The 69,231-nt window shown below is 40.8% G+C and overlaps 2 protein-coding genes across 6 annotated transcripts; one reads left to right on the top strand and one right to left on the bottom strand.

The window, feature by feature from the left end:
* Window positions 1-37,617: 37,617 nt before the first annotated feature.
* LOC145473901 (uncharacterized) lies at window positions 37,618-45,485 on the bottom strand. The gene is made up of 2 exons (XM_081455089.1): window positions 44,970-45,485; window positions 37,618-44,631 (listed from the first exon to the last, which is right to left on the bottom strand). The coding sequence occupies exon 2, from the start codon at window positions 43,789-43,791 to the stop codon at window positions 41,725-41,727; it is 2,067 nt and encodes a 688-aa protein (XP_081311215.1). The 5' UTR covers window positions 43,792-44,631; window positions 44,970-45,485; the 3' UTR covers window positions 37,618-41,724.
* Window positions 45,486-50,166: 4,681 nt separating this feature from the next.
* Window positions 50,167-63,186, top strand: LOC145473900 (uncharacterized). Of its 5 annotated transcripts, none has more exons than XM_081455086.1 (9): window positions 50,167-52,814; window positions 53,738-53,780; window positions 57,773-57,917; window positions 58,618-59,184; window positions 59,442-59,515; window positions 59,657-59,711; window positions 60,107-60,169; window positions 60,305-60,373; window positions 60,854-63,186. In XM_081455086.1, exons 7-9 carry the CDS (start codon window positions 60,152-60,154, stop codon window positions 63,089-63,091), a joined length of 2,325 nt encoding a protein of 774 aa, XP_081311212.1. In that variant the 5' UTR covers window positions 50,167-52,814; window positions 53,738-53,780; window positions 57,773-57,917; window positions 58,618-59,184; window positions 59,442-59,515; window positions 59,657-59,711; window positions 60,107-60,151; the 3' UTR covers window positions 63,092-63,186. The 5 variants fall into 5 exon arrangements, 4 of the variants coding, with proteins under 4 accessions (XP_081311212.1, XP_081311211.1, XP_081311213.1 ...); XM_081455085.1 differs by having other exon boundaries at window positions 53,075-53,780; XM_081455087.1 differs by lacking the exon at window positions 50,167-52,814 and having other exon boundaries at window positions 52,824-53,780; window positions 58,618-58,802; window positions 59,064-59,184.
* Window positions 63,187-69,231: the final 6,045 nt, after the last annotated feature.

Here is a 69,231-nt window from a genome sequence, read left to right as displayed (position 1 = left end):
CGATGGTGGCGAATTGACGTCCGGCCAGCAGATGATATATGCCTCGATCTAGACACCGGCACAGGAGAGAGAACCGACATGAATGACATCAGACCATCATGATAAAAGGGGTCAATTAACTTCGTTCGCCATTGACCGAGAAAATTGAACTTGAGGTGATACATGTCTCAGTTAAAAGCGACGTTTCGCGTTAGTTGAAAACACAATAAGATAGATAGATAGAAACTTTATTAAGAATGCCATCAGCCGACTAGCTGGGGGAAAACTCCCCTACTAATACGGGGACATAACAAAAACTGAAAAAAACAACCTAAAATGTGCTGTGAGTAGAATTCATTCTTAGTAAATCATCTTTGCGCGCTCATTGCTCGAACAGAGACAGCCGGCAATACCTCTGAAACTCTAAGCAGTTCACACGGGCCTCTGTCGGTATGAAATCAATCAGAGCTTGGAGAAAATAGCTCCACTTTAACTAAGTTAATTGAAGGCGGTTTTACCCGACAAAAACGAAACTAATCATCAAAAGAAAACTGAGAGAGCAAAGGCTTTTTATGTAATGTAGTAGGCCGAGTAGCTACTCAACTCTACGCACCTCAGAGAAAAATCCAGCCACCGACACTGCGTCCCGATGGTGGCGAATTGACGTCCGGCCAGCAGATGATATATGCCTCGATCTAGACACCGGCACAGGAGAGAGAACCGACATGAATGACATCAGACCATCATGATAAAAGGGGTCAATTAACTTCGTTCGCCATTGACCGAGAAAATTGAACTTGAGGTGATACATGTCTCAGTTAAAAGCGACGTTTCGCGTTAGTTGAAAACACAATAAGATAGATAGATAGAAACTTTATTAAGAATGCCATCAGCCGACTAGCTGGGGGAAAACTCCCCTACTAATACGGGGACATAACAAAAACTGAAAAAAACAACCTAAAATGTGCTGTGAGTAGAATTCATTCTTAGTAAATCATCTTTGCGCGCTCATTGCTCGAACAGAGACAGCCGGCAATACCTCTGAAACTCTAAGCAGTTCACACGGGCCTCTGTCGGTATGAAATCAATCAGAGCTTGGAGAAAATAGCTCCACTTTAACTAAGTTAATTGAAGGCGGTTTTACCCGACAAAAACGAAACTAATCATCAAAAGAAAACTGAGAGAGCAAAGGCTTTTTATGTAATGTAGTAGGCCGAGTAGCTACTCAACTCTACGCACCTCAGAGAAAAATCCAGCCACCGACACTGCGTCCCGATGGTGGCGAATTGACGTCCGGCCAGCAGATGATATATGCCTCGATCTAGACACCGGCACAGGAGAGAGAACCGACATGAATGACATCAGACCATCATGATAAAAGGGGTCAATTAACTTCGTTCGCCATTGACCGAGAAAATTGAACTTGAGGTGATACATGTCTCAGTTAAAAGCGACGTTTCGCGTTAGTTGAAAACACAATAAGATAGATAGATAGAAACTTTATTAAGAATGCCATCAGCCGACTAGCTGGGGGAAAACTCCCCTACTAATACGGGGACATAACAAAAACTGAAAAAAACAACCTAAAATGTGCTGTGAGTAGAATTCATTCTTAGTAAATCATCTTTGCGCGCTCATTGCTCGAACAGAGACAGCCGGCAATACCTCTGAAACTCTAAGCAGTTCACACGGGCCTCTGTCGGTATGAAATCAATCAGAGCTTGGAGAAAATAGCTCCACTTTAACTAAGTTAATTGAAGGCGGTTTTACCCGACAAAAACGAAACTAATCATCAAAAGAAAACTGAGAGAGCAAAGGCTTTTTATGTAATGTAGTAGGCCGAGTAGCTACTCAACTCTACGCACCTCAGAGAAAAATCCAGCCACCGACACTGCGTCCCGATGGTGGCGAATTGACGTCCGGCCAGCAGATGATATATGCCTCGATCTAGACACCGGCACAGGAGAGAGAACCGACATGAATGACATCAGACCATCATGATAAAAGGGGTCAATTAACTTCGTTCGCCATTGACCGAGAAAATTGAACTTGAGGTGATACATGTCTCAGTTAAAAGCGACGTTTCGCGTTAGTTGAAAACACAATAAGATAGATAGATAGAAACTTTATTAAGAATGCCATCAGCCGACTAGCTGGGGGAAAACTCCCCTACTAATACGGGGACATAACAAAAACTGAAAAAAACAACCTAAAATGTGCTGTGAGTAGAATTCATTCTTAGTAAATCATCTTTGCGCGCTCATTGCTCGAACAGAGACAGCCGGCAATACCTCTGAAACTCTAAGCAGTTCACACGGGCCTCTGTCGGTATGAAATCAATCAGAGCTTGGAGAAAATAGCTCCACTTTAACTAAGTTAATTGAAGGCGGTTTTACCCGACAAAAACGAAACTAATCATCAAAAGAAAACTGAGAGAGCAAAGGCTTTTTATGTAATGTAGTAGGCCGAGTAGCTACTCAACTCTACGCACCTCAGAGAAAAATCCAGCCACCGACACTGCGTCCCGATGGTGGCGAATTGACGTCCGGCCAGCAGATGATATATGCCTCGATCTAGACACCGGCACAGGAGAGAGAACCGACATGAATGACATCAGACCATCATGATAAAAGGGGTCAATTAACTTCGTTCGCCATTGACCGAGAAAATTGAACTTGAGGTGATACATGTCTCAGTTAAAAGCGACGTTTCGCGTTAGTTGAAAACACAATAAGATAGATAGATAGAAACTTTATTAAGAATGCCATCAGCCGACTAGCTGGGGGAAAACTCCCCTACTAATACGGGGACATAACAAAAACTGAAAAAAACAACCTAAAATGTGCTGTGAGTAGAATTCATTCTTAGTAAATCATCTTTGCGCGCTCATTGCTCGAACAGAGACAGCCGGCAATACCTCTGAAACTCTAAGCAGTTCACACGGGCCTCTGTCGGTATGAAATCAATCAGAGCTTGGAGAAAATAGCTCCACTTTAACTAAGTTAATTGAAGGCGGTTTTACCCGACAAAAACGAAACTAATCATCAAAAGAAAACTGAGAGAGCAAAGGCTTTTTATGTAATGTAGTAGGCCGAGTAGCTACTCAACTCTACGCACCTCAGAGAAAAATCCAGCCACCGACACTGCGTCCCGATGGTGGCGAATTGACGTCCGGCCAGCAGATGATATATGCCTCGATCTAGACACCGGCACAGGAGAGAGAACCGACATGAATGACATCAGACCATCATGATAAAAGGGGTCAATTAACTTCGTTCGCCATTGACCGAGAAAATTGAACTTGAGGTGATACATGTCTCAGTTAAAAGCGACGTTTCGCGTTAGTTGAAAACACAATAAGATAGATAGATAGAAACTTTATTAAGAATGCCATCAGCCGACTAGCTGGGGGAAAACTCCCCTACTAATACGGGGACATAACAAAAACTGAAAAAAACAACCTAAAATGTGCTGTGAGTAGAATTCATTCTTAGTAAATCATCTTTGCGCGCTCATTGCTCGAACAGAGACAGCCGGCAATACCTCTGAAACTCTAAGCAGTTCACACGGGCCTCTGTCGGTATGAAATCAATCAGAGCTTGGAGAAAATAGCTCCACTTTAACTAAGTTAATTGAAGGCGGTTTTACCCGACAAAAACGAAACTAATCATCAAAAGAAAACTGAGAGAGCAAAGGCTTTTTATGTAATGTAGTAGGCCGAGTAGCTACTCAACTCTACGCACCTCAGAGAAAAATCCAGCCACCGACACTGCGTCCCGATGGTGGCGAATTGACGTCCGGCCAGCAGATGATATATGCCTCGATCTAGACACCGGCACAGGAGAGAGAACCGACATGAATGACATCAGACCATCATGATAAAAGGGGTCAATTAACTTCGTTCGCCATTGACCGAGAAAATTGAACTTGAGGTGATACATGTCTCAGTTAAAAGCGACGTTTCGCGTTAGTTGAAAACACAATAAGATAGATAGATAGAAACTTTATTAAGAATGCCATCAGCCGACTAGCTGGGGGAAAACTCCCCTACTAATACGGGGACATAACAAAAACTGAAAAAAACAACCTAAAATGTGCTGTGAGTAGAATTCATTCTTAGTAAATCATCTTTGCGCGCTCATTGCTCGAACAGAGACAGCCGGCAATACCTCTGAAACTCTAAGCAGTTCACACGGGCCTCTGTCGGTATGAAATCAATCAGAGCTTGGAGAAAATAGCTCCACTTTAACTAAGTTAATTGAAGGCGGTTTTACCCGACAAAAACGAAACTAATCATCAAAAGAAAACTGAGAGAGCAAAGGCTTTTTATGTAATGTAGTAGGCCGAGTAGCTACTCAACTCTACGCACCTCAGAGAAAAATCCAGCCACCGACACTGCGTCCCGATGGTGGCGAATTGACGTCCGGCCAGCAGATGATATATGCCTCGATCTAGACACCGGCACAGGAGAGAGAACCGACATGAATGACATCAGACCATCATGATAAAAGGGGTCAATTAACTTCGTTCGCCATTGACCGAGAAAATTGAACTTGAGGTGATACATGTCTCAGTTAAAAGCGACGTTTCGCGTTAGTTGAAAACACAATAAGATAGATAGATAGAAACTTTATTAAGAATGCCATCAGCCGACTAGCTGGGGGAAAACTCCCCTACTAATACGGGGACATAACAAAAACTGAAAAAAACAACCTAAAATGTGCTGTGAGTAGAATTCATTCTTAGTAAATCATCTTTGCGCGCTCATTGCTCGAACAGAGACAGCCGGCAATACCTCTGAAACTCTAAGCAGTTCACACGGGCCTCTGTCGGTATGAAATCAATCAGAGCTTGGAGAAAATAGCTCCACTTTAACTAAGTTAATTGAAGGCGGTTTTACCCGACAAAAACGAAACTAATCATCAAAAGAAAACTGAGAGAGCAAAGGCTTTTTATGTAATGTAGTAGGCCGAGTAGCTACTCAACTCTACGCACCTCAGAGAAAAATCCAGCCACCGACACTGCGTCCCGATGGTGGCGAATTGACGTCCGGCCAGCAGATGATATATGCCTCGATCTAGACACCGGCACAGGAGAGAGAACCGACATGAATGACATCAGACCATCATGATAAAAGGGGTCAATTAACTTCGTTCGCCATTGACCGAGAAAATTGAACTTGAGGTGATACATGTCTCAGTTAAAAGCGACGTTTCGCGTTAGTTGAAAACACAATAAGATAGATAGATAGAAACTTTATTAAGAATGCCATCAGCCGACTAGCTGGGGGAAAACTCCCCTACTAATACGGGGACATAACAAAAACTGAAAAAAACAACCTAAAATGTGCTGTGAGTAGAATTCATTCTTAGTAAATCATCTTTGCGCGCTCATTGCTCGAACAGAGACAGCCGGCAATACCTCTGAAACTCTAAGCAGTTCACACGGGCCTCTGTCGGTATGAAATCAATCAGAGCTTGGAGAAAATAGCTCCACTTTAACTAAGTTAATTGAAGGCGGTTTTACCCGACAAAAACGAAACTAATCATCAAAAGAAAACTGAGAGAGCAAAGGCTTTTTATGTAATGTAGTAGGCCGAGTAGCTACTCAACTCTACGCACCTCAGAGAAAAATCCAGCCACCGACACTGCGTCCCGATGGTGGCGAATTGACGTCCGGCCAGCAGATGATATATGCCTCGATCTAGACACCGGCACAGGAGAGAGAACCGACATGAATGACATCAGACCATCATGATAAAAGGGGTCAATTAACTTCGTTCGCCATTGACCGAGAAAATTGAACTTGAGGTGATACATGTCTCAGTTAAAAGCGACGTTTCGCGTTAGTTGAAAACACAATAAGATAGATAGATAGAAACTTTATTAAGAATGCCATCAGCCGACTAGCTGGGGGAAAACTCCCCTACTAATACGGGGACATAACAAAAACTGAAAAAAACAACCTAAAATGTGCTGTGAGTAGAATTCATTCTTAGTAAATCATCTTTGCGCGCTCATTGCTCGAACAGAGACAGCCGGCAATACCTCTGAAACTCTAAGCAGTTCACACGGGCCTCTGTCGGTATGAAATCAATCAGAGCTTGGAGAAAATAGCTCCACTTTAACTAAGTTAATTGAAGGCGGTTTTACCCGACAAAAACGAAACTAATCATCAAAAGAAAACTGAGAGAGCAAAGGCTTTTTATGTAATGTAGTAGGCCGAGTAGCTACTCAACTCTACGCACCTCAGAGAAAAATCCAGCCACCGACACTGCGTCCCGATGGTGGCGAATTGACGTCCGGCCAGCAGATGATATAAGCCTCGATCTAGACACCGGCACAGGAGAGAGAACCGACATGAATGACATCAGACCATCATGATAAAAGGGGTCAATTAACTTCGTTCGCCATTGACCGAGAAAATTGAACTTGAGGTGATACATGTCTCAGTTAAAAGCGACGTTTCGCGTTAGTTGAAAACACAATAAGATAGATAGATAGAAACTTTATTAAGAATGCCATCAGCCGACTAGCTGGGGGAAAACTCCCCTACTAATACGGGGACATAACAAAAACTGAAAAAAACAACCTAAAATGTGCTGTGAGTAGAATTCATTCTTAGTAAATCATCTTTGCGCGCTCATTGCTCGAACAGAGACAGCCGGCAATACCTCTGAAACTCTAAGCAGTTCACACGGGCCTCTGTCGGTATGAAATCAATCAGAGCTTGGAGAAAATAGCTCCACTTTAACTAAGTTAATTGAAGGCGGTTTTACCCGACAAAAACGAAACTAATCATCAAAAGAAAACTGAGAGAGCAAAGGCTTTTTATGTAATGTAGTAGGCCGAGTAGCTACTCAACTCTACGCACCTCAGAGAAAAATCCAGCCACCGACACTGCGTCCCGATGGTGGCGAATTGACGTCCGGCCAGCAGATGATATATGCCTCGATCTAGACACCGGCACAGGAGAGAGAACCGACATGAATGACATCAGACCATCATGATAAAAGGGGTCAATTAACTTCGTTCGCCATTGACCGAGAAAATTGAACTTGAGGTGATACATGTCTCAGTTAAAAGCGACGTTTCGCGTTAGTTGAAAACACAATAAGATAGATAGATAGAAACTTTATTAAGAATGCCATCAGCCGACTAGCTGGGGGAAAACTCCCCTACTAATACGGGGACATAACAAAAACTGAAAAAAACAACCTAAAATGTGCTGTGAGTAGAATTCATTCTTAGTAAATCATCTTTGCGCGCTCATTGCTCGAACAGAGACAGCCGGCAATACCTCTGAAACTCTAAGCAGTTCACACGGGCCTCTGTCGGTATGAAATCAATCAGAGCTTGGAGAAAATAGCTCCACTTTAACTAAGTTAATTGAAGGCGGTTTTACCCGACAAAAACGAAACTAATCATCAAAAGAAAACTGAGAGAGCAAAGGCTTTTTATGTAATGTAGTAGGCCGAGTAGCTACTCAACTCTACGCACCTCAGAGAAAAATCCAGCCACCGACACTGCGTCCCGATGGTGGCGAATTGACGTCCGGCCAGCAGATGATATATGCCTCGATCTAGACACCGGCACAGGAGAGAGAACCGACATGAATGACATCAGACCATCATGATAAAAGGGGTCAATTAACTTCGTTCGCCATTGACCGAGAAAATTGAACTTGAGGTGATACATGTCTCAGTTAAAAGCGACGTTTCGCGTTAGTTGAAAACACAATAAGATAGATAGATAGAAACTTTATTAAGAATGCCATCAGCCGACTAGCTGGGGGAAAACTCCCCTACTAATACGGGGACATAACAAAAACTGAAAAAAACAACCTAAAATGTGCTGTGAGTAGAATTCATTCTTAGTAAATCATCTTTGCGCGCTCATTGCTCGAACAGAGACAGCCGGCAATACCTCTGAAACTCTAAGCAGTTCACACGGGCCTCTGTCGGTATGAAATCAATCAGAGCTTGGAGAAAATAGCTCCACTTTAACTAAGTTAATTGAAGGCGGTTTTACCCGACAAAAACGAAACTAATCATCAAAAGAAAACTGAGAGAGCAAAGGCTTTTTATGTAATGTAGTAGGCCGAGTAGCTACTCAACTCTACGCACCTCAGAGAAAAATCCAGCCACCGACACTGCGTCCCGATGGTGGCGAATTGACGTCCGGCCAGCAGATGATATATGCCTCGATCTAGACACCGGCACAGGAGAGAGAACCGACATGAATGACATCAGACCATCATGATAAAAGGGGTCAATTAACTTCGTTCGCCATTGACCGAGAAAATTGAACTTGAGGTGATACATGTCTCAGTTAAAAGCGACGTTTCGCGTTAGTTGAAAACACAATAAGATAGATAGATAGAAACTTTATTAAGAATGCCATCAGCCGACTAGCTGGGGGAAAACTCCCCTACTAATACGGGGACATAACAAAAACTGAAAAAAACAACCTAAAATGTGCTGTGAGTAGAATTCATTCTTAGTAAATCATCTTTGCGCGCTCATTGCTCGAACAGAGACAGCCGGCAATACCTCTGAAACTCTAAGCAGTTCACACGGGCCTCTGTCGGTATGAAATCAATCAGAGCTTGGAGAAAATAGCTCCACTTTAACTAAGTTAATTGAAGGCGGTTTTACCCGACAAAAACGAAACTAATCATCAAAAGAAAACTGAGAGAGCAAAGGCTTTTTATGTAATGTAGTAGGCCGAGTAGCTACTCAACTCTACGCACCTCAGAGAAAAATCCAGCCACCGACACTGCGTCCCGATGGTGGCGAATTGACGTCCGGCCAGCAGATGATATATGCCTCGATCTAGACACCGGCACAGGAGAGAGAACCGACATGAATGACATCAGACCATCATGATAAAAGGGGTCAATTAACTTCGTTCGCCATTGACCGAGAAAATTGAACTTGAGGTGATACATGTCTCAGTTAAAAGCGACGTTTCGCGTTAGTTGAAAACACAATAAGATAGATAGATAGAAACTTTATTAAGAATGCCATCAGCCGACTAGCTGGGGGAAAACTCCCCTACTAATACGGGGACATAACAAAAACTGAAAAAAACAACCTAAAATGTGCTGTGAGTAGAATTCATTCTTAGTAAATCATCTTTGCGCGCTCATTGCTCGAACAGAGACAGCCGGCAATACCTCTGAAACTCTAAGCAGTTCACACGGGCCTCTGTCGGTATGAAATCAATCAGAGCTTGGAGAAAATAGCTCCACTTTAACTAAGTTAATTGAAGGCGGTTTTACCCGACAAAAACGAAACTAATCATCAAAAGAAAACTGAGAGAGCAAAGGCTTTTTATGTAATGTAGTAGGCCGAGTAGCTACTCAACTCTACGCACCTCAGAGAAAAATCCAGCCACCGACACTGCGTCCCGATGGTGGCGAATTGACGTCCGGCCAGCAGATGATATATGCCTCGATCTAGACACCGGCACAGGAGAGAGAACCGACATGAATGACATCAGACCATCATGATAAAAGGGGTCAATTAACTTCGTTCGCCATTGACCGAGAAAATTGAACTTGAGGTGATACATGTCTCAGTTAAAAGCGACGTTTCGCGTTAGTTGAAAACACAATAAGATAGATAGATAGAAACTTTATTAAGAATGCCATCAGCCGACTAGCTGGGGGAAAACTCCCCTACTAATACGGGGACATAACAAAAACTGAAAAAAACAACCTAAAATGTGCTGTGAGTAGAATTCATTCTTAGTAAATCATCTTTGCGCGCTCATTGCTCGAACAGAGACAGCCGGCAATACCTCTGAAACTCTAAGCAGTTCACACGGGCCTCTGTCGGTATGAAATCAATCAGAGCTTGGAGAAAATAGCTCCACTTTAACTAAGTTAATTGAAGGCGGTTTTACCCGACAAAAACGAAACTAATCATCAAAAGAAAACTGAGAGAGCAAAGGCTTTTTATGTAATGTAGTAGGCCGAGTAGCTACTCAACTCTACGCACCTCAGAGAAAAATCCAGCCACCGACACTGCGTCCCGATGGTGGCGAATTGACGTCCGGCCAGCAGATGATATATGCCTCGATCTAGACACCGGCACAGGAGAGAGAACCGACATGAATGACATCAGACCATCATGATAAAAGGGGTCAATTAACTTCGTTCGCCATTGACCGAGAAAATTGAACTTGAGGTGATACATGTCTCAGTTAAAAGCGACGTTTCGCGTTAGTTGAAAACACAATAAGATAGATAGATAGAAACTTTATTAAGAATGCCATCAGCCGACTAGCTGGGGGAAAACTCCCCTACTAATACGGGGACATAACAAAAACTGAAAAAAACAACCTAAAATGTGCTGTGAGTAGAATTCATTCTTAGTAAATCATCTTTGCGCGCTCATTGCTCGAACAGAGACAGCCGGCAATACCTCTGAAACTCTAAGCAGTTCACACGGGCCTCTGTCGGTATGAAATCAATCAGAGCTTGGAGAAAATAGCTCCACTTTAACTAAGTTAATTGAAGGCGGTTTTACCCGACAAAAACGAAACTAATCATCAAAAGAAAACTGAGAGAGCAAAGGCTTTTTATGTAATGTAGTAGGCCGAGTAGCTACTCAACTCTACGCACCTCAGAGAAAAATCCAGCCACCGACACTGCGTCCCGATGGTGGCGAATTGACGTCCGGCCAGCAGATGATATATGCCTCGATCTAGACACCGGCACAGGAGAGAGAACCGACATGAATGACATCAGACCATCATGATAAAAGGGGTCAATTAACTTCGTTCGCCATTGACCGAGAAAATTGAACTTGAGGTGATACATGTCTCAGTTAAAAGCGACGTTTCGCGTTAGTTGAAAACACAATAAGATAGATAGATAGAAACTTTATTAAGAATGCCATCAGCCGACTAGCTGGGGGAAAACTCCCCTACTAATACGGGGACATAACAAAAACTGAAAAAAACAACCTAAAATGTGCTGTGAGTAGAATTCATTCTTAGTAAATCATCTTTGCGCGCTCATTGCTCGAACAGAGACAGCCGGCAATACCTCTGAAACTCTAAGCAGTTCACACGGGCCTCTGTCGGTATGAAATCAATCAGAGCTTGGAGAAAATAGCTCCACTTTAACTAAGTTAATTGAAGGCGGTTTTACCCGACAAAAACGAAACTAATCATCAAAAGAAAACTGAGAGAGCAAAGGCTTTTTATGTAATGTAGTAGGCCGAGTAGCTACTCAACTCTACGCACCTCAGAGAAAAATCCAGCCACCGACACTGCGTCCCGATGGTGGCGAATTGACGTCCGGCCAGCAGATGATATATGCCTCGATCTAGACACCGGCACAGGAGAGAGAACCGACATGAATGACATCAGACCATCATGATAAAAGGGGTCAATTAACTTCGTTCGCCATTGACCGAGAAAATTGAACTTGAGGTGATACATGTCTCAGTTAAAAGCGACGTTTCGCGTTAGTTGAAAACACAATAAGATAGATAGATAGAAACTTTATTAAGAATGCCATCAGCCGACTAGCTGGGGGAAAACTCCCCTACTAATACGGGGACATAACAAAAACTGAAAAAAACAACCTAAAATGTGCTGTGAGTAGAATTCATTCTTAGTAAATCATCTTTGCGCGCTCATTGCTCGAACAGAGACAGCCGGCAATACCTCTGAAACTCTAAGCAGTTCACACGGGCCTCTGTCGGTATGAAATCAATCAGAGCTTGGAGAAAATAGCTCCACTTTAACTAAGTTAATTGAAGGCGGTTTTACCCGACAAAAACGAAACTAATCATCAAAAGAAAACTGAGAGAGCAAAGGCTTTTTATGTAATGTAGTAGGCCGAGTAGCTACTCAACTCTACGCACCTCAGAGAAAAATCCAGCCACCGACACTGCGTCCCGATGGTGGCGAATTGACGTCCGGCCAGCAGATGATATATGCCTCGATCTAGACACCGGCACAGGAGAGAGAACCGACATGAATGACATCAGACCATCATGATAAAAGGGGTCAATTAACTTCGTTCGCCATTGACCGAGAAAATTGAACTTGAGGTGATACATGTCTCAGTTAAAAGCGACGTTTCGCGTTAGTTGAAAACACAATAAGATAGATAGATAGAAACTTTATTAAGAATGCCATCAGCCGACTAGCTGGGGGAAAACTCCCCTACTAATACGGGGACATAACAAAAACTGAAAAAAACAACCTAAAATGTGCTGTGAGTAGAATTCATTCTTAGTAAATCATCTTTGCGCGCTCATTGCTCGAACAGAGACAGCCGGCAATACCTCTGAAACTCTAAGCAGTTCACACGGGCCTCTGTCGGTATGAAATCAATCAGAGCTTGGAGAAAATAGCTCCACTTTAACTAAGTTAATTGAAGGCGGTTTTACCCGACAAAAACGAAACTAATCATCAAAAGAAAACTGAGAGAGCAAAGGCTTTTTATGTAATGTAGTAGGCCGAGTAGCTACTCAACTCTACGCACCTCAGAGAAAAATCCAGCCACCGACACTGCGTCCCGATGGTGGCGAATTGACGTCCGGCCAGCAGATGATATATGCCTCGATCTAGACACCGGCACAGGAGAGAGAACCGACATGAATGACATCAGACCATCATGATAAAAGGGGTCAATTAACTTCGTTCGCCATTGACCGAGAAAATTGAACTTGAGGTGATACATGTCTCAGTTAAAAGCGACGTTTCGCGTTAGTTGAAAACACAATAAGATAGATAGATAGAAACTTTATTAAGAATGCCATCAGCCGACTAGCTGGGGGAAAACTCCCCTACTAATACGGGGACATAACAAAAACTGAAAAAAACAACCTAAAATGTGCTGTGAGTAGAATTCATTCTTAGTAAATCATCTTTGCGCGCTCATTGCTCGAACAGAGACAGCCGGCAATACCTCTGAAACTCTAAGCAGTTCACACGGGCCTCTGTCGGTATGAAATCAATCAGAGCTTGGAGAAAATAGCTCCACTTTAACTAAGTTAATTGAAGGCGGTTTTACCCGACAAAAACGAAACTAATCATCAAAAGAAAACTGAGAGAGCAAAGGCTTTTTATGTAATGTAGTAGGCCGAGTAGCTACTCAACTCTACGCACCTCAGAGAAAAATCCAGCCACCGACACTGCGTCCCGATGGTGGCGAATTGACGTCCGGCCAGCAGATGATATATGCCTCGATCTAGACACCGGCACAGGAGAGAGAACCGACATGAATGACATCAGACCATCATGATAAAAGGGGTCAATTAACTTCGTTCGCCATTGACCGAGAAAATTGAACTTGAGGTGATACATGTCTCAGTTAAAAGCGACGTTTCGCGTTAGTTGAAAACACAATAAGATAGATAGATAGAAACTTTATTAAGAATGCCATCAGCCGACTAGCTGGGGGAAAACTCCCCTACTAATACGGGGACATAACAAAAACTGAAAAAAACAACCTAAAATGTGCTGTGAGTAGAATTCATTCTTAGTAAATCATCTTTGCGCGCTCATTGCTCGAACAGAGACAGCCGGCAATACCTCTGAAACTCTAAGCAGTTCACACGGGCCTCTGTCGGTATGAAATCAATCAGAGCTTGGAGAAAATAGCTCCACTTTAACTAAGTTAATTGAAGGCGGTTTTACCCGACAAAAACGAAACTAATCATCAAAAGAAAACTGAGAGAGCAAAGGCTTTTTATGTAATGTAGTAGGCCGAGTAGCTACTCAACTCTACGCACCTCAGAGAAAAATCCAGCCACCGACACTGCGTCCCGATGGTGGCGAATTGACGTCCGGCCAGCAGATGATATATGCCTCGATCTAGACACCGGCACAGGAGAGAGAACCGACATGAATGACATCAGACCATCATGATAAAAGGGGTCAATTAACTTCGTTCGCCATTGACCGAGAAAATTGAACTTGAGGTGATACATGTCTCAGTTAAAAGCGACGTTTCGCGTTAGTTGAAAACACAATAAGATAGATAGATAGAAACTTTATTAAGAATGCCATCAGCCGACTAGCTGGGGGAAAACTCCCCTACTAATACGGGGACATAACAAAAACTGAAAAAAACAACCTAAAATGTGCTGTGAGTAGAATTCATTCTTAGTAAATCATCTTTGCGCGCTCATTGCTCGAACAGAGACAGCCGGCAATACCTCTGAAACTCTAAGCAGTTCACACGGGCCTCTGTCGGTATGAAATCAATCAGAGCTTGGAGAAAATAGCTCCACTTTAACTAAGTTAATTGAAGGCGGTTTTACCCGACAAAAACGAAACTAATCATCAAAAGAAAACTGAGAGAGCAAAGGCTTTTTATGTAATGTAGTAGGCCGAGTAGCTACTCAACTCTACGCACCTCAGAGAAAAATCCAGCCACCGACACTGCGTCCCGATGGTGGCGAATTGACGTCCGGCCAGCAGATGATATATGCCTCGATCTAGACACCGGCACAGGAGAGAGAACCGACATGAATGACATCAGACCATCATGATAAAAGGGGTCAATTAACTTCGTTCGCCATTGACCGAGAAAATTGAACTTGAGGTGATACATGTCTCAGTTAAAAGCGACGTTTCGCGTTAGTTGAAAACACAATAAGATAGATAGATAGAAACTTTATTAAGAATGCCATCAGCCGACTAGCTGGGGGAAAACTCCCCTACTAATACGGGGACATAACAAAAACTGAAAAAAACAACCTAAAATGTGCTGTGAGTAGAATTCATTCTTAGTAAATCATCTTTGCGCGCTCATTGCTCGAACAGAGACAGCCGGCAATACCTCTGAAACTCTAAGCAGTTCACACGGGCCTCTGTCGGTATGAAATCAATCAGAGCTTGGAGAAAATAGCTCCACTTTAACTAAGTTAATTGAAGGCGGTTTTACCCGACAAAAACGAAACTAATCATCAAAAGAAAACTGAGAGAGCAAAGGCTTTTTATGTAATGTAGTAGGCCGAGTAGCTACTCAACTCTACGCACCTCAGAGAAAAATCCAGCCACCGACACTGCGTCCCGATGGTGGCGAATTGACGTCCGGCCAGCAGATGATATATGCCTCGATCTAGACACCGGCACAGGAGAGAGAACCGACATGAATGACATCAGACCATCATGATAAAAGGGGTCAATTAACTTCGTTCGCCATTGACCGAGAAAATTGAACTTGAGGTGATACATGTCTCAGTTAAAAGCGACGTTTCGCGTTAGTTGAAAACACAATAAGATAGATAGATAGAAACTTTATTAAGAATGCCATCAGCCGACTAGCTGGGGGAAAACTCCCCTACTAATACGGGGACATAACAAAAACTGAAAAAAACAACCTAAAATGTGCTGTGAGTAGAATTCATTCTTAGTAAATCATCTTTGCGCGCTCATTGCTCGAACAGAGACAGCCGGCAATACCTCTGAAACTCTAAGCAGTTCACACGGGCCTCTGTCGGTATGAAATCAATCAGAGCTTGGAGAAAATAGCTCCACTTTAACTAAGTTAATTGAAGGCGGTTTTACCCGACAAAAACGAAACTAATCATCAAAAGAAAACTGAGAGAGCAAAGGCTTTTTATGTAATGTAGTAGGCCGAGTAGCTACTCAACTCTACGCACCTCAGAGAAAAATCCAGCCACCGACACTGCGTCCCGATGGTGGCGAATTGACGTCCGGCCAGCAGATGATATATGCCTCGATCTAGACACCGGCACAGGAGAGAGAACCGACATGAATGACATCAGACCATCATGATAAAAGGGGTCAATTAACTTCGTTCGCCATTGACCGAGAAAATTGAACTTGAGGTGATACATGTCTCAGTTAAAAGCGACGTTTCGCGTTAGTTGAAAACACAATAAGATAGATAGATAGAAACTTTATTAAGAATGCCATCAGCCGACTAGCTGGGGGAAAACTCCCCTACTAATACGGGGACATAACAAAAACTGAAAAAAACAACCTAAAATGTGCTGTGAGTAGAATTCATTCTTAGTAAATCATCTTTGCGCGCTCATTGCTCGAACAGAGACAGCCGGCAATACCTCTGAAACTCTAAGCAGTTCACACGGGCCTCTGTCGGTATGAAATCAATCAGAGCTTGGAGAAAATAGCTCCACTTTAACTAAGTTAATTGAAGGCGGTTTTACCCGACAAAAACGAAACTAATCATCAAAAGAAAACTGAGAGAGCAAAGGCTTTTTATGTAATGTAGTAGGCCGAGTAGCTACTCAACTCTACGCACCTCAGAGAAAAATCCAGCCACCGACACTGCGTCCCGATGGTGGCGAATTGACGTCCGGCCAGCAGATGATATATGCCTCGATCTAGACACCGGCACAGGAGAGAGAACCGACATGAATGACATCAGACCATCATGATAAAAGGGGTCAATTAACTTCGTTCGCCATTGACCGAGAAAATTGAACTTGAGGTGATACATGTCTCAGTTAAAAGCGACGTTTCGCGTTAGTTGAAAACACAATAAGATAGATAGATAGAAACTTTATTAAGAATGCCATCAGCCGACTAGCTGGGGGAAAACTCCCCTACTAATACGGGGACATAACAAAAACTGAAAAAAACAACCTAAAATGTGCTGTGAGTAGAATTCATTCTTAGTAAATCATCTTTGCGCGCTCATTGCTCGAACAGAGACAGCCGGCAATACCTCTGAAACTCTAAGCAGTTCACACGGGCCTCTGTCGGTATGAAATCAATCAGAGCTTGGAGAAAATAGCTCCACTTTAACTAAGTTAATTGAAGGCGGTTTTACCCGACAAAAACGAAACTAATCATCAAAAGAAAACTGAGAGAGCAAAGGCTTTTTATGTAATGTAGTAGGCCGAGTAGCTACTCAACTCTACGCACCTCAGAGAAAAATCCAGCCACCGACACTGCGTCCCGATGGTGGCGAATTGACGTCCGGCCAGCAGATGATATATGCCTCGATCTAGACACCGGCACAGGAGAGAGAACCGACATGAATGACATCAGACCATCATGATAAAAGGGGTCAATTAACTTCGTTCGCCATTGACCGAGAAAATTGAACTTGAGGTGATACATGTCTCAGTTAAAAGCGACGTTTCGCGTTAGTTGAAAACACAATAAGATAGATAGATAGAAACTTTATTAAGAATGCCATCAGCCGACTAGCTGGGGGAAAACTCCCCTACTAATACGGGGACATAACAAAAACTGAAAAAAACAACCTAAAATGTGCTGTGAGTAGAATTCATTCTTAGTAAATCATCTTTGCGCGCTCATTGCTCGAACAGAGACAGCCGGCAATACCTCTGAAACTCTAAGCAGTTCACACGGGCCTCTGTCGGTATGAAATCAATCAGAGCTTGGAGAAAATAGCTCCACTTTAACTAAGTTAATTGAAGGCGGTTTTACCCGACAAAAACGAAACTAATCATCAAAAGAAAACTGAGAGAGCAAAGGCTTTTTATGTAATGTAGTAGGCCGAGTAGCTACTCAACTCTACGCACCTCAGAGAAAAATCCAGCCACCGACACTGCGTCCCGATGGTGGCGAATTGACGTCCGGCCAGCAGATGATATATGCCTCGATCTAGACACCGGCACAGGAGAGAGAACCGACATGAATGACATCAGACCATCATGATAAAAGGGGTCAATTAACTTCGTTCGCCATTGACCGAGAAAATTGAACTTGAGGTGATACATGTCTCAGTTAAAAGCGACGTTTCGCGTTAGTTGAAAACACAATAAGATAGATAGATAGAAACTTTATTAAGAATGCCATCAGCCGACTAGCTGGGGGAAAACTCCCCTACTAATACGGGGACATAACAAAAACTGAAAAAAACAACCTAAAATGTGCTGTGAGTAGAATTCATTCTTAGTAAATCATCTTTGCGCGCTCATTGCTCGAACAGAGACAGCCGGCAATACCTCTGAAACTCTAAGCAGTTCACACGGGCCTCTGTCGGTATGAAATCAATCAGAGCTTGGAGAAAATAGCTCCACTTTAACTAAGTTAATTGAAGGCGGTTTTACCCGACAAAAACGAAACTAATCATCAAAAGAAAACTGAGAGAGCAAAGGCTTTTTATGTAATGTAGTAGGCCGAGTAGCTACTCAACTCTACGCACCTCAGAGAAAAATCCAGCCACCGACACTGCGTCCCGATGGTGGCGAATTGACGTCCGGCCAGCAGATGATATATGCCTCGATCTAGACACCGGCACAGGAGAGAGAACCGACATGAATGACATCAGACCATCATGATAAAAGGGGTCAATTAACTTCGTTCGCCATTGACCGAGAAAATTGAACTTGAGGTGATACATGTCTCAGTTAAAAGCGACGTTTCGCGTTAGTTGAAAACACAATAAGATAGATAGATAGAAACTTTATTAAGAATGCCATCAGCCGACTAGCTGGGGGAAAACTCCCCTACTAATACGGGGACATAACAAAAACTGAAAAAAACAACCTAAAATGTGCTGTGAGTAGAATTCATTCTTAGTAAATCATCTTTGCGCGCTCATTGCTCGAACAGAGACAGCCGGCAATACCTCTGAAACTCTAAGCAGTTCACACGGGCCTCTGTCGGTATGAAATCAATCAGAGCTTGGAGAAAATAGCTCCACTTTAACTAAGTTAATTGAAGGCGGTTTTACCCGACAAAAACGAAACTAATCATCAAAAGAAAACTGAGAGAGCAAAGGCTTTTTATGTAATGTAGTAGGCCGAGTAGCTACTCAACTCTACGCACCTCAGAGAAAAATCCAGCCACCGACACTGCGTCCCGATGGTGGCGAATTGACGTCCGGCCAGCAGATGATATATGCCTCGATCTAGACACCGGCACAGGAGAGAGAACCGACATGAATGACATCAGACCATCATGATAAAAGGGGTCAATTAACTTCGTTCGCCATTGACCGAGAAAATTGAACTTGAGGTGATACATGTCTCAGTTAAAAGCGACGTTTCGCGTTAGTTGAAAACACAATAAGATAGATAGATAGAAACTTTATTAAGAATGCCATCAGCCGACTAGCTGGGGGAAAACTCCCCTACTAATACGGGGACATAACAAAAACTGAAAAAAACAACCTAAAATGTGCTGTGAGTAGAATTCATTCTTAGTAAATCATCTTTGCGCGCTCATTGCTCGAACAGAGACAGCCGGCAATACCTCTGAAACTCTAAGCAGTTCACACGGGCCTCTGTCGGTATGAAATCAATCAGAGCTTGGAGAAAATAGCTCCACTTTAACTAAGTTAATTGAAGGCGGTTTTACCCGACAAAAACGAAACTAATCATCAAAAGAAAACTGAGAGAGCAAAGGCTTTTTATGTAATGTAGTAGGCCGAGTAGCTACTCAACTCTACGCACCTCAGAGAAAAATCCAGCCACCGACACTGCGTCCCGATGGTGGCGAATTGACGTCCGGCCAGCAGATGATATATGCCTCGATCTAGACACCGGCACAGGAGAGAGAACCGACATGAATGACATCAGACCATCATGATAAAAGGGGTCAATTAACTTCGTTCGCCATTGACCGAGAAAATTGAACTTGAGGTGATACATGTCTCAGTTAAAAGCGACGTTTCGCGTTAGTTGAAAACACAATAAGATAGATAGATAGAAACTTTATTAAGAATGCCATCAGCCGACTAGCTGGGGGAAAACTCCCCTACTAATACGGGGACATAACAAAAACTGAAAAAAACAACCTAAAATGTGCTGTGAGTAGAATTCATTCTTAGTAAATCATCTTTGCGCGCTCATTGCTCGAACAGAGACAGCCGGCAATACCTCTGAAACTCTAAGCAGTTCACACGGGCCTCTGTCGGTATGAAATCAATCAGAGCTTGGAGAAAATAGCTCCACTTTAACTAAGTTAATTGAAGGCGGTTTTACCCGACAAAAACGAAACTAATCATCAAAAGAAAACTGAGAGAGCAAAGGCTTTTTATGTAATGTAGTAGGCCGAGTAGCTACTCAACTCTACGCACCTCAGAGAAAAATCCAGCCACCGACACTGCGTCCCGATGGTGGCGAATTGACGTCCGGCCAGCAGATGATATATGCCTCGATCTAGACACCGGCACAGGAGAGAGAACCGACATGAATGACATCAGACCATCATGATAAAAGGGGTCAATTAACTTCGTTCGCCATTGACCGAGAAAATTGAACTTGAGGTGATACATGTCTCAGTTAAAAGCGACGTTTCGCGTTAGTTGAAAACACAATAAGATAGATAGATAGAAACTTTATTAAGAATGCCATCAGCCGACTAGCTGGGGGAAAACTCCCCTACTAATACGGGGACATAACAAAAACTGAAAAAAACAACCTAAAATGTGCTGTGAGTAGAATTCATTCTTAGTAAATCATCTTTGCGCGCTCATTGCTCGAACAGAGACAGCCGGCAATACCTCTGAAACTCTAAGCAGTTCACACGGGCCTCTGTCGGTATGAAATCAATCAGAGCTTGGAGAAAATAGCTCCACTTTAACTAAGTTAATTGAAGGCGGTTTTACCCGACAAAAACGAAACTAATCATCAAAAGAAAACTGAGAGAGCAAAGGCTTTTTATGTAATGTAGTAGGCCGAGTAGCTACTCAACTCTACGCACCTCAGAGAAAAATCCAGCCACCGACACTGCGTCCCGATGGTGGCGAATTGACGTCCGGCCAGCAGATGATATATGCCTCGATCTAGACACCGGCACAGGAGAGAGAACCGACATGAATGACATCAGACCATCATGATAAAAGGGGTCAATTAACTTCGTTCGCCATTGACCGAGAAAATTGAACTTGAGGTGATACATGTCTCAGTTAAAAGCGACGTTTCGCGTTAGTTGAAAACACAATAAGATAGATAGAAACTTTATTAAGAATGCCATCAGCCGACTAGCTGGGGGAAAACTCCCCTACTAATACGGGGACATAACAAAAACTGAAAAAAACAACCTAAAATGTGCTGTGAGTAGAATTCATTCTTAGTAAATCATCTTTGCGCGCTCATTGCTCGAACAGAGACAGCCGGCAATACCTCTGAAACTCTAAGCAGTTCACACGGGCCTCTGTCGGTATGAAATCAATCAGAGCTTGGAGAAAATAGCTCCACTTTAACTAAGTTAATTGAAGGCGGTTTTACCCGACAAAAACGAAACTAATCATCAAAAGAAAACTGAGAGAGCAAAGGCTTTTTATGTAATGTAGTAGGCCGAGTAGCTACTCAACTCTACGCACCTCAGAGAAAAATCCAGCCACCGACACTGCGTCCCGATGGTGGCGAATTGACGTCCGGCCAGCAGATGATATATGCCTCGATCTAGACACCGGCACAGGAGAGAGAACCGACATGAATGACATCAGACCATCATGATAAAAGGGGTCAATTAACTTCGTTCGCCATTGACCGAGAAAATTGAACTTGAGGTGATACATGTCTCAGTTAAAAGCGACGTTTCGCGTTAGTTGAAAACACAATAAGATAGATAGATAGAAACTTTATTAAGAATGCCATCAGCCGACTAGCTGGGGGAAAACTCCCCTACTAATACGGGGACATAACAAAAACTGAAAAAAACAACCTAAAATGTGCTGTGAGTAGAATTCATTCTTAGTAAATCATCTTTGCGCGCTCATTGCTCGAACAGAGACAGCCGGCAATACCTCTGAAACTCTAAGCAGTTCACACGGGCCTCTGTCGGTATGAAATCAATCAGAGCTTGGAGAAAATAGCTCCACTTTAACTAAGTTAATTGAAGGCGGTTTTACCCGACAAAAACGAAACTAATCATCAAAAGAAAACTGAGAGAGCAAAGGCTTTTTATGTAATGTAGTAGGCCGAGTAGCTACTCAACTCTACGCACCTCAGAGAAAAATCCAGCCACCGACACTGCGTCCCGATGGTGGCGAATTGACGTCCGGCCAGCAGATGATATATGCCTCGATCTAGACACCGGCACAGGAGAGAGAACCGACATGAATGACATCAGACCATCATGATAAAAGGGGTCAATTAACTTCGTTCGCCATTGACCGAGAAAATTGAACTTGAGGTGATACATGTCTCAGTTAAAAGCGACGTTTCGCGTTAGTTGAAAACACAATAAGATAGATAGATAGAAACTTTATTAAGAATGCCATCAGCCGACTAGCTGGGGGAAAACTCCCCTACTAATACGGGGACATAACAAAAACTGAAAAAAACAACCTAAAATGTGCTGTGAGTAGAATTCATTCTTAGTAAATCATCTTTGCGCGCTCATTGCTCGAACAGAGACAGCCGGCAATACCTCTGAAACTCTAAGCAGTTCACACGGGCCTCTGTCGGTATGAAATCAATCAGAGCTTGGAGAAAATAGCTCCACTTTAACTAAGTTAATTGAAGGCGGTTTTACCCGACAAAAACGAAACTAATCATCAAAAGAAAACTGAGAGAGCAAAGGCTTTTTATGTAATGTAGTAGGCCGAGTAGCTACTCAACTCTACGCACCTCAGAGAAAAATCCAGCCACCGACACTGCGTCCCGATGGTGGCGAATTGACGTCCGGCCAGCAGATGATATATGCCTCGATCTAGACACCGGCACAGGAGAGAGAACCGACATGAATGACATCAGACCATCATGATAAAAGGGGTCAATTAACTTCGTTCGCCATTGACCGAGAAAATTGAACTTGAGGTGATACATGTCTCAGTTAAAAGCGACGTTTCGCGTTAGTTGAAAACACAATAAGATAGATAGATAGAAACTTTATTAAGAATGCCATCAGCCGACTAGCTGGGGGAAAACTCCCCTACTAATACGGGGACATAACAAAAACTGAAAAAAACAACCTAAAATGTGCTGTGAGTAGAATTCATTCTTAGTAAATCATCTTTGCGCGCTCATTGCTCGAACAGAGACAGCCGGCAATACCTCTGAAACTCTAAGCAGTTCACACGGGCCTCTGTCGGTATGAAATCAATCAGAGCTTGGAGAAAATAGCTCCACTTTAACTAAGTTAATTGAAGGCGGTTTTACCCGACAAAAACGAAACTAATCATCAAAAGAAAACTGAGAGAGCAAAGGCTTTTTATGTAATGTAGTAGGCCGAGTAGCTACTCAACTCTACGCACCTCAGAGAAAAATCCAGCCACCGACACTGCGTCCCGATGGTGGCGAATTGACGTCCGGCCAGCAGATGATATATGCCTCGATCTAGACACCGGCACAGGAGAGAGAACCGACATGAATGACATCAGACCATCATGATAAAAGGGGTCAATTAACTTCGTTCGCCATTGACCGAGAAAATTGAACTTGAGGTGATACATGTCTCAGTTAAAAGCGACGTTTCGCGTTAGTTGAAAACACAATAAGATAGATAGATAGAAACTTTATTAAGAATGCCATCAGCCGACTAGCTGGGGGAAAACTCCCCTACTAATACGGGGACATAACAAAAACTGAAAAAAACAACCTAAAATGTGCTGTGAGTAGAATTCATTCTTAGTAAATCATCTTTGCGCGCTCATTGCTCGAACAGAGACAGCCGGCAATACCTCTGAAACTCTAAGCAGTTCACACGGGCCTCTGTCGGTATGAAATCAATCAGAGCTTGGAGAAAATAGCTCCACTTTAACTAAGTTAATTGAAGGCGGTTTTACCCGACAAAAACGAAACTAATCATCAAAAGAAAACTGAGAGAGCAAAGGCTTTTTATGTAATGTAGTAGGCCGAGTAGCTACTCAACTCTACGCACCTCAGAGAAAAATCCAGCCACCGACACTGCGTCCCGATGGTGGCGAATTGACGTCCGGCCAGCAGATGATATATGCCTCGATCTAGACACCGGCACAGGAGAGAGAACCGACATGAATGACATCAGACCATCATGATAAAAGGGGTCAATTAACTTCGTTCGCCATTGACCGAGAAAATTGAACTTGAGGTGATACATGTCTCAGTTAAAAGCGACGTTTCGCGTTAGTTGAAAACACAATAAGATAGATAGATAGAAACTTTATTAAGAATGCCATCAGCCGACTAGCTGGGGGAAAACTCCCCTACTAATACGGGGACATAACAAAAACTGAAAAAAACAACCTAAAATGTGCTGTGAGTAGAATTCATTCTTAGTAAATCATCTTTGCGCGCTCATTGCTCGAACAGAGACAGCCGGCAATACCTCTGAAACTCTAAGCAGTTCACACGGGCCTCTGTCGGTATGAAATCAATCAGAGCTTGGAGAAAATAGCTCCACTTTAACTAAGTTAATTGAAGGCGGTTTTACCCGACAAAAACGAAACTAATCATCAAAAGAAAACTGAGAGAGCAAAGGCTTTTTATGTAATGTAGTAGGCCGAGTAGCTACTCAACTCTACGCACCTCAGAGAAAAATCCAGCCACCGACACTGCGTCCCGATGGTGGCGAATTGACGTCCGGCCAGCAGATGATATATGCCTCGATCTAGACACCGGCACAGGAGAGAGAACCGACATGAATGACATCAGACCATCATGATAAAAGGGGTCAATTAACTTCGTTCGCCATTGACCGAGAAAATTGAACTTGAGGTGATACATGTCTCAGTTAAAAGCGACGTTTCGCGTTAGTTGAAAACACAATAAGATAGATAGATAGAAACTTTATTAAGAATGCCATCAGCCGACTAGCTGGGGGAAAACTCCCCTACTAATACGGGGACATAACAAAAACTGAAAAAAACAACCTAAAATGTGCTGTGAGTAGAATTCATTCTTAGTAAATCATCTTTGCGCGCTCATTGCTCGAACAGAGACAGCCGGCAATACCTCTGAAACTCTAAGCAGTTCACACGGGCCTCTGTCGGTATGAAATCAATCAGAGCTTGGAGAAAATAGCTCCACTTTAACTAAGTTAATTGAAGGCGGTTTTACCCGACAAAAACGAAACTAATCATCAAAAGAAAACTGAGAGAGCAAAGGCTTTTTATGTAATGTAGTAGGCCGAGTAGCTACTCAACTCTACGCACCTCAGAGAAAAATCCAGCCACCGACACTGCGTCCCGATGGTGGCGAATTGACGTCCGGCCAGCAGATGATATATGCCTCGATCTAGACACCGGCACAGGAGAGAGAACCGACATGAATGACATCAGACCATCATGATAAAAGGGGTCAATTAACTTCGTTCGCCATTGACCGAGAAAATTGAACTTGAGGTGATACATGTCTCAGTTAAAAGCGACGTTTCGCGTTAGTTGAAAACACAATAAGATAGATAGATAGAAACTTTATTAAGAATGCCATCAGCCGACTAGCTGGGGGAAAACTCCCCTACTAATACGGGGACATAACAAAAACTGAAAAAAACAACCTAAAATGTGCTGTGAGTAGAATTCATTCTTAGTAAATCATCTTTGCGCGCTCATTGCTCGAACAGAGACAGCCGGCAATACCTCTGAAACTCTAAGCAGTTCACACGGGCCTCTGTCGGTATGAAATCAATCAGAGCTTGGAGAAAATAGCTCCACTTTAACTAAGTTAATTGAAGGCGGTTTTACCCGACAAAAACGAAACTAATCATCAAAAGAAAACTGAGAGAGCAAAGGCTTTTTATGTAATGTAGTAGGCCGAGTAGCTACTCAACTCTACGCACCTCAGAGAAAAATCCAGCCACCGACACTGCGTCCCGATGGTGGCGAATTGACGTCCGGCCAGCAGATGATATATGCCTCGATCTAGACACCGGCACAGGAGAGAGAACCGACATGAATGACATCAGACCATCATGATAAAAGGGGTCAATTAACTTCGTTCGCCATTGACCGAGAAAATTGAACTTGAGGTGATACATGTCTCAGTTAAAAGCGACGTTTCGCGTTAGTTGAAAACACAATAAGATAGATAGATAGAAACTTTATTAAGAATGCCATCAGCCGACTAGCTGGGGGAAAACTCCCCTACTAATACGGGGACATAACAAAAACTGAAAAAAACAACCTAAAATGTGCTGTGAGTAGAATTCATTCTTAGTAAATCATCTTTGCGCGCTCATTGCTCGAACAGAGACAGCCGGCAATACCTCTGAAACTCTAAGCAGTTCACACGGGCCTCTGTCGGTATGAAATCAATCAGAGCTTGGAGAAAATAGCTCCACTTTAACTAAGTTAATTGAAGGCGGTTTTACCCGACAAAAACGAAACTAATCATCAAAAGAAAACTGAGAGAGCAAAGGCTTTTTATGTAATGTAGTAGGCCGAGTAGCTACTCAACTCTACGCACCTCAGAGAAAAATCCAGCCACCGACACTGCGTCCCGATGGTGGCGAATTGACGTCCGGCCAGCAGATGATATATGCCTCGATCTAGACACCGGCACAGGAGAGAGAACCGACATGAATGACATCAGACCATCATGATAAAAGGGGTCAATTAACTTCGTTCGCCATTGACCGAGAAAATTGAACTTGAGGTGATACATGTCTCAGTTAAAAGCGACGTTTCGCGTTAGTTGAAAACACAATAAGATAGATAGATAGAAACTTTATTAAGAATGCCATCAGCCGACTAGCTGGGGGAAAACTCCCCTACTAATACGGGGACATAACAAAAACTGAAAAAAACAACCTAAAATGTGCTGTGAGTAGAATTCATTCTTAGTAAATCATCTTTGCGCGCTCATTGCTCGAACAGAGACAGCCGGCAATACCTCTGAAACTCTAAGCAGTTCACACGGGCCTCTGTCGGTATGAAATCAATCAGAGCTTGGAGAAAATAGCTCCACTTTAACTAAGTTAATTGAAGGCGGTTTTACCCGACAAAAACGAAACTAATCATCAAAAGAAAACTGAGAGAGCAAAGGCTTTTTATGTAATGTAGTAGGCCGAGTAGCTACTCAACTCTACGCACCTCAGAGAAAAATCCAGCCACCGACACTGCGTCCCGATGGTGGCGAATTGACGTCCGGCCAGCAGATGATATATGCCTCGATCTAGACACCGGCACAGGAGAGAGAACCGACATGAATGACATCAGACCATCATGATAAAAGGGGTCAATTAACTTCGTTCGCCATTGACCGAGAAAATTGAACTTGAGGTGATACATGTCTCAGTTAAAAGCGACGTTTCGCGTTAGTTGAAAACACAATAAGATAGATAGATAGAAACTTTATTAAGAATGCCATCAGCCGACTAGCTGGGGGAAAACTCCCCTACTAATACGGGGACATAACAAAAACTGAAAAAAACAACCTAAAATGTGCTGTGAGTAGAATTCATTCTTAGTAAATCATCTTTGCGCGCTCATTGCTCGAACAGAGACAGCCGGCAATACCTCTGAAACTCTAAGCAGTTCACACGGGCCTCTGTCGGTATGAAATCAATCAGAGCTTGGAGAAAATAGCTCCACTTTAACTAAGTTAATTGAAGGCGGTTTTACCCGACAAAAACGAAACTAATCATCAAAAGAAAACTGAGAGAGCAAAGGCTTTTTATGTAATGTAGTAGGCCGAGTAGCTACTCAACTCTACGCACCTCAGAGAAAAATCCAGCCACCGACACTGCGTCCCGATGGTGGCGAATTGACGTCCGGCCAGCAGATGATATATGCCTCGATCTAGACACCGGCACAGGAGAGAGAACCGACATGAATGACATCAGACCATCATGATAAAAGGGGTCAATTAACTTCGTTCGCCATTGACCGAGAAAATTGAACTTGAGGTGATACATGTCTCAGTTAAAAGCGACGTTTCGCGTTAGTTGAAAACACAATAAGATAGATAGATAGAAACTTTATTAAGAATGCCATCAGCCGACTAGCTGGGGGAAAACTCCCCTACTAATACGGGGACATAACAAAAACTGAAAAAAACAACCTAAAATGTGCTGTGAGTAGAATTCATTCTTAGTAAATCATCTTTGCGCGCTCATTGCTCGAACAGAGACAGCCGGCAATACCTCTGAAACTCTAAGCAGTTCACACGGGCCTCTGTCGGTATGAAATCAATCAGAGCTTGGAGAAAATAGCTCCACTTTAACTAAGTTAATTGAAGGCGGTTTTACCCGACAAAAACGAAACTAATCATCAAAAGAAAACTGAGAGAGCAAAGGCTTTTTATGTAATGTAGTAGGCCGAGTAGCTACTCAACTCTACGCACCTCAGAGAAAAATCCAGCCACCGACACTGCGTCCCGATGGTGGCGAATTGACGTCCGGCCAGCAGATGATATATGCCTCGATCTAGACACCGGCACAGGAGAGAGAACCGACATGAATGACATCAGACCATCATGATAAAAGGGGTCAATTAACTTCGTTCGCCATTGACCGAGAAAATTGAACTTGAGGTGATACATGTCTCAGTTAAAAGCGACGTTTCGCGTTAGTTGAAAACACAATAAGATAGATAGATAGAAACTTTATTAAGAATGCCATCAGCCGACTAGCTGGGGGAAAACTCCCCTACTAATACGGGGACATAACAAAAACTGAAAAAAACAACCTAAAATGTGCTGTGAGTAGAATTCATTCTTAGTAAATCATCTTTGCGCGCTCATTGCTCGAACAGAGACAGCCGGCAATACCTCTGAAACTCTAAGCAGTTCACACGGGCCTCTGTCGGTATGAAATCAATCAGAGCTTGGAGAAAATAGCTCCACTTTAACTAAGTTAATTGAAGGCGGTTTTACCCGACAAAAACGAAACTAATCATCAAAAGAAAACTGAGAGAGCAAAGGCTTTTTATGTAATGTAGTAGGCCGAGTAGCTACTCAACTCTACGCACCTCAGAGAAAAATCCAGCCACCGACACTGCGTCCCGATGGTGGCGAATTGACGTCCGGCCAGCAGATGATATATGCCTCGATCTAGACACCGGCACAGGAGAGAGAACCGACATGAATGACATCAGACCATCATGATAAAAGGGGTCAATTAACTTCGTTCGCCATTGACCGAGAAAATTGAACTTGAGGTGATACATGTCTCAGTTAAAAGCGACGTTTCGCGTTAGTTGAAAACACAATAAGATAGATAGATAGAAACTTTATTAAGAATGCCATCAGCCGACTAGCTGGGGGAAAACTCCCCTACTAATACGGGGACATAACAAAAACTGAAAAAAACAACCTAAAATGTGCTGTGAGTAGAATTCATTCTTAGTAAATCATCTTTGCGCGCTCATTGCTCGAACAGAGACAGCCGGCAATACCTCTGAAACTCTAAGCAGTTCACACGGGCCTCTGTCGGTATGAAATCAATCAGAGCTTGGAGAAAATAGCTCCACTTTAACTAAGTTAATTGAAGGCGGTTTTACCCGACAAAAACGAAACTAATCATCAAAAGAAAACTGAGAGAGCAAAGGCTTTTTATGTAATGTAGTAGGCCGAGTAGCTACTCAACTCTACGCACCTCAGAGAAAAATCCAGCCACCGACACTGCGTCCCGATGGTGGCGAATTGACGTCCGGCCAGCAGATGATATATGCCTCGATCTAGACACCGGCACAGGAGAGAGAACCGACATGAATGACATCAGACCATCATGATAAAAGGGGTCAATTAACTTCGTTCGCCATTGACCGAGAAAATTGAACTTGAGGTGATATTTTTATTTTGGGCTTTGGAACCTGGCAAGTCGCGGAAGATCCGGTTGCCAGGTTACATCGGTAGTAGTTATTTCGTTCCCAGGATAGCTCGGTAGATAGGGTCGCAGAGACTTGTTGGATTTTAGCACGGTTTTACCCGAATTAAATCCCACAAGTCCTTGCAACCCTTTGGAATATCTACCGAGCGACCCTGGGTACTAAGGATATCTGATATATATTTGTGCGTTGACCACTGGACCGATGTATTAGAGGCTCAAGAAAACTGTGCCTGTGTTTCTTCGCACAAGTGAGTAATGAACTGAAGTGAAAAACGTTTTACGTCGTTGGCGTCGGAAGGTAAGCTGTCGCTTTGTTTTATTATATCCAACGAAGCGATTTTTGATGATGTTCGGCGTTAGTATTTCCTCCTGTCTGCTCATCACTTAGTTTTTGACATTCGACAACGAGTAAGTTAAACATGAGGATTTTGGTATTGTTTTGGGCATGAGGTCATCTTGAGATCTGTTTTGCCTATTTGTTGAAACTTCTGGCATAAAATCCCTGTGTTATTTCTGTGCAACAAACTATAGGCAGTGTTGGAGTGCTTTCAATACAATGATAGCATGTTTTTGTCAGCAACGAGGGGCACATGAAAACTTGTGTGTTATGTTTCACAGAATGCTTTGCCATCATGTTACAGTAGACAAAAATTGAAATGAAACCATTCAAACTGGACTTTTTCACTACCGCTTTATAAATTGCCGCTTAACTTCTATTGGCAAATAATCATAACTCGTGGCAGAAAAAGGTGAACCATCAACATTGAGATTTGTAGAAAGGTTACATTCAAAAATGCTGTCAGTACTTAAATGAACACTCTTTTTCTTGCTAAATTTCGCAGGTAAAGTTACTCTTCTGGCTGGAATAAAAGTTAACCACTGAAGGTATTTTAAGTTTGCACTGGTCAACTGAGAATTGCAACACCATCTCTTGTCCTAGTTTTTGGAACAGGCATGAGTAGCAATACCTTTGCTGCTTGTTGACTGGTGCTAATCCATTACAGGTTAGATGGGGAACATTTGGGGGTCTGGGTGCGGCGAAAAATTAACACCGCATCACTGCAAGATGAAACACCATCACCACAGCATATATTTTCAAAGAAATAAGCTACGTATTTCAGTCCTGAGTTCTTGGTCAAACAAGAAACTACAGTACACTGTATAGTAATGAACACAAACATCACACATCCTGTTTGAAGCTGTGAAAACTTAAACTCACCAGAAATTTTACACCTGGAGATGCCAGATACAATGATCAGCTTCCTGTAAGGTTGGGCCACATGAAGCGAGGGCAGTTGCAATCTTGGCAAGTTGATCTGCACTGAAGATGGAGGTCCAGTAGCTCTGATCGTGAGAGTAGATGACAAGTAGCTCCTCTCCAGCATTCACCTCTCGTGTTGTTTTAATCCAGATCTCATCATTCCATTTAGAAAACTCGCAATTGACTCTTTGGGCTATTATTTTTGAAAATTTAGCTTTTGCAAGTGATAGTGGAAAACTACCATCGTTGCAGAAAATTCCCAAACCTAGTTCGAAGGGGTTTTGTTTACCATCTACAGAAAGAATTTTGTCTTTGAAAGTCATTTCAATTACATAGTCACCATCCAAGTGTGACTCTCTGAGGTTGGCAGTAGGAGCATAGGCACACACGTATCTGTCTCTGGGGATTTTATGGAGGGTGAACAAACCTAGACCAGTGTCCACTCCACCCACCCCAACCACTAGACTAGGTCGGACTTGAAGGAATGCCTCGCCAGTTTTAACCACTTCAAAATTCTTTTCTGGATGACCTGACCTGTAAATATTAATTGACAAAGTGTAAGGACCTATTTACTTGTTGGAAGGTTGGTCATAGCACTTGGATCATTAAAACACCCCCACCTGAATTACTGAGAAAACACAAATGGCTCTCTTAAATTCCTTCACATTAGACAGTGATAACATGAGGTCAACAACTATTATGTTACGTTACGATTATTTTCTCCAGGAAAAGTTTGTCTTCAGTTCAAGTGCACAAGGCCAGCCTTCTTCATTTCCTTCTGCAACTCATTAATAATTCATCAATTTGAAACAATGGAAATCATAACTGCGACTGTGTCTGGATATCAGATCTTATTTAGCATAGATTCTTACGAGTGTATTTCTTGTATTAGTTTTGGTTTTGATTGAAGAGATATATCAAACACTTGAGGCTGTATTTTATCACGTTTCCAAACATTCCAAAGTTCATCATAAATACTCCACTACACATCATGTTCTCAACTCTGTTCTTGGTGTTTGGAAATGTGATAAAAACTGTTTCTCATGTGTTACAGAATGGTTTTTCAATACTGATTTTAATTTTTGGCATTCGGCATTTGAACAACCAGGTCTGTTATATTTATCTAGTACCTTGTAATCTCGTTGTAAATTCCAAACTGGGGTTCTTTCTTGGGTAAATGCTGAGTTTGGTGCTCATGAGCTTGTGCTCGGGTAGTTTGGTTAGAACAAATCTGTTTGGTAGTTTTTCTCTCATGCCAAGGTAGGAATGCACTGGACTTGTTATAAGGATATCCTTTCCGCTGCAAATTCCTAGTTGTCTCAAGGTTAAAATGCTTCAAGATGTGGTCAGCACTGTTATCTGAATTGCACCCATAAATGAAATTTCTAGAGGCACCACACCAGATTGGACCCATTTTTTTCTCTTTTGCCACTCCCTGTAGACCGAGTAGTAGCTTGTCTTGGCAGTATCTCGTGAAAACATGGCAAAAACCAGTTACAACAAGGAGTGCATTGAGTGATAACAAGAAAGGACTCGTTGTAGTTGCATTACATACTGGAAATGGTGACATTAGCCTCTTGCGTAGCTCTGATTGAGTACTGACTAGCTGTTCAACAAACTCAAGGAATCTTGTCTCCATCTCATCAGAAGGTGGTGTCGTATACTTGAACCAAAATTCCTTTAACGGGCGGCCATAGTAATCGTGAGGGAGATCTATTCCCTCCGCCGGAATTTCTTCACACAGATCAGCTGTTCCTTGCAGAACAAACAAGCGCAGGAAAAGATGAACTGCACAGAGGCTTATGTGACCCATTCTTTTTAAATAAACATGTTTTAAATCATCTGTTTTCACAAAATGGATTGCTGCCAACTCCGGTGCATCTATTCCAAAAAGACGGGTGAAAACTGCATTCTCTAGGGGTTTGTCAGAATCAATATTAATGTTCATAACCAAACCATCACCATCACAGGGAATAACAGTGGGATAACATATTTTTTCGGAAAGTTCTGGACCTCCATCATCACACACCACAGATCTGTATGGACTTGTATTGTTGTAAGCTTCGTAGATGTTGCTGGGCACATCACACGTATGGTGTATTCTTGCTGGTAAATTAACTATGGCTGACCGTACTTCAGCACTAACAAAATGGCTCATTGGCTCGTTCACATAATTTAGCAATGGGAACTTGGAAACTGAATTGAAAACTGCAATCTGGTCATGGAGATTAGATGATGATGCTCCAAGTTCATCTATTCCATCAAGAATATCTAAAATAGAACTGTAGTTTGGCCTTCCACGAGAACGCTGCTGAGGAACATCTGGCATGCTTTCACTATGGTGTTGGGCTATGCATTCTGTAAGAAATCCACCTATGGCATAAGCCTGCTGTGTGGCAAGTTGATACCTTTGCTGCAAGGCTTGATGTAATTTTCCAATAACCTAACAGGTAATAGTCATAATATTTAATTCACTGCTTGTGTTTTGTGTAGTTTGAGGTTATTCAAACTCAAAAGAGGAGGCCAAACTATATAAACAGAAAACCTCACTGCAAAGTTACAAAAATCAAATCAAATCTCTGACTTATCCTGGGTTAGCTTAATCGGGTTTTGAACAACATGACCCGGGAGCTCCCCTTTTAGGCTTGGCTAAATCTGTATATTATGTAATAAGGAACAATCAAAATACAGCAGACAAACTTTGCTATTATCTGCATGTGAGCAAAGTGGCTCATCAGGCTGGCGCTTATCTAGGGTTTTAGTGACAGTTTCAGTTCTGAATTTGTAAAATTATTGTAAGGCACATCGGGTGTGAGCTAATAAGCCCTGTAATAATTTTAATTATATGTTAAATATACTATTGTTTTAAATTATCATGCATAAATTAAGTACTCAGATCCAGCCATTTCAGCAAGGTAGTTCAAAGCTTATGGAACAATGGCAGAAGGTATTCTAGGTTATAACATGTAAATGTTGATAAATTCCTAGAATCTGTGAAGATGGCTGATGATGGACAATTTCAATATAAATGTTTTGGGATATAATACTGATGAGCTGCTGTAAACTTTGATTAATCTGTGGTGAAGTGGAATTGCCCATAATACCTTTGTCATTGTTTTATATGCCTTTATGGGAGAATTACCAATTAGGGTTCCATGAGATTAAGTAGCAATTTACAAAAGAGCCAACCAATGTCTTAACAGGATGATACAAATGTTATTTTAACACACTGTGATTCTGAAAAGTTTTTTACCTGTATTGCCATGTCAGGATTGTCCTCAATAGAGAGAAGTTCTGTCACATCATCATTGTCAAACCGAATGATTGAATTGGGTGCCATGGTGGTATTAAAATCACAATTTTCCAGATATGTCATGTAAATGGCTGCTTTAAGTGATGGATCTTTAATAGGTGCCAAATGCTCCTTCAAATATTTGAATTCTTTGTTTTCTGCAAAGTTTACCTGAGGGACTGATTCACTTTCCAAGGCAGCTGGTGGTGTATGTGGAGATTCCTTTGAGATTGAAAGTTTATAAGCATCTTGGAGGTTTCATTTTATCTCGCTAGCCAACATGTAATAATTAATAAATCATGACAGCTTATATACCCAGACTCTGGTATTCTGTACATGCCTTGAGTTTGAATTGTAATAACCTATTAGTAGTTGTTTTACTCCATTATGTCAAAGAATTAAGAACACCAGAAGTTCGAGTAACAAGTGGACAGAAACTTTGTACCAAGATTATTTGCATCATATTGCAAACTTCTGTGTGACTATTTTGAATATCTTCTCAAAAGAAATCATTTCTTACAACACCAAATGTCAAAAACAAAGTTTGAAGTTCATAAGAAACACTTGAAAGTACTGGTGAAATAAAACTGACAATGAAATTTTACCTGTGATTGCACTATTTCTCTGAACTTCAAAATTCATTTTCTCCAGTTCCTTTGGAAAATTGTTTTTGGTGTTATTTCAGGCAATTATTTATATCTTTAGCTTTAAGAAAATGCAAAAAGGATCTTAATATACTTAACATTGTATTGGTACAAGATTTTTGTCCACAAAAGTCTGAAATTGCTCAATTTCCTATCGGATTTCGTCTTAAAAAATTCAACATTGCACATCAACTCAGTTGATTAATATGCAAGGTTACCTTAGAACATTTGATCTTTTTCTGAACCCTGCGTTTCCTCTTTTTCACTCTGCTAGTTCTTGCTCTATCTGCAGTCCAAGCAAGTTGGCAAGACCATAATCAATATTTAAGGCCTTTTAACTTATTATGTGTTCAAGAAAATATCAGTTCCATAGCCTTCCCAGAGTATTTTTTTGCTTAAGCCCTGTAAATTACAGTTTCCCCCACACTTACTATGACAAATGTTTAGGTTTGAACCCCCCCTCAAGTGCATAGATATTTTCTGAAGTTGCAGGATACGAGTAATCTGTACAAGTGCCACTTATTGTTTTGTAACAGCTCATAGGCTCATTGTGTTCACTGAAATATAACTCATTAAATTCATTGAAAAGTCATTAAAAATGTATTGTTTTCTTAACATACCTGATGTATCCATTGGGATTGGAGACATTTCTTGTGGTGTAGTTGTACTTACTAAAAAAGAAACCATTTGGGAACAGTTGGACTCAACTGGCTAATCAGCATACCTGCTTTTTAAATTAAGTAAGCAGTGTGCATAGCTTAATGAAACAAGTCAATATTCCTCAGAAGCAGAATTAAGTTAAAGGGTATTCCAAGAGCTCAGAGTATCTGAATTAAATGAAGTGAATGAAGAAAAAATGTTTTACCCCCAGGCCCCCTTTTTACTTGTTCTCACACCAAGCTCTCTTGGGAACTATGTGTCAAAAAGTGACATGAATATTTAACCCTTTACCCTCTAAGAGTGCAAATGGGCACACAAGGTCATAACTTCTATGAATAAGGTCAAGGTCGTAAATTCTATGAATTTTTGCCATGAAAATTGTCTTGTGAAGATCTGCTCATTGAAGTCATAAAATTTTGACCCCCTCCCATCCAAGACATGTTTGACCACCCCCAGAAGTTTTTAGTTCCTTTTTCAGGATGCAAATGGAATGCAAGGCTTGTTTCATATCAAGCTATGCATTAAGAGCTGCTAGATAAGCTATAGTTTAGTGGTATACCTAACATAGTAGAAGATTGACACATTTTTGAAGTCATTCATTTTCACATTTTAAAGCAATTTCTCTTAAAATGTCTACCTTCTTCATAGCTGCTGATGTCAATTCTTAAATAAGCTGATTAGTGGCTTTCAAATGGCATATTGTACACAGGCAGAGTGTCTTTATTTGCTGATTTGGGAAAAACTGCCGTTCGCCTGAGGGGTAAAGGGTTAACTTATCACAATGGGCAGGCATTAGCCTACATTTGTTTTTGCGAAAACTCAGAGCTGCATTTAAAATTACCTGTTGGGTTGGTGGGCTGATCATTGGCTCGGGTTCCTGGGGAGAGGAATGAAAAATTTTCAAATTGTGGGTAAATTCAGGGGCAGATCCAGGATTTTTCGTAGAAGGGGGTGCACCACTAAGGAATGGCATAACTGACTGGTGAGGTACACAAATTTTAAAAGCAAATACAGAGAAGGCTTCATCACAGGGGGGATGCACACTCCCTCCACCCTTTCCCTAGATCTGCCCTTGACATTATTCAACTGTCACAGTATGAGCTAAATTCCCTTTTCATACCAACCTGTTGTGTCGGTCTCTTGTGTCTTGTTAATTGCAGATGGCACTGGTACCTCCCTGGAGGGTACTTCACTAGCTGGTAGCATATCCGTATCTAAATATGAAATGAATAAAAAAATTCTAATTTGTATGGACAAGCATTAGTATACATAAACTCGAGAATGCATTAATCAAAATTACCTGGTGGGCTGGATGGCTGGTCAGTGATTGGAGAATCTGGAAAGAGGAATTAGTAAGACTTTTCAACTGGGGATAAATTATGCGTCTGGTCCCTAATTAAAAAGGTACTCTGGAGAGAAGTCAAGCAGAATATTCAATGGCTATTTAAACATACCCGGGATCTCACATTCCGATGAGCTCACTTGAATTTTAATTTTGCCAATTGTGTCACGAACTTTTCCAATAAGTTCCTGGGCATCGTCCGAAAGCGTAGGCGCCATGGACTCAACCTGTCTCCAAAGAACAACAAATTCTTGGAACAAAGTCTTCGGCAATCGAACGTAGTCGTCCATTGTCAAAGGAAACTTTTTTAAAGTCAGTCTTTTTAGTGCAACCGTTGGTTTTTTACCCACGTCTCAGCCAATAGGATCACGGCAAATTGTTTTTTCAAATTTTTCAACCAATCACGGAAAGAACTTGGCAACGGAAGTCTGCGTGAAGTCCTAGTCGTGATTAAAACAAATTAAATAGGACAAATCTAGACCACAAATAAATATCTACATTCATTTCCTATATAGAAATACGGATAAAAAGCCTGCTTCATATTTTTTAAATAATACGTAAGTTTAAGTTACTGTGAAACTCAGACAACCGTGAAAAAAAAAAAACGAAAACGTTCTTCCGACCGGAGGAATTTGAAAACGCCGGCTTTTCCCTCTAGTCTGGATGGAAAATATTTGAAAACGGAGCTTTTCGACAACTATGACATCACCATAATGTGAGTTTCTCTCCGGAGTCTTCCTCAAACACAAATCCAGACTTTTCGGTTGTTACGTTTTCAAAATTCCTCCGGTCGGAAGAACGTTTTCGAAAATTGCAAATAGTTGTCTTTTATGCTGTAATTAACTAGTCTTTTTGCGATTGGAATTCTGTAATTTTTATTAGTGTAAGTGTCCCCAATTAGCTTACTGTTTTACAGTGAGCTAGAATTTTGACACGTTAATAAAGTTATTTATTTCAAACTTTAATGCGTTTTCAGAGTGAGGGCTCCGTTTTGTGCCAATGACAGCATTTTTATTCTTTTGCTAAGAATTGTGTATTTAGGTAGCCCTTTACATAAGCCTTGTTGGCTTCTCTAGGCTTCCTTGCCTATAATATACAGTGATGGGAAATTTTTATGTTTATAAATGGCAAAAATAAGCAATAAACAAAATTTTGGAATTTTTCCGACGTAGTGTGGACGGTGCCTAAAGCCCTTACCACACTAATGCGGTTTAGTATGAAAACGCATAATTTTTTGATGCGTTTTCGCCTATCATCCCCACTAAAACGCCCGAAAACGCTGATGAAAACGGAGGCTTTCGGAAACGATTTCCAAAGTGGAGCATTTTGAAAACGTTTCGTTTGTAGTGTGGACATCTGGAAACGAAAGCTTTTGAAAACGGTGACGAAAAAAGCATCATATTCTAAAGAACTGGTTCATGCTTAGCGCGCGTGTATCGAGTTTTGGATGCACGCGGGAAGTTTCGAGGGCACGAAAGAAGCGTAAGAGCTGCTCGAGGCGATAGTCGAGAGCAACTCTGGCCTCTTGAGTGCTCTACAAACTTCCCAAGTGAACCCATAACTCGATATACGCACAGCTAAAAGCATAAACCAATTCTTGTATAACATGGCGACAAAAACTTGGGCGCTAAAATATGCTTTATCTGTGATTGACTACAAGGTTCTCACAACACACGGTGAAGGAAAACAAAGGTTATTAGGATGTTAACACGCCACAATCAGTTGAGCAACAGTTGAACAAAACGGCTTATTGTCATAGAAAAATTCGCTTTTCCGAATTAATTATAATAAAATACAGGCAAACAAAGTCAAAAATACTCAATGAAGATGTAGACAAAGAAAGTCAAAATACTCAAGTTTAAGTAAACATCTTAGCTTGGCAAAAGTCAAAGGCTCGAAGTAGGGTTTGGATTGTTCAGAATAATCTTGACATTTCCGAAACTTAAACAAAGGGAACTTGCACCAAACTCGACGAAAACTGTACACGTCATGTTTTATACGCACGGCCGCACGTATATAGAGATTTCGTTCATGATGGCTCAATAGGAATTAAGTAGGACAAGCGCGCTCTGTTACAATGCAACATTTTAGAAAACAGCCCTGTGAAAATATACGCGCTGATTGGTTAATAATCGTGTTTCTATTAAGCAATTAGATTATGAGTTCGAGAATATACAAATTAAAGCTTATAGAGCTGGTGGCTATCACCCTGTCCCGAGTTTTTAAATACAGTCCAACCTCCACCAACGACCACCTCCTTACAACGGCCACCTCTCTACAGCGGCCATTTTGTTTCGTCCCGGCGGACGGCCCATAAATTTACTCTTCACCTCTCTACAACGGTCACCTCTTCATAACGGCAACGGCCACTAATTGCCAAAATAACCTCTCCACAACGGCCAGTTAATCAACGACTGACGAATGGTGTATACAAAAACCCATTTTATATTGTAAGTCGTCAGGAACCTTGATCCGTACCGCGCATCGTTGGTCTCTGTTTCTGTTTGGTTTTTGTTTTTTTGACATATTTTGACTGTTTTAGGTATTTCGATGCTAATATAAGCATTGTGTTTAATATACAAATGTTGTAGCCCCCGTAAAAACAGGTACCATCACACCCCTACCACCCCATAACGGCCCCTTACCCCAAGGTAGCCGTTGTAGAGAGGTTTGACTGTTACATGGATTGTCTAATTTTTCACGACCTCTTCGAAACATTTTTATCCGAGAACGATTTTTGTACGATCACTCCTTATTCGAAAATGTTCTGTAAATTTTCGCTAGAATTAAATATGGCAAAACACGGACACGTTTTTATAACGCTTCGGGTCCGGAAACCGTTTTTTAGAGGTCGTGAAAAATTTGGCGTTTTGAAATGGCACGAAGTTCACAAGTTTTCTCGAGCTTCGGAGGTTCAGAATTTTGCTTTAAAATATAGGGATATATATAAGTGCGTTCTCTCTGATCGGCTCAAAAAGCTTTGCTTCACCTGAACATAAAACATAAACTGAAAGGCATGTTTCATGTCAAAGTCGAACAGTGTGGTCGCGTATGGACTAAGTAGTCATGTTAGAACCCACGCAAAGATAAACAAGATGATACTATGGATGTATCGAGCAAAACATAAGCACGAAAGAGTCTTCACGTCAAATCGGTAATATTCGAGAAAAAAGAACTAAGGACTTTCCTTGTTAGATCAAGGGGAAAAAAACCGGTCACGGAAAGTGGAACGCCCAAATCTCAAATGGGATGTCACAATGATATCCACTTGACCACTAAACCAGTGAAATCTTAGCGTGGCAATACGCTGTAGAAGGAAAGTCGTGTTTTTAGGATTTAAGAGAAACCCAAGTACACGCAGTTATGCGTCTACTTTAATTTACAGAAAACAGGGAAAAGTCATTTTTAAACTTTGTTACTGTCTACTTAATTGGAAAAAGGGATAAGAATCTTAAAAGGTTTTGTGAGTGATCAGCCCCACGAAAAACTTCAATCAAGACAAGCGCAATTGAGTGCAACCAAAACTATTTATTTGCGATCAACAATCTAACAATGTAATCAGCCTTCACTGGTCATGTTCTGTCTTATAAACGTCACATGTTTGACTTGCTAACTTCACAGTAAAACTCTGGAAAAAAGACAAATACATTTTCTTGTAATTGAGCTATAAAGAAAACTCTTTTCATCTGTTCTGTTCTGTTCTGTCTTATATGACCAAAAAAAGAACATTAACCTGACTGGCTTCATAGAGCCTCAAAGAAACTGTGAAATCACGAAAATTTTAGATCACTGCGCTAAACAAACACTCTGTAGTATTTGCCAATCTAAACGTAACAGGAACTATATAAACTCATATATACTAGGCTGACTTGGACAACGCTTACTCTTACTGGGGATTGAAATCGCGAAAATTTTAAATTACTGCACTTAACAAACAGTCTGTAGTATTTGCCGATCTAAACGCAACAGGAACCAAATAAAACTATATATGCAAGGCTGACTTGGACAACGCTTACCCTTACTGGGGGATTGAAAACACGAAAATTTTAAATTACTGCACTTAACACTCTGTTATATTTGCCACTCTAAATGCAACAGGAACCAAATAAAACTATATATACAAGGCTGACTTGGACAACGCTTACTCTTACTGGGGGATTGCTACCCATTTCTTAGTCTTAAAAGTTAGTCCTTGACCAACACAATCAAAACAATATAGCGACTCCAAATTCCCCGAAACGATTCCCTAATAAATCGAACATTAAACAAATACGTCTTTGACCCAAACACCACAATGGATGCGATTGGTTTTCAGAAAGCAAGCACCATCTAAAAGAGTGTATGTTGGTCAAGGGTTCACTAGCTATGTTATTTGCTGTACAAATTGCCTCTTAAACTCCTAAACACGACATACTGTTTTGGAAATACTTTGCCCGACTCAAGGACAACGTTTTCTCCCATTATCCAAATCGTTTTTCAGCGTAAAATGTATAGTACATTGTATCTCGAAGGTCAAATGCAACAGAATTGTCCCTTTTTTTGTCTGCCTAAGACAACTGTCCTTGAGGAATTTATAGCCTTGAAGACAGCTGATGATATTTTGACGTGGACGCACGTATACCGGAAAATCTTACTGAGACTTCCAATAACTGCAGTGAGTTTTACCTTATATCTGTCGTCTTCATGTTTTATGCTGAACAGAACAACCACTGAGCATCCTAGCAATACTTCAATCTTTCTATGATCTAGGGACATTTCCATATTCTGAAAGGCTGACAATTTTGTTGCACTTAAACTTAAAAGATTGCGAGGCCGTCTATTGTTATTAAATAAACGTTATCAAAGAGCTGGATCTAAGTGAGGCGTTTCAGTATCGTGAGGCGTTTCAGTGTCGATGTCCGAGCGTGTTACTTTTTTATCATAGACCACAGTCGTTTCTTTGGTGTTCGAAGCTCGTAAGTTCCGTCGAGTCGATGGAAAACGACATCTACGGGGTAGATCAGAGAGCTTGCCTTTTCCTCCCACACGTCGGTCCCTGCTTGGAATTCGAAGTAGGTTGGGCGCGTTTCGACTTCTTTAAACCAAGCTAGTCGAGCGGACCTCCCGTCCGCTGTGTATTTAAGAACCTTGGCTAAGAACACGGTGGGATTTTCCTGAGTTGCGTCGCAAGACACGAGAGCGCACATTTCTCCCGGGGAGGGCAAATCCTCTGTTTCCTGATCACTGTCATCTTTTGGGGAACATGGAGCTGGAGCTTCGTCCAGGATAAAATTGACAGCGGACCTATTCAGGTAGCTTAATGCTTGTGATCTGCGTTCAGACTCAGTGCGTCGATCGTAAATATTTATCTGCGTTCTCAAACTGTGCTTGCAAACACGTGCTAGGGACTCGGCTAGCCTTACATCAGAACTTTCTGGAGAAGAACGGAAGTGTTCCACGAGGGCGTGCCTCATTTCGTTGATGGCGCAAGGAAAACCAAGGTGTTCTTGAAAAATGAGCGACAGGTAGTGTGAAAAGGAACTAGACGTCTTGAATTGAGTGCCGCGCTTGTTGACAAAGAAGTAGTCATGCTTGTCTTCAGACAGGAGACGCGGTCTCGAGACGCCCTTGTACTCTTTGAGATGGAAGATGACAAACTGATACTCGGCAGTGTCAAATCGAACAACATTAAGACCGTATTTTGGCGCGGTTTTATAACCATGCTCTATTAGCCAGACAGGTCCCTCGCTCGAAAAGATTATTGCATTGTCTCCCTCTGGAAAACTCTGGGCGAATTTGTGAATTTCTTGCTCTGCTGGTTCTTTTGTTGACAGACGTAGGGTCCTCAGTTCTTTGGCTCGGCCAGGGTTCACAGCGAAAAGAAGGAGCATCGTGAAATTCATGTGTAACCTTGCTCTAACCACTCCAGAGGCCTCCTCGTACCTACAGTGGAGGTTTCGAACGACTTCCTGAAACTGCGGCCAAAGTAGTTTCACAGATGGCGCGCTCTTTGTAAGACGCTGTGCCTTTTCCAGTTGATTCCGCACTGAGCGAAGATCAGAGATGCTTTCCACGTGCTCGTAGTTTCTTCGACTCTGGTCTGCATGGATAAACTTTGCCGTTATTATCAGACTGTGAAGATACCGAGAAGCCGTAGAGTTCTGAACACGTCGGTCTTCCTTGAGGTAATTCACGAATCTCTCCACTGAGGTCAAGTCATCAACGAGAGACAAGGCGGGTTTCAGTTTTAAGTTGGTCTCGCAGTGAGCCAAGAATGTTACTAGCCTCTCCACGTGTTTCTGCCATGTGCTTTCTGCCATTCTCGGCGACCGCCTTCTGTGATTGAACTCGGCAAGATAAAACGCTTTCATCTCGCGAACCGAAGCTATGACATCTTGGAATGCAGAAATATTGAGTTTTCGTTTCTTTAACATCAGAGTGATTTCACTATCATCTTGCTGAAGGCAGTCTTCGCCATTAGATTCGTCAGAACTGTCCAAGTTAGATGAGTCTTCCTCCATTGATTGGAAGTCAGCGTTGTTGCATTCATCTTCGCTTGAGCTTTCCTCCCGGGGCGTGGCCTCGTTAATCGAGGAGCTCTTGGTGGCGGTCTCACCAGTTTGCAAGATATGGTCAATGGAGAAATTGGAAGTTGTTGCTACTGGACTTCTTTGATTAATGCCACTGTCGTAAGATAGAGCTGATGATTTGGAACTAGTCTCTCGACTGAAACGCCTCTCGACTTTGGAGAAAGCACTATAGCCGGCGCCAATGCGCTTTGTACTTAGCTGCCTTTCATTTTGCATGCGCGATTCGTGATAAGCTTGGAGAATGTTCACGTCTCGTTTAGATATAAGTGAAATTACCCTAAAATTAGCTAACTGAGGCCTTGCTCTTTTAACATTGTCCTGAATGTCCCCAGAGCAGTGGACAAGAGTCAATCCTAAGCTTCGCATGCGGGATTTAATCGTTTTTCTTGGAACGCCAGTAAACATTTTGTCGCATACTTCGATGAAAGCGTGATATGTCCGTCCTTGGTCATCAGAAACTGGGAAAAGGGAGTCGTTATATTCTTCATCACCACCAGTAAGAGAGGAACTTTTGTCTATCTAATAATAACCAAGAAAAACAAATTAACAATAGCACTTTACAGTAAGAGTTGTTCTAATGCTTAGGCTCAAGAGTAAAGAACATCCTATTTCTCTTCACATCACCTTGTCAAGCAGGTGAAAAATAATCTACAACTAGTAACACGGATGTAGACAGATTTATATATTGAACACTGGTGCACGAATGTGTACCAGGGTTATCATTTTAGAACAAATTATTTCAGTGATCCCTGTCTCTTGCACGAGAGGTTCTTTAGGAGTATGTCAAGCCCATTCAGTCAACAAGCTCAGTTTTAAGCTAAGTTTTCCAGATTTTCTGTCTGATGGCAACCGGATCAAAGTGGTCGCTTAGTAAAATGTACCCACATTCTTTACAAAGGAACATTTGAAGTACTATTTTCCATGGTTCTTGGCGTTTAGCAAATGGTGCCTTTAAATTCTATTGCTAAGAATAGAAAGCGCTTCGTCTCCGGAGATCGTCGTATCTCAAGTAGCAGCTCCCAGCTTTTACAACTCTTGTGACGAGAGATGAAATTGACACAGACTTTGATAGCCATTACCGAAGCCTTAATCAGACCCACTAGCGAAAGCTTAGCTCAATCCTTTTCCTTTCGACGTCGTCTTATTTCGAAACAGTGTAAACGCACAACTCACCGAATCTTCCAGTACTGGGTTTGATGTCCAGCTTGAGTTTTGTAGCTCTTCGCGTCTAATCCGCACTTCACTCTGAAAGAAAAACATATAATCAAAAACTATATCTCATCATTCATCACCAAAACCAGAATTCTCCGACACTAGTGAAAATACTTCACTCAATCATTTCTCCGCCAAAGTTTCAAAAACTAATAACCTAATAAACAGCGCAATTTCTACGTGCAAGACCTCACACTTGGCTTCTATGTTTTCCGAAAATGATCAACCGCAATTGATTTCTGGGCTCAGTAAAGTTAATGTCCTTACTCCATGTAATCAGTGATGTACCCATTTTTCTACCAAACGCAAATTCAAAATCTGAAATGGACTGTTTTAAACGAGAATCAAGCAGTGGTTCTCACTCAACTCACCGGATCTCCAAGCTCCGTTCTCGTTGAACTACTGGAGGTTTGTTTTCGTCCGATGCCCGCTTTTCTCTGAAGAACAAAAGAAAAGAAATGATTAATGTTAAAGGATGTGAATTAGGCGCTACTACGCACCTTGCAAATCTGTTCTTTCTCGTTATTGATCTTTTCTTTCAGAAAATTCTCTTTCAATCTTATTTTATTGACTGTGATGATTTCGGTTTCCTAGGTTGACGAAAAAATCTCCCTCAGTGACTTCTTTTGGAACAAATGATGCAATAATCACACAGGAAGTAATTAACTTTCAATTAGTAACTGGAGCCGCCAAGTACTAATCGACTTACACCTTGAACGTTCAAGCATTTAAGTGCTCAAACGTTCAAACGCCTAAGCATTTCGATGGACTGACTGAAAAGAGATTTGCCTCTATTTTCCGAAAAGGATTTACTGCAACTGATTCCTCGGCTAAGTAAAGTTAACGGCCGAGCTCCCTCTTATCAGCGATGCTCGCATTTTTCTGCTCAACGGAATTTGAAATCCGACATTTTTGGGCTGTTTCAAATGAAAATAGGTGCACGAATGGGAACCAGGGTTACCATTTCACAGCAAATTATTTCAGTGATCCCTGTCTCTTGCACGAGAGGTTCTTTAGGAGCATGTCAAGCCCATTCAGTCAACAAGCTCAGTTTTAAGCTAAGTTTTCCAGATTTTCTGTCTGATGGCAACCGGACCAAAGTGCTCGCTCAGTAAAATGTTCCCACATTCCTTACAAAGGAACATTTGAAGTGCTATTTTCCATGGTTCTTGGCGTTTAGCAAATGGTGCCTTTAAATTCTATTGCTAAGAATAGAAAGCGCTTCGTCTCCGGAGATCGTCGTATCTTAAGTAGCAGCTCCCAGCTTTTACAACTCTTGTGACGAGAGATGAAATTGAAACAGACTTTGATAGCCATTACCGAAGCCTTAATCAGACCCACTAGCGAAAGCTTAGCTCAATCCTTTTCCTTTCGACGTCGTCTTATTTCGAAACAGTGTGAACACACAACTCACCGAATCTTCCAATACTGAGTTTGATGTCCAGCTTGAGTTTTGTAGCTCTTCGCGTCTAATCCGCACTTCACTCTGAAAGAAAAACATATAATCAAAAACTGTATCTCACCATTCATCACCAAAACCAGAATTCTCCGACACTAGTGAAAATACTTCACTCAATCATTTCTCCGCCAAAGTTTCAAAAACTAATAACCTAATAAACAGCGCAATTTCTATGTTCAAGACCTCACACTTGGCTTCTATGTTTCCCGAAAATGATCAACCGCAATTGATTTCTCGGCTCAGTTAAGTTAATATCCTTACTCCATGTAATCAGTGATGTACTCATTTTTCTACCAAACGCAAATTCAAAATCTGAAATGGACTGTTTTAAACGAGAATCAAGCAGTGGTTCTCACTCAACTCACCGGATCTCCAAGCTCCGTTCTCGTTGAACTACTGGAGGTTTGTTTTCGTCCGATGCCCGCTTTTCTCTGAAGAACAAAAGAAAAGAAATGATTAATGTTAAAGGATGTGAACAGGCGCTACTACGCACCTTGCAAATCTGTTCTTTCTCGTTATTGATCTTTTCTTTCAGAAAATTCTCTTTCAATCTTATTTTATTGACTGTGATGATTTCGGTTTCCTAGGTTGACGAAAAAATCTCCCTCAGTGACTTTTTTTGGAACAAATGATATAATAATCACACAGGAAGTAATTAACTTTCAATTAGTAACTGGAGCCGCCAAGTACTAGTCGACTTACACCTTGAACGTTCAAGCATTTAAGTGCTCAAACGTTCAAACGCCTAAGCATTTCGATGGACTGACTGAAAAGAGATTTGCCTCTATTTACCGAAAAGGATTTACTGAAACTGATTTCTTGGCTAAGTAAAGTTAACGGCCGAGCTCCCTCTTATCAGCGATGCTCGCATTTTTCTGCTCAACGGAATTTGAAATCCGACATTTTTGGGCTGTTTCAAATGAAAAAACGTACAGCAAAGGAAAATTCCTGGTCATTTAACCGGACGCTGGTTTATCTTGTCAAGGATCGAATCCTACTTCAACTAGCCAATCTAAGCGTCACGTGGTTTTCTGCGAAAAAAAGAAAAAGAAAAAGAAAGAACCAAAACATACTAAGGAAAAGAAAACAACACTCAAATGGTCAAAGTGGTCATTTAACCGGACACTGGTTTATCTGGTCAAGGGGTAGTGCATTCGCATTGGTTTTGTCTTGTTTTGTTTTTTTTTCCATTTTTATGACCTTTTCTTATAGAGATCCTTGGCAATGCCACTTGTGTGTATATAATGTGTATATATATATGTTATTAGAGTGGAAAAGGAGGGAATACTCAAAAAACAAGCAGGGTGATTTTTTAAGAAAAATCACCCTCAATGGGGTGAATCTGTTGAACAAGACACCCCAGAAAGGTGTTTTTTTTCCTTGAAATCACCCCACAAGTGTCCAGGATAACAAAAAATAACCCCAACAGGGTTGATTTTGCGTCCCACAAGGGTTAATATTGCAAATCGTGCCACCCCAGAGAGATGTGGCTTTCGGTCTAAAACACCCCAGTAGGGTTCGTAATCACAACCGCAAACCTTGATAGGGATGTAGTTTTCAAAGCAAAACACCTCACTGAAATTGAGTTTCCTTCTTGTGGGCTAGTGAAAACTCCGAAATATATCACATTTGCGCGAGTGGAGCATAGCGTACACAACTCTGTGGCGCACAGATGAATGAAGTAGGATTTTGGTTTCCAAAAACTAACAGACCTCTCTTTCCCCCCACAGGTAACTTTCCAAAGTCAGTACTCTGTTTCCGAAGAAATAATCCCAATCCAACAGCGGAAAATCGAACCAGTATCATGCTATGGAAGTCTTCACTTCGTCTTCGTTGAGGTCTGCGATAAACTATTTCCTAACATTCCTAAAAGTACGATTAAAAGTCGCATGAGAAATCTTGGTCTTAAGCTGTTGAAGGCGCCTCAAGAAATTCAGAACAAGTTGAGAACTGCTAGACCTTACTTGGCCTGTTACAAATTCCTCTCGCTGATTTCCAAACGAGACGTTGTCATTCTTGAAGCTTATCACGATTCACGCGAAGAAAGAAAGGAAAACTCTAAAAAACTGTATGGACCTTTCTTAAGTAATCTTAGTGATAGTAGCGATACTAACTACACACACGGGGGAGGACAAAATCAGAACGTAGGGGACATTTTTTTAAGGGATAATGTAGAGTCCACTATGCCTCCCATAAAACATGGGTTAAGTACCAATTTCTTAGTAGAAAATCTCTTGAATTCTTCTCCGGGAAGTTTAGCCGTAGAAAAGCCAATGACTGGGTTTTCAGAATCACAGGAACAAATAGTCGATGAGCACATTTCGACAGACTCGGAACCCGAGTCAAGTTATTCCTCGGACAGCGATACCAATTTCGAGTCCTCACCGGACGAAGAAAGCGCTGGCGAACAAGATTATGGCATTGTCGAGCTGTTTCATAAAAAAGATATAGATATAGATTGCTTCCCCGACGTCGTTAAACGTGTGAGTGAAATGAAGGAATTCTTTCAATCAGACTTCAATTTTAAGCGCAGACAGTCCAAACTGTCGGATGTCACGTGGGCGAAAACTTTGGAACGGTTAGTGATCTTTTTGGCTTATTGTTCGCGCACGTTGAAGCTAGACATTCGATTGGAATTGGTGGAAAATATGAATATCGTGGAATCCTTTATCAAGCACATAAAGCATAGCCGGCGAGTTAAGAACAACACTGCTGCCCTTTATGTAATGTCCTTCATAAAGGTTGCGAAATTCCTGCATGCAAACGAGAGTCGCGGAAATTATGACGCAGTGGATAGCATTAGTGATCTTCGCGCCCTTCAGAACCAACTCCTCAGAGAGCATGCTGTTTTGGAATCCACCAAAGAACCTGAGAAGAGAAGGCTGTTTTGGCCGCAATTTCAAGAATTAACCCGTTCCCTTCATCAACAATTCGAAGACGAACTCGATGTGCGACAGAAAGCACGTCTGCACATGAATTTCACACTATTGCTACTTTTTGCGATAAATCCAGGCCGTGCTAAAGAGTTCAGAACCCTTCGCATCGTTACAGATATCCCAGAGAACGAAGTTGATGAAATCGTCGGGAAGCTACCGAACGGAGAGAACTTTATGGTGTTTGCGAAAAACGGAGTCACCCGTCTCGTCGAGAAAGGTTACAAAACGGTGAAAAGATACGGCCCGAATGTCATAGAAATGAGCGAATTTCATTTCGTGGATTTTCATGTTAAGCGTTACGTCGAACGGTCGCGACTAAAGCTCATACCCCGGGGCTGTAGTCATGACTTTTTTTTTGTCAACAACCGAGGCTCATTTTTTAAATCACCGGGATCTTTCTCCAGTTACTTGGCGAAAATCTTTCGGGAGAATCTCGGCTTTCACTGCACAATGAACGAAATGCGACACGCATTGGTGGAAAACTTTAGGTCTAGCAAAGAAAGTTCCGATGTACAGCTGGCAGAAAGCTTAGCTCGTGTCTGTAAGCACAGTTTGCGCACTCAAATGCAGGTCTACGACAAAAGAAGTCAACAGGAAAGAACGAAACGCGCATTGCACTACCTTAATCAATCAGCAGTTAACGCCATAGTGGACGACGTTCCAGGTACATCTTGCAATGTTGACGACGAAGTCGAGGATGATTCATCAGGGGAAGAACGTGATCTACCCGCTCCTGGAGAAATATGCGCTCTTATACCGGCTGATGCACGAGCTAAATCGCCCGAGATATTCTTGGCTAAGGTTTTAAAGTACAGCGCAGATGGTCAGAGCGTGCGCTTGGCGTGGCTAAAGCAAATAGAAGGCAAGCCAAACCACTACAAGTTTCAGGTTGGCCATTCGGTCTGGGAGGAGAAGGTTTCGAGTCTCATCTACCCACTGGATGTCACTTATAAGCGAGACGAAGGCAGTTATGAGCTTCGGAGTGCCAATAAAGAGATTTATCAACAACTGAAGTCAGCTGTTTCTGTCTAACATCGCATCGAAAATCATTTTCTAGTCATTTTCAGAGAAAAATGATTTAAAAAAAACGTTTTCAAATCATTTTTAGAGTCGTTATAGCAATGTTGACACATAACAGCATGACTCCGTTGACTCTATCCGTTACATCTGAAGTTATAAAAACGAGCAATAGCTATATCTGTGTGATGCTTTTTTTTCAAATTTAGCTGCCTAAATTTTTTTTCAAACCTCGTTAATGAAAACAGAAATAACTTGCATTTGCACTGAATGGAACTCCATTCGTGTCAAATGAGCTTTACGGATTGCTCGCTGCACTAAAAACTTAAGTCAAAAACTGGCATATGGCGCTGAATTGAACGCCATTCGCGTCAAATAAGCCGTGTACGGATTTCTCGCTGTTCTGAAAATCCAAGTCAAAACATGCATGTTCCATTTACCCACGAAATGTCGTGTCAAATCGAGGGTTGCCTGGGATCGTCGGGAGAAACCAAGAGATTTTCTAAGTTATAATACTGCGTTTCCTTAAACTAGCGTCCTGAACATTAATTTCAAATTTCGCCTTTTCGACTGGATCTTGACATCGCCCAAGGCATTGAACGTTAAGTCGACTAACATTTTAGAGGCGGTTGTTATTAGGGCACCTAATTAAGGAAATAGGGAATTAAACTCAGTTGGCGTTTAATTAGAAAACTCTGTTGATTCTCGTCTGAATGTATACAGAAAACAGTTCTGCTGTCCAAAATTTTCTTTGTTTTGTTTGTGATTCAGAGGCAATTAATAATTGGTAATTTCTGATAGAGACCCGAGGACGTACATTGCAATAGGCAATTTATAGAGGGTACCCTGTCGGAATATTAATTCTGATACCTTTTGGTTTCTTTGAGAAGCCATTACTGCCACTGAGCAGAGAAATATTGAGTTAGAGTTTTTTAGGTGAATCTACAAAATTCAGACCCGCAATGGGTAAAAAGCGCAAAAATGTCCAAAGAGATCAACAACGTTTGCAAACTTTTCTGCAAACAAAGTGTTTGATTTGTTACACTCCGGGGCCACTGGCTTCTCGTAGACTTCCTTGTTGCAAGGTTTTTATGCACGAGAGCTGTTTGCTAAAATGTTTTCAGCATGCGAGTACCAGTAAAAGAAAATGCCCCCATTGTAGACAGGAAATTTATCCCATTAATAAGGGCGAACTCGAACCTTCGTGCATTCCGGAGGGAGTTTTCTTATTTCGGTTAGAATTTGAAACGTTCGTTGCTAAGTCTCCTGCTCAAATAGCAGATGAATTATGGGATTTCTTGCCTAACCTAGTACCTCCACCTGGTTGGTCAGACTATCGAAGAATGTGGAGAAGATAAGGAGCTCATTATGAAGAGCTTTAAATTGTCAACTCTTTTTTACACTTTTTAGAATATTTTCCAATATATTATCAAGCAACTTAGCTTCTTTATATAAGTTTAAATACTTTAGTACTGAGTCCTTTTAAACGTTTCGTAGTTTTGTTATTAATAGACTTTCTGGCATGTATATCCATTATATAGCTATTATAATCAAGCGCGTTTGAGTTTGATATGTGCTTATAGTCTGATGACGGAGATGCTCGAACGATTTCTGTATGATCTAGATAAACTAAAACGAAGCAATTTGATTTGTTTCGTGAACGGAGTTAACGGCGCGAGGTCTTTCTTATTGGTTAATCAAATATAGTTCTCTCCGTCTATAATGAAACAGATTGCGAAAACTCGGGAAAACCGCCAGTGTTTTTCCAGGCCATACAGAAATCGCTCTTTAAACTTTTCTTGTTCTCATCATAATTATAGAAATGTGCCCAATGATCAACATTTTGTTTTTCAACACGGCCTGGAGATTAATCAAAAAGGTTTTCATTATTGAGTCGGCTGAGACTGTCTTTTTAAGACGGTCCATTTCGGTTTTTATTGTCATTTTAACGCTTATCTTTTGTTAACAATTGTCGCGTTCTGAACTACGCGCCACAGGAAATCTGTTATCGTTGTTATTAAAGCAAATGGGTTTTAGATAGCGACAAGAATTCATCTGTTGATCATAGGGTCACTACGTTTTTTACTTAGAGAAGACGTAGTATTAGATAGCTTTAGCATTGTTATCTTATCTTTGTTGTCTGCAATGTAAAGGTTACTGAGTTCAAGGAATTAAATTGTGTTGAAAGGACAATTTGTATTAGCAATTTTTGTAAACTTTTCAGGACAGTAATTACATTTAACCTGTGAAATGGGGTAACGCGGTCTTGAACACCTTTGTTCCAGTACCCCCGTTTCAGTTCCGGAAGTTGTCCACTCATGATTCTAGCACAACACCCAGGGGACAAAAAAGCTGTGGAAACACTCGCTTGCGGCTCGCCTTCCCACAGCATTTCTCGTTCTCCCAAACTTCCTCTGGTGTTTCTATAACTCGACAGAAACACGGTACATGTTTTCTATTTCTTGAATGTTACTTGTATGTACCTATATGTTACTCGTATGTATTCGTACGTTACTCGTATGTACTCGTATGTTCTCGTATGTTCTCGTATGTTACTCGCATGTATTCGTATGGTCCTTTCATATCACGTGATCAAACCACATGGGGTCAACAGTCGTGCAACATGGCGGAACGTAACGAAGATTTGCGAAAAGTTTTTCGCTCTTTGAAGTGCGGTACGGAAGCTGGCTAGTATATTTGAGTGTCCTAAGTACGCTAAGTTTCCCTTTTTGCTATCAAAGAGAAATGACTTGAGTCGCAGAGAAGTGGACGGTCGATCTACGTTGAATCACGCAATGAGAAAGGTATTCTTAATAGCCTTGTAATAATTGCTATTTCAGTTACGTTTTTTAATTTTCATCCGACTTTTTTACTTGGTAATGCTATCGTCACATCAGTAAGAATTGACCGTAAAACAAACAAAGCTGTTAGGTCAATGGATGGACTTTATTTTGGTGTTTCTCACCAAAGACAGATTTATAGATTACACCACAACACTTCAATGAAAATTATTGAGAAACATTAATCCCAAATGAATCGCGTACGCGATTCATTTGCTCATTAGTTATGCATAGGGCATGTCCAGGCGTCTCCAAGGAAGTTGAGTGGTACTGGACCTCGATTTCTAGGCATTGTGCTTTAATACAATTGTCAAATTCGAGCTAGATCTTCGTTTATATAAAGAGCGAATTTTTATCTTAGCGATATTGACATTTGCGGGTGAGATCGTAACATTTATTAAGTATAGAAACATATCTTTTAGCATAGCGATGTTTCGAATTATTCATTATGCCCCCATATTATTATTTCCCGAATTTTAAGTATAATTTTGGTCTCTTGCTTTTTTTTCTGTGAACACTGAGTGATGGTGTAGTGTAGCACATCAAAACATTCTAACAACTTGGTCAACTGAAATCTTCGAAATTACTCTGATGTGCAGTTTATACCAGTTTTTATTCAGTATTATTTCATAGCAAACTAAAGATTCTTACCGACCGAAAGGTAACTTTGTCACTTGTCTTTCATACCCACATACCTTTGTCACTTTCATACTGATTTGTGGGTGTTAAAAATTATACTAAGCATGAACTTTTCAAGCTGGTAATTCTTATCAGTTAATTAATATACTTATTGTATATATTTTAGGTTTCAAACAAAATCCTAACAGATCCTTTCATCCTTTCATCCATAATGAGAGCTGATCACTGTACATATCTTTATTCCCCAGGGTCCTTATGGATGCCAGCCTCATTGCTGAATGGGCTACCCTGGTAAAATAAAGTTCCTTCCTTACTTTCGTAAATGACCCACTAGCTTTGTACCTTTAAAAACTATTGTTTTATAATAAAGGCTGATTGACTGATTAATTGTCTATAAATCTGCAGCTGTTAACTTAGTTACAACACTATACACACTCCAAGTCACAACTCTAGGTTCCACTCGTGGCTCTTCCACAGATTGACTAAACTACATGAGCTTGTAGTATTGACCAAAATAAAACTTAATCTCGGAAAACGAATTCCACTCTAACAAGCAGCTCAGAGACTGAACCATTAATTTCCAAGTCACTGAAAAAGTCATGTCTGTCAATTCTAACCATGAGAAGGCACGTGCAATGTATGTCCAGAGAATTTCTTAGTTAATCAACAATAGCAGTAGTAATAGTTTTTAACCTACTCATACATTTTCATATTTCCATCTTTTAACTAGGTTTTTTTATTCTTTTTAATCATATGCAATTGTAAGAGCATTGAGCATTCTCAATGTGCAATGAGAACCTTTTTATTATTTTAATTATTATTATTATTATTCACACTAGATGTCTGGAGAATTTCTTAGTTAATCAGACCTTATTTCATGCCAAATGCAGTCAGACAGCTTATTAAGGAGTGAATTTATTCTCATTTGAACTCTTAAGAAAGTTGAGAAGTGACTCTTGGATGCCTCTTAATAGGATCTTAGTTTATTCTCAGTGAATTTATTCTCATTTGAACTCTTCATAGAAAGTTGAGAAGTGAATCTGGGATGCCTCTTTTTTAATAGGGCCCGGGGTGCAGGATCAAACCTCCAGACATGCCTTTTATTGTACATGCCATGCGGGTTTGAAGCCTTAATTTTCAAGTCAGCGCATGTGATAGATGTCTGGAGAATTTCTTAGTTAATCAGACCTTATTTCATGCCAAATGCAGTCAGACAGCTTATTAAGGAGTGAATTTATTCTCATTTGAACTCTTAAGAAAGTTGAGAAGTGACTCTTGGATGCCTCTTAATAGGATCTTAGTTTATTCTCAGTGAATTTATTCTCATTTGAACTCTTCATAGAAAGTTGAGAAGTGAATCTGGGATGCCTCTTTTTTAATAGGGCCCGGGGTGCAGGATCAAACCTCCAGACATGCCTTTTATTGTACATGCCATGCGGGTTTGAAGCCTTAATTTTCAAGTCAGCGCGTGTGATAGATGTCTGGAGAATTTCTTAGTTAATCAGACCTTATTTCATGCCAAATGCAGTCAGACAGCTTATTAAGGAGTGAATTTATTCTCATTTGAACTCTTAAGAAAGTTGAGAAGTGACTCTTGGATGCCTCTTAATAGGATCTTAGTTTATTCTCAGTGAATTTATTCTCATTTGAACTCTTCATAGAAAGTTGAGAAGTGAATCTGGGATGCCTCTTTTTTAATAGGGCCCGGGGTGCAGGATCAAACCTCCAGACATGCCTTTTATTGTACATGCCATGCGGGTTTGAAGCCTTAATTTTCAAGTCAGCGCGTGTGATAGATGTCTGGAGAATTTCTTAGTTAATCAGACCTTATTTCATGCCAAATGCAGTCAGACAGCTTATTAAGGAGTGAATTTATTCTCATTTGAACTCTTAAGAAAGTTGAGAAGTGACTCTTGGATGCCTCTTAATAGGATCTTAGTTTATTCTCAGTGAATTTATTCTCATTTGAACTCTTCATAGAAAGTTGAGAAGTGAATCTGGGATGCCTCTTTTTTAATAGGGCCCGGGGTGCAGGATCAAACCTCCAGACATGCCTTTTATTGTACATGCCATGCGGGTTTGAAGCCTTAATTTTCAAGTCAGCGCGTGTGATAGATGTCTGGAGAATTTCTTAGTTAATCAGACCTTATTTCATGCCAAATGCAGTCAGACAGCTTATTAAGGAGTGAATTTATTCTCATTTGAACTCTTAAGAAAGTTGAGAAGTGACTCTTGGATGCCTCTTAATAGGATCTTAGTTTATTCTCAGTGAATTTATTCTCATTTGAACTCTTCATAGAAAGTTGAGAAGTGAATCTGGGATGCCTCTTTTTTAATAGGGCCCGGGGTGCAGGATCAAACCTCCAGACATGCCTTTTATTGTACATGCCATGCGGGTTTGAAGCCTTAATTTTCAAGTCAGCGCGTGTGATAGATGTCTGGAGAATTTCTTAGTTAATCAGACCTTATTTCATGCCAAATGCAGTCAGACAGCTTATTAAGGAGTGAATTTATTCTCATTTGAACTCTTAAGAAAGTTGAGAAGTGACTCTTGGATGCCTCTTAATAGGATCTTAGTTTATTCTCAGTGAATTTATTCTCATTTGAACTCTTCATAGAAAGTTGAGAAGTGAATCTGGGATGCCTCTTTTTTAATAGGGCCCGGGGTGCAGGATCAAACCTCCAGACATGCCTTTTATTGTACATGCCATGCGGGTTTGAAGCCTTAATTTTCAAGTCAGCGCGTGTGATAGATGTCTGGAGAATTTCTTAGTTAATCAGACCTTATTTCATGCCAAATGCAGTCAGACAGCTTATTAAGGAGTGAATTTATTCTCATTTGAACTCTTAAGAAAGTTGAGAAGTGACTCTTGGATGCCTCTTAATAGGATCTTAGTTTATTCTCAGTGAATTTATTCTCATTTGAACTCTTCATAGAAAGTTGAGAAGTGAATCTGGGATGCCTCTTTTTTAATAGGGCCCGGGGTGCAGGATCAAACCTCCAGACATGCCTTTTATTGTACATGCCATGCGGGTTTGAAGCCTTAATTTTCAAGTCAGCGCGTGTGATAGATGTCTGGAGAATTTCTTAGTTAATCAGACCTTATTTCATGCCAAATGCAGTCAGACAGCTTATTAAGGAGTGAATTTATTCTCATTTGAACTCTTAAGAAAGTTGAGAAGTGACTCTTGGATGCCTCTTAATAGGATCTTAGTTTATTCTCAGTGAATTTATTCTCATTTGAACTCTTCATAGAAAGTTGAGAAGTGAATCTGGGATGCCTCTTTTTTAATAGGGCCCGGGGTGCAGGATCAAACCTCCAGACATGCCTTTTATTGTACATGCCATGCGGGTTTGAAGCCTTAATTTTCAAGTCAGCGCGTGTGATAGATGTCTGGAGAATTTCTTAGTTAATCAGACCTTATTTCATGCCAAATGCAGTCAGACAGCTTATTAAGGAGTGAATTTATTCTCATTTGAACTCTTAAGAAAGTTGAGAAGTGACTCTTGGATGCCTCTTAATAGGATCTTAGTTTATTCTCAGTGAATTTATTCTCATTTGAACTCTTCATAGAAAGTTGAGAAGTGAATCTGGGATGCCTCTTTTTTAATAGGGCCCGGGGTGCAGGATCAAACCTCCAGACATGCCTTTTATTGTACATGCCATGCGGGTTTGAAGCCTTAATTTTCAAGTCAGCGCGTGTGATAGATGTCTGGAGAATTTCTTAGTTAATCAGACCTTATTTCATGCCAAATGCAGTCAGACAGCTTATTAAGGAGTGAATTTATTCTCATTTGAACTCTTAAGAAAGTTGAGAAGTGACTCTTGGATGCCTCTTAATAGGATCTTAGTTTATTCTCAGTGAATTTATTCTCATTTGAACTCTTCATAGAAAGTTGAGAAGTGAATCTTGAATCCCTCTTTAATAGGGGGTGCATGATGAAATATCCAGACTTGCCTTTTGTTGTACATGCCATCAGTGCTTGAAGCCTTAATTTTCAAGTCACTGAAAAAGTGAATATTACTTGATTTGAATGTTGATAGAAAACTGGTAGTGGGCTTGGAGAAATAGTTTTTTTTTGTTGAGCTTTGGTTTGAGGAGAATTTGAGGATGCATTTTATACGAAACGGACGCCAATGTCGACAGGTACATAGAGTCAGCCTGGTTGAGGCATTGTTTTACTTGGGTGGAATGACTGTGTGTAATTTTTAATGAGCTAGGATATTTAATCAATAAATTCTTGTTCTCTCTCTCTTTCTCTCTTTCTCTCTGGGCTCTAGGATGGTCCATATTTGTCCTTACTGCGGTCTGACATCCAGCCTATATCCTCCCCGAGGCATTTTTTCTCCATGTTGGTGTCCAAGTCTGCATGTGAATGATTGCAAGACAAGATGTCCACCGACGACTTCCTTTTTTCCAGTAAAAGTAAGCACTCGTTTGCTGTTTACTACTTGCTTGATGCATAATTTGATGGATCTATTGACTGACTGACTGTGAACTGAATCTGTTGTGAAAACAGTCTATTTTTAATGACTTTTTTAGATCACGGAGATTAGTTACCGGTCATGTGATAAAATCTCTTGGTATCTTCAACTAATTTTACGCAATATATTAAGTATCACGCTGTACTAACCTTATCGGTACACAGTAAATACAGCTGTCAATGTTGATCCTTATGAGCGCGTCATTTGAGAATGAACGTGACTCTTTAAAAGCATGGTTCTCAGATCGAAAGCTTTTCGATCATTCCATTCCTGAAGATAGTATCTCTCTTTAAAAGTATGCATTGATAATTTCTTGTCTGGTAGTGAATGCTATACCTTTCAGAAAGATTCAATAAAATAACACTATACAACAGGCTTCGGGAAAGTTTTTAAACTACGGTTTATCACTTCTACCCAATGTGTTTCAAGGTTCTTCTGTTCAATCCGTCCCTTCTTTAAATCGCCTTGTTGAAAGGAATTGGATATGTCCTTCAGTAAACACCCCATTGTTTCAAAAAAGTAACAATGGCTGTTTGGTGTATGCTCTGATCTGTTCCTAGTTTGTATCCACAAGAGAAATGGAAGATGCGATGTGAAGTGCCATGACGTTATCTCACAGATTTCTTCCTTTTTTCTCAAAGCTTTCAGTTCAGTAGTCAAAGCTGGCTTCAGGTTTTAAGACACAGAGCACATTGTGGTCGCTTCATTGATGAACGCGCTAGATAACACTGGGTGATTTGTACCAGCAAGAAGCTCCTTTGCCCTCATTATCTTCTGAATCTCAAGCGAAGAAGGAGCTCGGCTTTACCATAGTCGTCGAGAAAAAGTGAGTTGATTTTGAACCATAAAATAGGTAAACAACATCTTTTACCGACTAGAACAACTGTTCAAGTCGTCAACGCCGGGTTGCTCGTGTTGCTTTCTTGCTGACAAAGAAAAGCCATATTTTTCCTCCACAAAAGCCTCGCCCCTTCCTGTGAGCTATTTATTTTAACTTCGTTTATTTGGCATGTTTTTGCAATGTGAAATTGTGGATAAACTAGAATTTACTTGGAACACTTCCTGATACGCAATTTGGTTTCCTTAGAACACTCTTCCGCAGCTAACACTAAAAAAGAGCGATTCAGTGATGGAAGACTGTTAAAAATGATATTTCTTCACCCCTGGAGTGCTTACTAACAAGGCCGTCAAACAGTCAACAGCACAAAGTAAGAGGGCTTAACAAGATAGAAATAATATACAATGAACTAGAGTAAGGCCATAATACAAGCATTCGAAATCTATTTTTTTACCGCTAAGATTTCAAGCGTAAAATGGGAAATCTGAGTGACGATGAAATATTGAAATGTAGTTCCATAATTAAGGGGGAGTTTAGTAGAGTAGTTTAACACTTAGTTGAGTTGTGCTTAACGTTTATCAAATTCCAGTTAGTAATTAGTGTTTTTGTTATCTTTTTTTCTGCTAGACCTATTTTCCGGATGCGAACAGCGTAAGGCAGCAATACAATCTGGAGGAAAGAATTCCGGCGGCACTTGCTAGGTAAATGTAGTCTTAAAATAAGCTACAAACTAATCAAGGAAGCTTTGTTGTCTTGCAAAGCCAGACTCGAGCCTTAAATGTTGCCTTTTTTAATTGTATTATTTGAAACTCTAAATTTCGATTTTTCTGTTTCTTTTTTAGACCTCGGGCACTTCACGCAATCGGATTACAAAGTCCGGTACTTCGCCTGAGGCCGGTAAGATAAAAATCACATACCGTATTTGTTTCATTTCAGTTCTTAGCACTTTAAACAATTGCGCACAGATTACGAAAGCGCCGGTTATAACAACATTTCAGTGCTTAAATACTTAATACTCATCGAAGTAAATGCAAAGCTGTCTGCTATCATTGCTAATTTTGAATGAAATCATTTTAACACCTGCGAAATTCTACAGCTTCTTTATAAATCAAACACCACTAGCGACTTAAGAGCTCTGGTACCGAAATTGTTCTGTGCTAAAATACCCAGCTAGGGAAACAGACTACGTAAATAAGCCATTAAAATTGAGTACCATAATCAGATGATTGAGAGGGAGTTTTGTTCGAACCCTGGTAAATAATAATTTTTTTGTTATTTTTGTTCCCCGCTAGGCCCATTTTTCGGATGGAAACAGCGTAGCGAAAACAACTGGAGAAATGAATTCATTGCACTCGGTGGGTGAATGTAGAGATAAAATTAGTAAGCTTACAGACTAAACTTGGACGCTTTCTCGTGTTGCAAAGTAGCTAACAATGTTGACCTTCTTAATTGTACTATCTGAAAATCTAAATTGCGATTCTGTTTTTTAGACCTCTGGAGCGTTCGACGCAACCGGATTACGAATTCCTGCACCACCTTCATGGAATAGAAGGGAGCCGGTAAGATTCAAATCACATAACTTATTTCAGTTTAAACCAGGTGTTACTAGTTCATCTCAAAAATCCGTCACAGTTAATTAAGTACTCGTGATAACTTTTACTAAATTTCATTGATGAGTAGGTGCCAATCAATTACGAAAGCGCTAGTTAAGCACTTAACTGGTTAAATACTTAACTGGTCATTTAGTAAATGCAAAGGAACGCAGTCACTGCATGCCTAATTTTGAGTGAAATCATTCTTTGATCGGGCGAATTATGCGGTTTTTGCATAAAGCAAACGCCAATGGTACCAAGTGTGATTTATTTCAAAATCAAAATATATTGAAGGGTATTGAGTTTCCTTCTTGTGGGCTAGTGAAAACTCCGAAATATATCACATTTGCGCGAGTGGAGCATAGCGTACACAACTCTGTGGCGCACAGATGAATGAAGTAGGATTTTGGTTTCCAAAAACTAACAGACCTCTCTTTCCCCCCACAGGTAACTTTCCAAAGTCAGTACTCTGTTTCCGAAGAAATAATCCCAATCCAACAGCGGAAAATCGAACCAGTATCATGCTATGGAAGTCTTCACTTCGTCTTCGTTGAGGTCTGCGATAAACTATTTCCTAACATTCCTAAAAGTACGATTAAAAGTCGCATGAGAAATCTTGGTCTTAAGCTGTTGAAGGCGCCTCAAGAAATTCAGAACAAGTTGAGAACTGCTAGACCTTACTTGGCCTGTTACAAATTCCTCTCGCTGATTTCCAAACGAGACGTTGTCATTCTTGAAGCTTATCACGATTCACGCGAAGAAAGAAAGGAAAACTCTAAAAAACTGTATGGACCTTTCTTAAGTAATCTTAGTGATAGTAGCGATACTAACTACACACACGGGGGAGGACAAAATCAGAACGTAGGGGACATTTTTTTAAGGGATAATGTAGAGTCCACTATGCCTCCCATAAAACATGGGTTAAGTACCAATTTCTTAGTAGAAAATCTCTTGAATTCTTCTCCGGGAAGTTTAGCCGTAGAAAAGCCAATGACTGGGTTTTCAGAATCACAGGAACAAATAGTCGATGAGCACATTTCGACAGACTCGGAACCCGAGTCAAGTTATTCCTCGGACAGCGATACCAATTTCGAGTCCTCACCGGACGAAGAAAGCGCTGGCGAACAAGATTATGGCATTGTCGAGCTGTTTCATAAAAAAGATATAGATATAGATTGCTTCCCCGACGTCGTTAAACGTGTGAGTGAAATGAAGGAATTCTTTCAATCAGACTTCAATTTTAAGCGCAGACAGTCCAAACTGTCGGATGTCACGTGGGCGAAAACTTTGGAACGGTTAGTGATCTTTTTGGCTTATTGTTCGCGCACGTTGAAGCTAGACATTCGATTGGAATTGGTGGAAAATATGAATATCGTGGAATCCTTTATCAAGCACATAAAGCATAGCCGGCGAGTTAAGAACAACACTGCTGCCCTTTATGTAATGTCCTTCATAAAGGTTGCGAAATTCCTGCATGCAAACGAGAGTCGCGGAAATTATGACGCAGTGGATAGCATTAGTGATCTTCGCGCCCTTCAGAACCAACTGCTCAGAGAGCATGCTGTTTTGGAATCCACCAAAGAACCTGAGAAGAGAAGGCTGTTTTGGCCGCAATTTCAAGAATTAACCCGTTCCCTTCATCAACAATTCGAAGACGAACTCGATGTGCGACAGAAAGCACGTCTGCACATGAATTTCACACTATTGCTACTTTTTGCGATAAATCCAGGCCGTGCTAAAGAGTTCAGAACCCTTCGCATCGTTACAGATATCCCAGAGAACGAAGTTGATGAAATCGTCGGGAAGCTACCGAACGGAGAGAACTTTATGGTGTTTGCGAAAAACGGAGTCACCCGTCTCGTCGAGAAAGGTTACAAAACGGTGAAAAGATACGGCCCGAATGTCATAGAAATGAGCGAATTTCATTTCGTGGATTTTCATGTTAAGCGTTACGTCGAACGGTCGCGACTAAAGCTCATACCCCGGGGCTGTAGTCATGACTTTTTTTTTGTCAACAACCGAGGCTCATTTTTTAAATCACCGGGATCTTTCTCCAGTTACTTGGCGAAAATCTTTCGGGAGAATCTCGGCTTTCACTGCACAATGAACGAAATGCGACACGCATTGGTGGAAAACTTTAGGTCTAGCAAAGAAAGTTCCGATGTACAGCTGGCAGAAAGCTTAGCTCGTGTCTGTAAGCACAGTTTGCGCACTCAAATGCAGGTCTACGACAAAAGAAGTCAACAGGAAAGAACGAAACGCGCATTGCACTACCTTAATCAATCAGCAGTTAACGCCATAGTGGACGACGTTCCAGGTACATCTTGCAATGTTGACGACGAAGTCGAGGATGATTCATCAGGGGAAGAACGTGATCTACCCGCTCCTGGAGAAATATGCGCTCTTATACCGGCTGATGCACGAGCTAAATCGCCCGAGATATTCTTGGCTAAGGTTTTAAAGTACAGCGCAGATGGTCAGAGCGTGCGCTTGGCGTGGCTAAAGCAAATAGAAGGCAAGCCAAACCACTACAAGTTTCAGGTTGGCCATTCGGTCTGGGAGGAGAAGGTTTCGAGTCTCATCTACCCACTGGATGTCACTTATAAGCGAGACGAAGGCAGTTATGAGCTTCGGAGTGCCAATAAAGAGATTTATCAACAACTGAAGTCAGCTGTTTCTGTCTAACATCGCATCGAAAATCATTTTCTAGTCATTTTCAGAGAAAAATGATTTAAAAAAAACGTTTTCAAATCATTTTTAGAGTCGTTATAGCAATGTTGACACATAACAGCATGACTCCGTTGACTCTATCCGTTACATCTGAAGTTATAAAAACGAGCAATAGCTATATCTGTGTGATGCTTTTTTTTCAAATTTAGCTGCCTAAATTTTTTTTCAAACCTCGTTAATGAAAACAGAAATAACTTGCATTTGCACTGAATGGAACTCCATTCGTGTCAAATGAGCTTTACGGATTGCTCGCTGCACTAAAAACTTAAGTCAAAAACTGGCATATGGCGCTGAATTGAACGCCATTCGCGTCAAATAAGCCGTGTACGGATTTCTCGCTGTTCTGAAAATCCAAGTCAAAACATGCATGTTCCATTTACCCACGAAATGTCGTGTCAAATCGAGGGTTGCCTGGGATCGTCGGGAGAAACCAAGAGATTTTCTAAGTTATAATACTGCGTTTCCTTAAACTAGCGTCCTGAACATTAATTTCAAATTTCGCCTTTTCGACTGGATCTTGACATCGCCCAAGGCATTGAACGTTAAGTCGACTAACATTTTAGAGGCGGTTGTTATTAGGGCACCTAATTAAGGAAATAGGGAATTAAACTCAGTTGGCGTTTAATTAGAAAACTCTGTTGATTCTCGTCTGAATGTATACAGAAAACAGTTCTGCTGTCCAAAATTTTCTTTGTTTTGTTTGTGATTCAGAGGCAATTAATAATTGGTAATTTCTGATAGAGACCCGAGGACGTACATTGCAATAGGCAATTTATAGAGGGTACCCTGTCGGAATATTAATTCTGATACCTTTTGGTTTCTTTGAGAAGCCATTACTGCCACTGAGCAGAGAAATATTGAGTTAGAGTTTTTTAGGTGAATCTACAAAATTCAGACCCGCAATGGGTAAAAAGCGCAAAAATGTCCAAAGAGATCAACAACGTTTGCAAACTTTTCTGCAAACAAAGTGTTTGATTTGTTACACTCCGGGGCCACTGGCTTCTCGTAGACTTCCTTGTTGCAAGGTTTTTATGCACGAGAGCTGTTTGCTAAAATGTTTTCAGCATGCGAGTACCAGTAAAAGAAAATGCCCCCATTGTAGACAGGAAATTTATCCCATTAATAAGGGCGAACTCGAACCTTCGTGCATTCCGGAGGGAGTTTTCTTATTTCGGTTAGAATTTGAAACGTTCGTTGCTAAGTCTCCTGCTCAAATAGCAGATGAATTATGGGATTTCTTGCCTAACCTAGTACCTCCACCTGGTTGGTCAGACTATCGAAGAATGTGGAGAAGATAAGGAGCTCATTATGAAGAGCTTTAAATTGTCAACTCTTTTTTACACTTTTTAGAATATTTTCCAATATATTATCAAGCAACTTAGCTTCTTTATATAAGTTTAAATACTTTAGTACTGAGTCCTTTTAAACGTTTCGTAGTTTTGTTATTAATAGACTTTCTGGCATGTATATCCATTATATAGCTATTATAATCAAGCGCGTTTGAGTTTGATATGTGCTTATAGTCTGATGACGGAGATGCTCGAACGATTTCTGTATGATCTAGATAAACTAAAACGAAGCAATTTGATTTGTTTCGTGAACGGAGTTAACGGCGCGAGGTCTTTCTTATTGGTTAATCAAATATAGTTCTCTCCGTCTATAATGAAACAGATTGCGAAAACTCGGGAAAACCGCCAGTGTTTTTCCAGGCCATACAGAAATCGCTCTTTAAACTTTTCTTGTTCTCATCATAATTATAGAAATGTGCCCAATGATCAACATTTTGTTTTTCAACACGGCCTGGAGATTAATCAAAAAGGTTTTCATTATTGAGTCGGCTGAGACTGTCTTTTTAAGACGGTCCATTTCGGTTTTTATTGTCATTTTAACGCTTATCTTTTGTTAACAATTGTCGCGTTCTGAACTACGCGCCACAGGAAATCTGTTATCGTTGTTATTAAAGCAAATGGGTTTTAGATAGCGACAAGAATTCATCTGTTGATCATAGGGTCACTACGTTTTTTACTTAGAGAAGACGTAGTATTAGATAGCTTTAGCATTGTTATCTTATCTTTGTTGTCTGCAATGTAAAGGTTACTGAGTTCAAGGAATTAAATTGTGTTGAAAGGACAATTTGTATTAGCAATTTTTGTAAACTTTTCAGGACAGTAATTACATTTAACCTGTGAAATGGGGTAACGCGGTCTTGAACACCTTTGTTCCAGTACCCCCGTTTCAGTTCCGGAAGTTGTCCACTCATGATTCTAGCACAACACCCAGGGGACAAAAAAGCTGTGGAAACACTCGCTTGCGGCTCGCCTTCCCACAGCATTTCTCGTTCTCCCAAACTTCCTCTGGTGTTTCTATAACTCGACAGAAACACGGTACATGTTTTCTATTTCTTGAATGTTACTTGTATGTACCTATATGTTACTCGTATGTATTCGTACGTTACTCGTATGTACTCGTATGTTCTCGTATGTTCTCGTATGTTACTCGCATGTATTCGTATGGTCCTTTCATATCACGTGATCAAACCACATGGGGTCAACAGTCGTGCAACATGGCGGAACGTAACGAAGATTTGCGAAAAGTTTTTCGCTCTTTGAAGTGCGGTACGGAAGCTGGCTAGTATATTTGAGTGTCCTAAGTACGCTAAGTTTCCCTTTTTGCTATCAAAGAGAAATGACTTGAGTCGCAGAGAAGTGGACGGTCGATCTACGTTGAATCACGCAATGAGAAAGGTATTCTTAATAGCCTTGTAATAATTGCTATTTCAGTTACGTTTTTTAATTTTCATCCGACTTTTTTACTTGGTAATGCTATCGTCACATCAGTAAGAATTGACCGTAAAACAAACAAAGCTGTTAGGTCAATGGATGGACTTTATTTTGGTGTTTCTCACCAAAGACAGATTTATAGATTACACCACAACACTTCAATGAAAATTATTGAGAAACATTAATCCCAAATGAATCGCGTACGCGATTCATTTGCTCATTAGTTATGCATAGGGCATGTCCAGGCGTCTCCAAGGAAGTTGAGTGGTACTGGACCTCGATTTCTAGGCATTGTGCTTTAATACAATTGTCAAATTCGAGCTAGATCTTCGTTTATATAAAGAGCGAATTTTTATCTTAGCGATATTGACATTTGCGGGTGAGATCGTAACATTTATTAAGTATAGAAACATATCTTTTAGCATAGCGATGTTTCGAATTATTCATTATGCCCCCATATTATTATTTCCCGAATTTTAAGTATAATTTTGGTCTCTTGCTTTTTTTTCTGTGAACACTGAGTGATGGTGTAGTGTAGCACATCAAAACATTCTAACAACTTGGTCAACTGAAATCTTCGAAATTACTCTGATGTGCAGTTTATACCAGTTTTTATTCAGTATTATTTCATAGCAAACTAAAGATTCTTACCGACCGAAAGGTAACTTTGTCACTTGTCTTTCATACCCACATACCTTTGTCACTTTCATACTGATTTGTGGGTGTTAAAAATTATACTAAGCATGAACTTTTCAAGCTGGTAATTCTTATCAGTTAATTAATATACTTATTGTATATATTTTAGGTTTCAAACAAAATCCTAACAGATCCTTTCATCCTTTCATCCATAATGAGAGCTGATCACTGTACATATCTTTATTCCCCAGGGTCCTTATGGATGCCAGCCTCATTGCTGAATGGGCTACCCTGGTAAAATAAAGTTCCTTCCTTACTTTCGTAAATGACCCACTAGCTTTGTACCTTTAAAAACTATTGTTTTATAATAAAGGCTGATTGACTGATTAATTGTCTATAAATCTGCAGCTGTTAACTTAGTTACAACACTATACACACTCCAAGTCACAACTCTAGGTTCCACTCGTGGCTCTTCCACAGATTGACTAAACTACATGAGCTTGTAGTATTGACCAAAATAAAACTTAATCTCGGAAAACGAATTCCACTCTAACAAGCAGCTCAGAGACTGAACCATTAATTTCCAAGTCACTGAAAAAGTCATGTCTGTCAATTCTAACCATGAGAAGGCACGTGCAATGTATGTCCAGAGAATTTCTTAGTTAATCAACAATAGCAGTAGTAATAGTTTTTAACCTACTCATACATTTTCATATTTCCATCTTTTAACTAGGTTTTTTTATTCTTTTTAATCATATGCAATTGTAAGAGCATTGAGCATTCTCAATGTGCAATGAGAACCTTTTTATTATTTTAATTATTATTATTATTATTCACACTAGATGTCTGGAGAATTTCTTAGTTAATCAGACCTTATTTCATGCCAAATGCAGTCAGACAGCTTATTAAGGAGTGAATTTATTCTCATTTGAACTCTTAAGAAAGTTGAGAAGTGACTCTTGGATGCCTCTTAATAGGATCTTAGTTTATTCTCAGTGAATTTATTCTCATTTGAACTCTTCATAGAAAGTTGAGAAGTGAATCTGGGATGCCTCTTTTTTAATAGGGCCCGGGGTGCAGGATCAAACCTCCAGACATGCCTTTTATTGTACATGCCATGCGGGTTTGAAGCCTTAATTTTCAAGTCAGCGCATGTGATAGATGTCTGGAGAATTTCTTAGTTAATCAGACCTTATTTCATGCCAAATGCAGTCAGACAGCTTATTAAGGAGTGAATTTATTCTCATTTGAACTCTTAAGAAAGTTGAGAAGTGACTCTTGGATGCCTCTTAATAGGATCTTAGTTTATTCTCAGTGAATTTATTCTCATTTGAACTCTTCATAGAAAGTTGAGAAGTGAATCTGGGATGCCTCTTTTTTAATAGGGCCCGGGGTGCAGGATCAAACCTCCAGACATGCCTTTTATTGTACATGCCATGCGGGTTTGAAGCCTTAATTTTCAAGTCAGCGCGTGTGATAGATGTCTGGAGAATTTCTTAGTTAATCAGACCTTATTTCATGCCAAATGCAGTCAGACAGCTTATTAAGGAGTGAATTTATTCTCATTTGAACTCTTAAGAAAGTTGAGAAGTGACTCTTGGATGCCTCTTAATAGGATCTTAGTTTATTCTCAGTGAATTTATTCTCATTTGAACTCTTCATAGAAAGTTGAGAAGTGAATCTGGGATGCCTCTTTTTTAATAGGGCCCGGGGTGCAGGATCAAACCTCCAGACATGCCTTTTATTGTACATGCCATGCGGGTTTGAAGCCTTAATTTTCAAGTCAGCGCGTGTGATAGATGTCTGGAGAATTTCTTAGTTAATCAGACCTTATTTCATGCCAAATGCAGTCAGACAGCTTATTAAGGAGTGAATTTATTCTCATTTGAACTCTTAAGAAAGTTGAGAAGTGACTCTTGGATGCCTCTTAATAGGATCTTAGTTTATTCTCAGTGAATTTATTCTCATTTGAACTCTTCATAGAAAGTTGAGAAGTGAATCTGGGATGCCTCTTTTTTAATAGGGCCCGGGGTGCAGGATCAAACCTCCAGACATGCCTTTTATTGTACATGCCATGCGGGTTTGAAGCCTTAATTTTCAAGTCAGCGCGTGTGATAGATGTCTGGAGAATTTCTTAGTTAATCAGACCTTATTTCATGCCAAATGCAGTCAGACAGCTTATTAAGGAGTGAATTTATTCTCATTTGAACTCTTAAGAAAGTTGAGAAGTGACTCTTGGATGCCTCTTAATAGGATCTTAGTTTATTCTCAGTGAATTTATTCTCATTTGAACTCTTCATAGAAAGTTGAGAAGTGAATCTGGGATGCCTCTTTTTTAATAGGGCCCGGGGTGCAGGATCAAACCTCCAGACATGCCTTTTATTGTACATGCCATGCGGGTTTGAAGCCTTAATTTTCAAGTCAGCGCGTGTGATAGATGTCTGGAGAATTTCTTAGTTAATCAGACCTTATTTCATGCCAAATGCAGTCAGACAGCTTATTAAGGAGTGAATTTATTCTCATTTGAACTCTTAAGAAAGTTGAGAAGTGACTCTTGGATGCCTCTTAATAGGATCTTAGTTTATTCTCAGTGAATTTATTCTCATTTGAACTCTTCATAGAAAGTTGAGAAGTGAATCTGGGATGCCTCTTTTTTAATAGGGCCCGGGGTGCAGGATC

This window comes from Orbicella franksi, unplaced genomic scaffold (assembly GCF_964199315.1).
Source record: "Orbicella franksi unplaced genomic scaffold, jaOrbFran1.1 SCAFFOLD_73, whole genome shotgun sequence".
Lineage (NCBI taxonomy): Eukaryota > Metazoa > Cnidaria > Anthozoa > Scleractinia > Merulinidae > Orbicella > Orbicella franksi.
Note: the sequence above shows the minus strand (reverse complement) of the source record. Positions and strands in the feature narration are given on the sequence as shown.

Coding starts and splice junctions, on each gene's coding strand:
- LOC145473901 (XM_081455089.1), bottom strand. CDS start 43,791: ATGTTTACTGGCGTTCCAAGAAAAACGATTAAATCCCGCATGCGAAGC.
- LOC145473900 (XM_081455086.1), top strand. Junction 60,374..60,853: donor CATGGAATAGAAGGGAGCCG/GTAAGATTCAAA, acceptor TTCCCCCCACAG/GTAACTTTCCAAAGTCAGTA.